This window comes from Thermobia domestica, chromosome 4 (assembly GCF_964235325.1).
Source record: "Thermobia domestica chromosome 4, izTheDome1.hap1.1, whole genome shotgun sequence".
Classification (NCBI taxonomy): Eukaryota; Metazoa; Arthropoda; class Insecta; order Zygentoma; family Lepismatidae; genus Thermobia; species Thermobia domestica.
In genome coordinates this window covers 324444945-324517033 of record NC_137457.1, presented here as the reverse complement: position 1 = coordinate 324517033, position 72089 = coordinate 324444945, and the positions used below count along the sequence as shown (strand labels likewise).

The 72089-nt window shown below is 35.3% G+C and overlaps 1 protein-coding gene across 3 annotated transcripts; it reads left to right on the top strand.

Annotated features, from left to right (window-relative positions):
• Positions 1 to 34804: 34804 nt before the first annotated feature.
• On the top strand, positions 34805 to 70652 carry LOC145684413 (uncharacterized). Of its 3 annotated transcripts, none has more exons than XM_081756738.1 (3): positions 34805 to 35272; positions 47958 to 48088; positions 70514 to 70652. In XM_081756738.1, the coding sequence occupies exons 1-3, from the start codon at positions 34914 to 34916 to the stop codon at positions 70582 to 70584; spliced, it is 561 nt and encodes a 186-aa protein (XP_081612864.1). In that variant the 5' UTR covers positions 34805 to 34913; the 3' UTR covers positions 70585 to 70652. The 3 variants fall into 3 exon arrangements, with proteins under 3 accessions (XP_081612864.1, XP_081612863.1, XP_081612862.1); XM_081756737.1 differs by having other exon boundaries at positions 70505 to 70652; XM_081756736.1 differs by lacking the exon at positions 70514 to 70652 and having other exon boundaries at positions 47958 to 52969.
• Positions 70653 to 72089: the final 1437 nt, after the last annotated feature.

Genomic DNA, 72089 nt, shown 5'->3' with positions numbered 1-72089 from the left:
TATTGAAAATTTTAAGTCACTACTTGCAATAGTTTGTTAGAAATTACTGTATCAAAATTTACGTGTTATCAAATGGAGAGTTAGAAACCTCAGCGAAGAGGTATAAGATCCCCTTAAATGCACTTGAAAATAGAAACAAACAGCATCCAAATACAACAAGAGACTCCACATTCCAACTTACACTCTCTGAAATCCTGTCACCAGGTCAGCCTAAGGCAATTCAAAGTAAAAATGTTAGTGGTCTGAAGAATTATAACCCTCCCCCTGTCCCATCTCCATTGTTAAGAAACCAATTACCCAGCCCTGAAACATTGAAGTGGAAATCGACCTACAACCGATAAGACTTTTGTGCTCAGTTACTGTATCAATTAGTAAGTAGAACAAAATCAGTAGATGCCAGGTGTGTTAAAAGCAGAACTTCACCTTTAAAGTCTTATATCATTACCAATGCGCATTCATTGTCATGTTTTGTAGATAACACCCGTTTATCCGAAACTATGCTTCAAAACCATTCTTGTAAATTGTTTTCAGTGTTTTATGAAAATATCTTTGGGTGACGGTTCAAAACCCTAGAATACTACACAAATGTTTTATCAAATAAACCACAATCACCGAAGGTTTCTTAACAGACTCATACTAATGAGGAATTCTTTGGTGAAAGACACAAAGTTTTTCATCAAGACAGAAATCTTGAAATATCAAGTAATTGTAAGGGAAGGGGTATAATAATAGCAGCAGGCCAGTAGCCAACCCAAAAATGTAGGGGGCCGGCTGAAGTTAGGGCAAGACTGATCCAACCATATTATAGTTCATCACCATATTATAGTTCGTTTGCAAGCCTAACGTGAAAAATTTAGTGGGTGAGCAAACATTTAGAGGAGGTGGCCCCCTAGACCCCTCCTGGATACGGGCCTGAATACCTGTACGTCAAAATTACGTCTCCTATATAAACCCCTGTGATCTAAATTTTGAATGTGTAATTGTCAGGCACTCCAGTCACTCACTAAATATGTTTATTTGTTTAGTATACATTCCTCCGAATTCAACTGTAACGACATATAAATTTACTGAGAGTCATGTTGCAACAGCAAGTACCGTTCTTTACATAGGGGATTTTAATGTAAATCAAATAGCATGTTCTAATTTAGACTTTCTACGTACTTTCAACAAATAAATGTAAAGACTTAAATAACTTCATGTCCCTTAATGTCTCATAATGGCATTCAAAATAGTAATTGTCAAAGCTTAGACTTATTACTTTCAAGTGTGAATCGCGTTTCTGTGATAAAAGAGCATTCTCTTGTTACTAATGAAGACAAGCATCACCACCCAGAAAGCAGATTCGTAAAAGATGTACATAGAACTCTCTAAAGTAAAGTGGGATTGCCTTTCCCAATGGGATGATAATTCGATCGTATATAAATATTGTGTTAACAAACTTCTATCAAATGATTAACAACATATTTTCTATGTATGTTCCACCCAAAAGACATATCAGTGGAAGTATCCATGTTGGTTTACTTATAACATACTGAGGAAAATAAAATCCAATGCATACCACCATAACAAATGGAAAAAGGGATCAACAAATGTACTTTATCATCGCGATCACTTTGACAGACTGCGTAAAGAAATAAAATCTGACACAAAATATGCCTAAAATTTTTTATTTTAAACTCAAATTGCTCTATCGAAAATGACTCAAGCCAGATATGGAGCTTTATTAAACGCAAAACGCATTTGTTATCAAACGTCCGTACATTCAATGGTCATGATATCCATCATGTCAATGAAATAGCACAGGCATTTGCACATTATTTTCACTCAGTTTACACTAATGTACCCGCCACATACCAAGCTGACACTTTGCTTGCCAATCAGACCGAATGTAATATATTAGACAACTTTCAATTGGATGAAATAAAACTCGAGGAAATAGAAAATGCTATACCAGCGTTCAAGCCAAAAGTACCTTGTGATCCTGATAACATTCCTCTTTTATGTTGTGAAAGGTTGCAGTGATATATTTAAATACCCACTTCGAATTTTTAAATATTTTTTATCAGAGCAATACTTTCTAGTTTACTTTGTGCATTACCAAAATCTGGAAACAAGAGAGAAATAGAAAATTTCAGGCCGATAGCTATTCTGTCGCCCTTTGCCAAAATTCTTGAAAGTATATTATATGCGCGAATTTTAAATAATGTAAAATCTGATATTTAACTTATTATCATGGCTTCTTACGTAATACTTCTACTTCGACAAAGTTATCAATTTTAAGAAATTTTATAGCAACAGAAGTACATATAGGAGGTCAAGTAGATGTTCTTTATACGGATTTTAGCAAGGCATTGACGTTGTTGATCATGATATCTTGCTACTAAAAGTAGCATCACCGAATTTTTCGTAACAAGCAATGGAGTACCGTATCTTGTATTATAATTGAATGACCGAAAATAATGTTTCATACAAAGCATTTGTTACTGAAAAGTTCAATAATCTACCGAGAGTTCCTCAAGATTCTAATCTACGTTCTCTGTTGCTTCTTCTTATTATTAATGATATTCCTCTGTGTATTAAAACGTCTCAAGTTCTTATTTTTGCCGATGATCTCAAATTATACTCCAAAGTTAGTTCAATTGATTACTGCGTAAAACTTCAACAGGATCTAAAGATAGTTCAAACATCGTGTGGTAAGAATAAATTTGTCCTGAATGTATCCAAATGTAAATCTGCATCTTTCACTCGGAAAGAATATAGAATTAATTTTACCTGTACAATAAGTGGTACTTGTTTGTTTATCCCAAATACTATCAAAGATCTAGGAGTTATATTTTATAGCCAATTAACCTTTGCTCAACATATTGACGCGATAAAGAGTAGTACATACAGAAACCTAGGCTTAATTTATAGGATAGGGCAGGATTTCTACAAAGAGTCAACATTTATAAGCTGTGTTCGAAGTGGAAAAAAGCAGAGGCGGTATGTTTTATTATGATTTTGACTCAACATACCGGCTATTTAAATATTGTCTTAATCACTGAAAAACCAGAGACGGTATGTCCTCATTACTGAAAAACCAGAGGCGGTATGGCATACCACCGCATACCGTCTTATTTCGGCCACTGTTTATAAGGTTATATTTTTCGTATGTGAGGTCAAAATTAGAATACTGTTTTACTGTTTGGACACCAAACGTCACTAAATACTCAGACGCAATTGGAAACATAGAGTTTAAATTATTATAAACGATTGCATAGAAGAAAACTGGTTTCTACCTAAAGAGTGTTTCTTATGAACACTTAGTAACGAATTTTAGTTTTCAAATATTTGGAAAAAAGGAGATGGGTTTTTGATTTGTTTTTCTTACATAAATTAATAAACTGTAAAACCGATTGTCCAGAATTAGTTTCAGAAATATTGTTACGTGTCCCAACAGATAAGATTAAAACAGCAAAGACTGGGAGATCCTATTGTAAAAAAAAGTAACAACTAACAGATCTAAGTGTTCTCTGTGGAGAATGCGTGCTTCATATAACGAAATGATTAGATTTAATGTAGTAGATGTCTTTACTATGTCCCAAAGCAAGTTCAAAAGAATTGCCGTTCAATAACTTCTGCATAATTAAACGACATATATTCATATATGTATTAGAAGGTACAGTACGCATAACAGTGTATGTTAAAGAAATATCTATACGGCACTATAACTGGGCATTAAGACTGTTGCGTTGTCCTTATGAAATAAATAAATATTACAGTTAAATTAAAATCAGGTCCGTAAGTTTGGAGTGACGAGTGGGATCTAACTCTCCTTGAGTCCAATTTCAGTGATTTGAAACTTTAAGTTGTTTTTACTAGGTATGCGTGTGTGAATTTAAAGTGAATTCAAATCATCTCCCCATTAATTATCTCGGACATCTGTCTTAATATTCTAGCTACGAGCTGATTAGAATAACAAAATAATAATAAAATGCATTTGTTGATTAATCAATCGTAAGCTGAGACTAAAGTCCGTGTGTTTGAGTCCCAATAGTAATAGTAGCAAATAAAAAGTTTCTGCATTATAAAGTGCACAAATATTTTTAATTTTAGTATGCTCACCAAACGAAACTAGTATTGTTTTAAAGTGGACTACGAACATTGACTTGGACTACGAACGTTAAAATATTTAATTAGAATATTGTCATAGAATACATCATGGTAACCTAACAACAAAACTTATTCAAATTTTCTTTTACAGAAAGAAAAATTAAACCTTTAAATGAGATGTTAATATACTTGATGCAAAGCAAGCAACTATAGTACTTTGTAAATGACAGCATGAACATTTTAAAAGACTTTACATGATATAACGTGTCTTTGACTCTCAATTCTTGAGTCCAGTCACTGCATGACAGAAGAATTTTTCAATGTAAATTCATTAAAGCATATGGGCCTTATACAGAGTCGTTTTGACCCTTGATTAGTGTCATATGAAAGAGTCTGACTAACGGAAGTTTCCTGCTGTAGTCAGGGTTTTTGTATGACGCTAATCTTACGTCAAAACGACTCTGTATAAGGCGGTATATCTCTAAAATTGCTCAGCTTTACTTTGACGTCCCATATAATTTAATCCTTATCTGGGACTACTGGAAATGGTAATGGTGGTAATCAAGGATCTTATAAAATAGAGGATCTGCCCTTACAACAAAATCTTGAAGCCATACGTCACAGTTTTGCCATCTTACTCTGCCCACTCCGCCCAATAGGATCGCAGTGTTTTGAGCCAACAATCATGGCGGAAACGAAAGTATCCAATCAGACAATGGCAGAAACGAGAGCAGCCAATCAGACGTGCCGATGCTCGGTTGTTTTTTGGCTTCATCGATTTAATAGGATGAAGATACATATGGGCAGGTCCTCTATTTATAACATCCTTGGTAGTAATGAAATAATTTTTACAATGAAGAAATTGGGGGAATCCGAAAGGAATGTATGAGTACAGCTTTTGTTCTTCAGAAAGTCTTTTCGGAGCGAGCTGAGATTGAATCACGAGTTCCATGGACCTGATGTGCTTTCTTGATTCCAAAGAGATTGGCGTCAATGTAACGCAAAATTTATGCCTTATTTTGAGTTAGTCGATACAGCAGGTATAATTATTTGTGTTGCGTTGTGATCCGTTGCTTTTGCGAAAACCGTTACGCAAATAATGAAATGCAGGGATCTTAAATTACTAAACGATTGAAATTAATGGTATGAATAATGTAACTGCAATAAGTTAAATCAAAAGAAAAGCAATAAAAATGGAAAATGAACGAAACAAATAATAATAATAATAATAATAATAATAATAATAATAATAATAATAATAATAATAATAATAACAATAGGTTCAGTCAAGTGCTAGCCTCTGTTTCGTGGGGTCCCTAGTTGGATCTCCGGCCAAGTAAGTTAGTGGTGGACAACATCATTTCCTTGAGTGTTCTCAGGTTACCTCTCACACTTTTATTCCACCAAATCTTCCATCATCATTCACTTGCCTTAATCATTAACTTCTTGCCTAAAGGCCATCATCGCGGGATGTTAAACTGAAATAGCCTATTTCATTTCATTTATAATAATACGTTCAATCAGAATCGCAAGGTAGATAGTTTATGCACTAAGTTATAATTGTTCGTTTTGCAGGAATTTCATTCTAAAATATAAATAACGTTCTATCTCCTAATTTAGCATACCTATTCCCACGCGTGCATGTTACACATAACTCAATAAGTACATATACCGGTAATTACCCTAAATACAATATTATAAGAGAATGTGGAAAGCAAACGTTTACATATGCTCGTATCGTCAGCAAATATGAATGCCAATAAGGTAGTGCCTGATCGTTATCACACATTTAAAACACCCACACGTCATGCATCAGGATCACATAATCTATTAATGACAGCGCAGAAAACAGGAACAATTAAAGAAGGAAACACATCGCAACCTACATACAAAGTCAGAGTCATTAAAAAGAGTAAGTGTCTTAACAGATTCAGTACAGGGGTGGAATAACTAACGCAAATTGGTCAAATAAAGCTAGAAACAAGGATTTGGTATTCGGGCTATTTATTCTATTGTCAAGACAGTTTGTTCTATAACCAATGAAACAGCATGAAGAAGAAACACTATTAAAACAAAATTAAAACGTCATGTTTCTATAATTTCCTACTGCTCAGAAATACATTATTATCCAATGATGAAAGTAAAAGAGTATAAAACTAGCTGTTATGTACAATGATTTGGAGTAGAAACGCATATTTAGTACTGCTCGAGACACAAAAAATGTAATATGCTTAGTGCATAGAAGAAATAAAGTACTTTTCATTTCATTACTCGCAGCAACAGACGTATACACGAAAGAAAGAAATGGAGGGGATGATACTGCTAGTTACTTGGTTTCTAGGTATTAGTACCTCGAAAATGTTTTCGACAACCCATATTTCTTTTTAAAAATGCAATTCAATATATTTTATTCTTTTCTATGTCATTTAAACTATCCAAAGATCATGTTGCCAAAGTGGTCCGAAACAATTTTGTAATGTAGACTAAACATAAGATTTCAACTTATCAAAATTGTTTTTCCACACAGCTTAGCAATTTCTTGGGGAAGACATGTTTAGCTTTTCTTCGTTTGTTCTTCTGCAATTGATCTTATAAGAAAAAAACATATATCAACTTGATTCCCAAACTGAGGATAAAATGTTAAGATTGAAAGAGAATGAGAACAGGAATTTCAAAATGAGGGCTACAGCATGAAAGAAGAAATATGACCTCATGAAAGTGCTGCTAGCAGATATATTAAAGCAAACAATTTGTTAGAATTAAGTATTGCAGATAATTGATTAGAATTTTCATATTTATTTTCCGTTCTTAAGATATATGCTACAAAATCTATTAATTAAATTGAGATCTCAATCATTATTCGGGTTTTACCTAAGGCTTGATACAATCAATTGAAATTCTGAATGCATGGACAGGAATCATAATTCTCATCATCTTATCTAGGAAGAAATATTCGTACTGTGGTAGCTCTATACTCGAGAATGAACTAAAAAATAAATAGATGGAAGATTAGACTGTAAAGTCATTCTACTTATACGTTTTACTTCACACAATTTATTTCAAGACTATCAATGCAAGACGGGGACAAGCTTATCTAGATCGAGACAAGACTGATACGATTCTTATCTACCCCAGACGAGACCGAGACTGAGGCCATTATTTGCCGAGCAAGACTGTACTGCCTCTGCCCGATACTAGGGTCAAACCCTAAACATGTCTAAGCATTCTCCAAGAGGTTGAACCTGGGCCACATACACCAAAGGCACGCGCACTAAATATTCGGCTAGCACAAGCTCTAAGAAAACTGTTTTCAGAGAGAAATCAATCATGTATAGGTCATCATGCATTGGGCAGATATGCAATCTAGGCAAAAGGAGACAATATTTATATATTCGAACATCAGCAGGTCATTATAAATCTCATTCTCTCTAAGTTGTACTTGCTCTTGTATCATCTGCTAAACTTTCAGTTGCCCATTACCTCAGTCATCTGTAAGTAAAGTTACTATTAGTGTTGTACACGAAATCAGAAACAAGGATTTCTCGTCTCGTAATTTTTTGTAGGAGTCTCGTCTCGATTCTTTAAAAGATATTTCTCGTCTCGATATTTGACTCGTTTCTCTTTTGAACTACAGTAACTCAGTGGTATGGTACTCCCATGCGCAAAAAAAAAAAAAAATGCGCGTATACTGTAACCCACAATTTTTCTCAATTATTTCATTTCCCTTATGTTTATGGGTAAAATTCAGTTATTAGTATGTGGAGATAATAGAAAGCAATCCATCTAAGGAGATATTTCCAAAAAATATAATAAAATAATAAAAATATAAGCAAAAAACAAAATTATGTTCGGTTTTGTGTATACTGGCAATAATGTTTTCGAGGGAATTTTTGGAGTAGCACAGCACGATTGTAGAGGGAATTACAGAATTGGTAACAGAACAGAGGGACAGTTGAATCAAGAAACAGGAAAGTGGAGTAAAATATTGCATTTATTGGCTTAAATCTAGGCTGTAAATTGTCTGCCAAATATAAATTAGCTTCTGTAACCAAGATGTTGTAAAGAAATATATAAACAAAGAGAAAAACTGTTGTCTTAAGTTTGGAAGTGACATGCTCTATAGCCATGAGCATTTATTTCTTAAGAAAAAGATAAGCAACAAAAGAAAGTCTGTGCTGTCAAGTGGTTAGAGTGACGGATTAGTAATTCTTATACTGTTTTGACCCCAGATCGAATCCCATCCGATCCTGTTCAACTTTTTTTCTTTACAAAACATTGTAGAAAGTGTATAACTTTTATGTTAATAAGAACCGAAACAATATAATAATGAAATAACTTTTTGTTTCCTCTGATGACGTATTTATTCAGAATTAGCTTACTATTTATTACTAATAGCGATTGTTTTTAGTTTATGGTATGGTATGCTTAATCATTCCCTCTCCGTTTTTTTTTTTAACAGCAGAAGTAACTTCAAACTTCAACTCACTGCGAGTGTGTCTGTAAAAAACAAATCAAGCGCGACCTGCAGCTTTACACACAGCGTGACGAACACAATCACAGCCATAGCTCGTTGTCTGTTCTAGTGTTTCTGTGTGTGTGTGTGTTCCTTTTTAGAGTATTGACTCTCTCTCTCTCTCTCTCTCTCTCTCTCTCTCTCTCTCTCCTTTCATATCAACAAGTTCAACAAATGCAAGTCTGTGTGAAAAAAAATCAAGAATGCTTTCTTTAAACAAAACTAAATTTTACAGCTCTCTTTGTGAATAACACGAATGCTTCCGACGAATTATACAGTAGCGTGAAAAACTGATAATAAAATGATCTAACATGCATAAGCTTCTTTTTCTAGCGTGACAACACATTAAACATAACAAATTAAATTTTTGGGATTACAAATTATCACATTACGTGTCGGTGTAGGCCTATTGGTTTTCACATTCGAGCGACGAAAGAAGAAAGTGTGGTTATAGTTATAAAAACCGAATACCAAATTTCAATGAATTCAAGTTACATGGCTCCTACATATCGAAAAAATGATTTTTCGATGTCTGTCCATCTATTCGTATTTCGGTTCGTCACGCTTTTACACGCACTCAAATAGATGCCATACTGTTCAACGTATCTGGACCGAATTCTAGACATAACGTTTTAATAACATACTATCTTTCGAATTTTATGTCCTTCGACATCTAAAAGTAAGGGTAATTTACTGAAGGATTAAAATTTAAAACAATTCAATTTTCTCAAGTAAAAAAAGCTGTGACGATTTTATTTACTTTTTATAAATATATATTTTATTAACGAATCTCCACCGCATATGAATAATTTTTCTGAAAAAATATATATGGTGTAATTTACTGTATGGTATGCGTTCTTTTTGCAGAATTTTCTCAACCACATTTCATAAATAAACGTATCATTAATAACCTAACAAACAACTCGTTCGAAGGAGTAGCTTAATCTTAGGGTGAGATTTACCCCGATAGTTTTCCCATTAACGCCTCAGGCAATTTTGTTCATATTTCGTAAAGAAATGTTTCATTAATAAACTAACATACAGCATAAATCGTTTATTCCGATAATATACAGAAGAAGTGGTTTTCTGAAGGGTTGAATTTTTTTGGACAATTTTCTCAGTAATAACTGAGACAAATTCGTTCTAATTTCAGTAAAATATTTTCTGTAATAATCTTACAATATGGTATAACTCGCTTGTTCCCAAAAGAAAAATCCAAAAGAGATACTTTGACAGCGAATTTTCTCCCGACGATTTGCTTAAAAATTACTCGATATACTGTCAAAATTACAGATAGAAGAGTTTACCTTTGGGGATAAGCTTTTCCCGATGACCTTCCTAAAAAACACCCAGGAGATGTTTGTTGTTCATATTTTATAAATACATGTGACATAAATAACCTAGCTATATGGTATAATTCCCTCATCCGGAAAAACTAGAAATGGTATATTACTTTCGACAGTAAGTTTTACCCTGCGATTTTCTCAAGAACGACTCAGGCGATTGTGTTCGTATTTCATAAATAAATGTTTTACGAAAACACTAACAATATAGCATAGCTCGTTTGTCCTGAAAAGATCCACAAGGGATAATTTATTCTTGGGGGTGACTTTTTTCATGATTTTCTCAGAAATTACTCAGACGCTTTTGCTTATAGTTCACATACAATTATATCCTTAATAATTCTAATATATGGATCAAGTTATTTCTAACGAAAATATGACCAATGGGTACTTTACTTTTGGGCCTGAAGTTTCTTCTAGCAAAGTTTTCCAAAACATTATTTTATCCGCAATTTCTCAAATAAATGTTTCAATAATAGTTACAGCCTAACATAAGGCAGTGTAAAAAATTTGAGCGAGAAAGTACAGTGCGTTTGCTCCGTATCCTTTCTTAAATTTATTTTTTAATGTTACACCTAATCACAATTTTCCGAACAAAATCGAAACTTCTTTTTAAATGTGCCTTGTTGTGGTCTAATGGTTCAAGTACATTGGTTCTGAATTTGATTTCCAGTGAGAGCTAGTGTATTTTCATCCAAGAGATGTGACACGTCGGTGCAAAGAAAAAGTGTTTAAATAAGCCTGACCAAGCTAATCAACAAAAGAAATAATACAATGTTACGAAATTATCGTAGAAATGTTGTTAATATTAGGTAGGTGCCACTGAAATGTCCAAACGATTATTGTCAATTTCAAAGGCCTTTGTTTTCGTCCGGCGGGAGCTCATGTGGTTCGGATTCTACGGTAATCAGTAGATCCACGTCTCATATAGCCTCGCTGCTGAAAGGGACGTTAAACTCAAAATCACATCACACATCTTTGTTTTCGCCTTTGTTTTAAATGTCTATGTTCATGAGCTCCTTAGTGGCTAAGCGGTTAGCGTACGCGCCTATGGCGTGGAAGACCCGGCTTCGATTCCCAGCGAGAGCTCACGTGCTTCGGAGTCCACGTTAATCAGTAGGCCGACGTCTCATATACCTTCGTTGCTGAGCGAGACGTTAAACTCAAACTCAATGTCTTTGTTCATAAATGTCTTTGTGTATGGTTTTGCATATATGTGGCATGGACATTAAATATTGATTTCTACGCCATATGTATCTAATTACATACACAGCTATAGAACGAACACAACAAACTTGGAATATCTACATTGTTTGCGTATGGAAAATAATCACGCTCTACTGCACAGGAGAGCCGTGTGTATGGAATTCCATACACATGGCAATCAACGTAATAAGAAATGTATAATAATAAGAATTAATAATAATAATAATAATAATAATAATAAACAGAAAACTATACGATCACTTACATAATTTATAAATATAAGTTAACATTTAATAAGCATATAACTGCAATGGAATTAAGTTGTTTCTCTCTCTTCCTGAACGCAACAGCCCTTATTGTGCTAAGGCGTAGAAGGGAACTTGTGGCACTCACGATTTGGGGCGGTGTGTGGTCACAACTTCGGATCCCTTTGTTGTTAGTCCTAGCTTTCTAGACGGATGCAGTTATTCGCGGTAGAATATACAAGCAAATAGATTTTGTATTACTATTAAAGTAAACAATTATACTCATTCCCTCAATGTGATACTTGTGGTTGCTTAACCGTATACAGACAGCTGATCCATGGAAGAATCGTTGATAATAATAATAATAATAATAATAATAATAATAATAATAATAATAATAATAATAATAATAATAATGATAATAATAATAAATAACAGAAGCTCGACAAATATTCTTGGAAATAATAGGAAAAAGTTTGCGTCACACAGTTCACTTTGCTGGACACACCAGTGTGCCGCGTTATACCGATTGTGGCACACTGGAATATAGGGTATGTTTTTTTTTCAACTATTCCAACTGCTTCAATTGAAATGGATCTATAATAATAAGAGAGTGAATTTAGTCTTCTTACCCTTCGATTTAGAAATAAGGTTCGCGAGAATTTCATAAAAGAATAATATACTCAGAATTGTATATAGTAGTTTGTTTTATTCGAAATTACATACTTTCTGCAACTGTTTTTTGATTGAAATGATTTGAAATGAAATCTTTAAGTTTTACGTCCCACGATTATGCCGGATAGGCTAAAGGAGACAGTGATGATAAGAAATGAATGAAAAGATCGAGTGAAGAAAGTGGGATAAAACGGGAGAACCTCGAGAAAACCCACGCACAGTGTTTGTCCAGCACAAGGTTCACTTGGCGCGAGCATAGATCGAACCAAGGACTCCATGCACCAGAGGTGAACGCTTTACCACTGAAACACCGTGGGCTCTGAAATTACTTAAAGGAGAAAGGGACTACTATATGAAAACTTGATGACGAACACATTTGTTAAAAAAATACCAGCTTTTCGTGAAATATTGCTTATAGACAGGGGCGGATTAAGGCTTTTGAGGACCTAGAACCGACTGTTTTAAGGGGGCCTTATGTTAAGAATAGTTCCAGTGCATAAATTTTCTTTTCTGCCTTCCACAGCCTCATAGGCTTATGGAACTACCGAGAACTATGCTGTAATATTTGAATGTGCTCCAAGTTTAGAATAATTAGTTTAGTTAAATTCATTATTAACAATTAAATAATTGCATTCATTATTAACAGGTAAATGCTGCTGACAGAAAGATTTAAATCTAGCGATACCGCGAGCGTAACGATCGGGAAAAAAATGTATCGGTGGGAAGCCTATAATATAATAAGTTGATTACTATATTTTAGTATTAAACAGAGGGATTTTAAAGGGCCCCCTGAGCTTGGGGCCCCGAAGCCTGGGCTCCATTGGCTCCGCCCTTAATCCGCTAATGCCTATAGATTATAAATTAAAGGGGACGGGCCGGGTCCGTTGTAAAAATTCCGGCCCGTGCAGACCTCTAACCCCTGTGTATATGCTATCTTTGAAAATAGAGTAGAGTTTCGCTTATCCGACATGAAACAGGCAGGCAGAACGCCGGAAAATATGTATGTATTAAGGAAAGACCTGTTAAAAGTCAAACTATGATATAATTTTACATATTACGCATCTAATTATCATGTTTTGCAAGAAACAAATACAATGCATTGACTCAGTGACGTATCCACCGTGAGGTCCTGGAAGCTGTCCCTTACCAAACCTCAAGCACTTTCTAATAAACCTACTTTTTCGCTTTTGAGGTTCTTTTATGTCAGATTACTTTGAGTCAGTGTCCAAACTGTGGACAATGCGTTGTTGTTATAATTCTAACAAGTAACACTTCCCAAGTGTAACATTCCGATTTTGATAAAATTTGGCAGGTAGATACTACACATAAAATAAACAAATAAGTGCTTCTTTATTTTTTGCTGAAAAACGGTTTTAGGGGGCAAAAGCCCTCACCCAAAATTTTGAAAGTTGACGCCTGAAAGGCAAAAACAAGTGGACCAAAGTGAACGAAATTGTGAACAGATGTTGCGGACATAAAATTAGGAAATACGTGTTTTGTATTTTCCTGGAAAAAACGGTTAGGTGGGGCACAGACCTCTCCAAACCTTTGATCATGAAATATCAAAAGTGCTAATAACACTATGCCAGAAGTGCCTAAATTTACAAGAAGAAACGGAACAAAACTTTATGTTAGTACAATAAGCAAAAAATAAACAAATACGGCTTTTTTATTTCCTGCGAAAAAACTGTTTTAGGGGGCAAAAGGTCCCACCCAGAATTTTGAAATTGGACGCAAGAAAGGCAAGAGGAAATGGGCCGAACTGAATGAAATTGTTCACAAATGTTGTAGAGGTAAGATGAGGGAATACGTGCTTTGTATTTTCCTGAAAAGAAAAAAAACTGTTGAATGGACCGAGGCGTTGAGTGTCGGAAGGAGAGGACCGAAGCGAATGAAATTGTCTGTAGGTATTGGATATGAAAAATAAAGAGTCTCGTGTTTCACAAGCGTCTCCATCAGATTTCTTCAAATTTGGCAGATCAACAAGCACAAACAGTTAGCGTATTTTGTAGTATATCAAGAGGCAACTTTAACTTTAATAATGTTTTTCCGCATAAACAAAAACACGTGCCGATTAATTTCCTGTTTGTTGTTGATGTGCCAAAATTGATAGGGACATCTTAAAAACACGAAAGTCCTTATTTTACATACAGTCTATACAATATCTACACACTTTCATTTGCTTCGGTCCATTCCTTCCTGCACTTTTACGGTAAATTTACTTTTTTTTTTTTTTTTGGAGGGGCCCCAACACTGTTTTGTCGTACAAATTAAAACGCACTTCATTTATTGTTTTGTAAATTGTCCCTATACGAAATTTCGTTGCAATTCTCCATACTCTTTAGGAACTTCTGACGTATACTTATTTGCACTTTTAATATTTCGTAATCAACAGCATAGAAGGTCCGTTCCCCACTCAACCGCTTTTTTTCCAGGAAAATACGAAACACAATTACCTCAATTTACGTCTAGAATATCTATGCACGATTTCAAAATTTTGGGTGGGAAATTCTGCCCCCTAAAACCATTTTTTTCGCAGAAAATAAACCCGTATTCGTTTGTTTTTTTGCGTATTGTCCCTACACAATGTGTCGTTCAAATTTTTCATGTCCTTTAAGTACTTCTGACATACTATTATTAGCACTTTTGATATTTCACGATCAAAGTTTTGGAGGGGTCTGTGTCCCACCCAAACGTTTTTCTTTTTTTTTTTTCAGGAAAATACGGAACCCGTATTCCCTCATTTTTCGTCTGCAATATCTTTGCACAATTTCATTCATTTTGGTTCACTTCTTGCCTTTCGGGCGTTAACTTTCAAAATTTTGGATGGGGGCTTTTGCCCCCCTAAAACCGTTTTTCCGCAGAAAATAAAAAGAAAACATGTATTCGTTTATTTTATGTGTAGTATCTGCCTGTCAAATTTTATCAAAATCGGAGTGTTACACTTGGGAAGTGTTACTTGTAAGAATATACCGTAATGCCATTGATACCAGGTGGAATTAAAGAACACTTTTAAATGGGATTACAATTTCGTTTCCGTTCTGTTTATAGCATTACTGTATTAGGACGATACACTCATTGCCATTTGCTATTTTTGTTATGTGATATACGTAGCAGACAGTTTTCCTTACATGTCTCTAGAAAATATTTTTTTGATTTCGTTTGTGTTATAATGCAGTTTGACCGGTTCATAAATGAAAAGTAAGAAATGTTTAAGAGAAATACAGAACTGTTGCATTATTATTATTATTATTATTATTGATATTTTTGAAACATTAGAATTACGTGCTTACGAGCTTTCGTGTCGGGCCCCCTCCGAAAAGTAAAGCTGGATATGTGCCTGCACTGAATGATAGACGTATGAGTCAAGGTATAGACGGGCGTGCTAGGCGATCGAGTCCGGAGCATCAAAAACAGACTAAGACCACAACTTGCAGTTTTTCTTGCCGATTGATGCTGCTTTTTACCTGCTATGATATGTCGGATAATAATGTGAAGTAAACGAAGGTCAAGACCATGGCGTATTGGTGTTTCATGCACCTAGACCTGTAAAATATTTGTGCCGAAAACATCTTTCACCCACTAGCTAAATTTGTGGGTATGATCGCACATCTCGCCTTATAAAGTATAGTCTTATAAAGAATATATATAGCATGCTAAAAACCTAAAGACCAAATTCAATGATTTTCTATAGTTTTCTTTTTTAATAACGGGAAACTTGTTTATTTCATCACGATAAATCACGTTTGATACTAAGATGTCTGTCTATATATATTTTTCATACTTTATTCGAGACAAATTTGTTTTTTTGTTTGTTTTTTTTCAAGAAAAGAGAATGATAAAAGAAGCCATATAACAGCATAAACTGAAACCAGTGGCTATTACTAATAGTACACTAATTCTAAATAAATACGTCATCAGAGGAAACAAAAAGTTATTTCTTTATTGTATTGTTTCAGTTTTTATTAACATACAAATTATACACTTCTATAATGTTTTGTAAAAAAAAAAAAAAAAAAAACTTGAACAGGATCGGATGAGATTCGATCTGGGGTCAAAACAGTATAAGAATTACTAGTTCGTCACTCTACTCACTTGACCACACAGACTTTCTTTTGTTGCTTATCCTTTTCTTAAGAAATAAATGCTCATGGCTATAGAGCATGTCACTTCCAAACTTAAGACAACAGTTTTTCTCTTTGTTTATATATTTCCGTACAACATCTTGGTTACAGAAGCTAATTTATATTTGGCAGACAATTTACAGCCTAGATTTAAGCCAATAAATGCAATATTTTACTCCACTTTCCTGTTTCTTGATTCAACTGTCCCCCTGTTCTGTTACCAATTCTGTAATTCCCTCTACAATCGTGCTGTGCTACTCCAAAAATTCCCTCGAAAACACTATTGCCAGTATACACAAAACCGAACATAATTTTGTTTTTTGCTTATATTTTTATTATTTTATTATATTTTTTGGAAATATCTCCTTAGATGGATTGCTTTCTATTATCTCCACATACTAATAACTGAATTTTACCCATAAACATAAGGGAAATGAAATAATTGTGAAAAATCGTGAGTTACAGTATACGCGCAATTTTTTTTGCGCATGGGAGTACATGGGATCCTTGGTTTGACCCTACCTCACCCCAAGTAAGCTTTGTGGTTGACAAACACCGTGTGTCTGGTTTTTCTCGGTACTCTCCAGTTTCCTCCCAATTTCTTCACTCCACCATTTTATTCATTTTTCAACATGATCGTCTCCTTCAGCCTAGACCGCATGACCGTGGGACTTAAAACTAAAAAAATTAGATTCGTTTCACTTTCTAAATCTATACATATATATTATGTGATCATTTCTTTTCTCAATTTTATCTAGAAATTGAGTCCTTCATCGTCGAGGGAGCTCCAGGAAGGATGTGATAAAGCAACATTTAAAACATGTTTCTACTATAATGAGTTACATATCTTTGAATTTCGGTAAATACTCTGAATCGTATTCCTACAATCACTTAATCAATGTATAGATTTTACACTAATAATCAGGTATGGGGGACATACTATAATGTTTTACAATTTTATTATTTCAGACATATTCACACATGTTACACAGCATCCGATGTGTCCACCTTCTGAATATTATCTTCCTTTATACACTTTTGTCAGCGGTGTATCAGCTCCAGAAATCTATCCTAGAACCAATTGTTTGGAGTTCCACTTACCCATGTTTGGACAGCTTGTAGAAGTGCATGAATATCTACAAACCAACGGCTACTCATAGGTTCCTCATTGTCCCTAAAACGTGGTAATAACAGAGCGCCAAGAAAGAGGGTAATGAGGGTGTGGTAGCACTGTAAACTCTAGTTGATCAATGGCAGCATTGGTTTCCCGGTAAGTGTGAAAACGTCCTTTATCATGTTCTAGAATCATTCCTTTGGCCCATTTTTCTGACTGCTTTCTTTAAATGACACGTTGTAAACTTCTGAGAGTCTTCACTTACGCTACACTGTTAATCGTGGCTCCATCTTCCATCCAGTTTAACAGGGAAATATCTTTCGTGTCCAAGAAGACTGTAGCCTTACGTTTTCCAGATGAAGGTGTTCGAAATTTCTTGATGATTTTTTGTTCCGGAAACGAGAATTATGATACCCATATTGCACTGACCTTCAGTAGTATTGGAGATACCATATCAAACCTTTTGGGCCTCCTGGTTGTGGTGAAAGTTTAGTCTGAACATTTTTCAAGACAATGTAAATCTTAAACTGTAAACCTATTTTACATTACTAATGAAAATTGATAGAAGATTATGGGTTGCCTTCGAACTTCCTAATTAGCAATATAAAGAACTGCAGCGCGCTCTGGGGGCCGCCGTGGATCACTGGTAGAGCGTTCACCTCTGGTGCTTGGGGTCCCTGGTTCGATCCCAGCTCTTGCCAAGTGAACTTTGTGGTGGACAAACACCGTGTAGAGGGTTTTCTCACCGTTCTCCCGTTTCCTCCCATTTTACTCATTCCACCATTTCATTTATTTCTCATCATCACCGTCTCCTTTAGCCTAGCCGGCATAACTGTGGGACGTAAAGCTCAAAGATTTTATTTTCATTGTTTTGTTTTCGTATTACTAGTAATAACAGTAGTAGTATTTGCTGTCGTATTAGTATTGTAATGGGTAGTAGCAGTAGTGGTAGTAGTAATAGTAGTGGTGGCAGCAATAGTGGAATTAGCACTAGGATTCGTAATCATAATAGTAATAGTAGTATTAGCAGTAGTAGTTTTATAGTACAAGTATTGCATATAGTTTGTTAGCAGTTTCACATATATTCTCTGTTACTCGTAATGCACTAATGAGTGTAGTATAATACTTTTACGTCCATGAGCTGTATTATTGTATAATAAACATGGCTGGGCAGAGCAAGCACAGATAACAAATAGACAGACAGAATAGGGATATAGAAAATAAACCTTGGGTAACCTTCTACACGATTATCCTATTCAAGAAGGACAATTAGACACTACAATATTATGATGACACATTTCTCATTTTCCATTGCATATTGAAGGATTGACTTGACTTATCAGACTTAGTTGTTCTCAGGTAGGTTACGCCCGACTTGTTTAGATGTCTGCTCGTTTGTCCCCGGCCAATTTAGGATCCGACCCGTTTGTGCCCGGCCCGACATTCGGGCCGGGCCGGGCCGGGCACAGAATATAGATCCATCTGGGCCGTGCTGGATTGTCTTTAGGCCTGGGTTTGCAGGGCTCTGGTCCAAACTAGCAAGCACAACGCTCGTGGGCTAGGGCTGAATAATTCAGCATGAACTAGAGTGAGTCCGAGCGTCAATGATATAAGTAAGCGCGAGTCCGAGTGAGCGTGAGCCCAGTCGAGAGAAGTGAATGCGAGACCGAATGAGTGTGAGCCCAGTTGTGAGAAGTGATCGCGAGCTTCAGTGAGCGCAAGCTCAGTTGAGAGAAGTGAGCGCAAGTCCGAGTGAACGCGAAGTCACTTAGGATTATTGAAGACGTGCCCATTCGGGAGAATTGAATGCGAGCCCTGGTGAGCGCGAGCCTAGTTTCTGGAAGTGATCGCGAGCCTGACTGAGCTCGAGCTAAGTTGACAGAAGTGATTCCGAGCGCGAGCCCAGTTGAGGGAATTTAGCGTGAGCCTCAGTGAGCGCGAGCTCACTTAAGAGAACTGAGTGCTACTCCAAGTGAACTCGCGCTGAATTACGTTTAGTGAGCGCGAGCACATTCGAGAGAATTGAGTGAGACTTCGTGTGAACGTGAGCCCAGTGTGGGGAAGTGATCGCGAGCCCAGTTGAGGGAACTGCTCGTGAGCTCGAGCGATGTTGACGGAAATGAGCGCGAGCCCGAGTGAGTGCGAGCTCAGTTGAGAAAAGTGAGCACCAGCTCGAGTGAACGCGAGCCCAGTTAAGAATAATAAGCCCAGTCGAGAGAGGTGAGCGCAAGTCCAAGTATTCGCGAGCGCGAGTGATTGCGATAACAGTAAATGGTAGGAAGCGCGAGCCGAATTGAGGTAAGTGATCGCGAGCCCGATGAGTACGAGCCCAGTTGAAAAGAATGTTCTCGAGCGGGAGTAAGCTAAGTGTAAAATGCTTTTGTCCATGGGATGTTTTCGCTCACGCGGTATTTGCATGCGCTTTATTTGTCCTTGTGCGGTTTTTGTTCATGCGCTGTTTTTGTCCTTATACCTATTTAACTGGGAAAAGTGCCTATTAATTATGCAACCTGAACCACAGAGAAGACATTTGGGTTGTCAAACTTAGGACACTTCTATAGAAAAATTATTATATAAATTTGTTCAATTACGATATATTGTAAGCATAAAAATATTACGTACTTTATATTATGCACTTGTAAATAGTATACTTATATATGGTATATTAATTTGGTGTGCTGCTTACTCTACTCATTTAAAACCTTTGATGGTTCAAGAAAATAATATTGTAAGAATATGTTTAAAACAGGGACTTGACAGTAGACTAGATTAAGGTTGCCAGACGTCCCGGTTTTCAATGATAGAATTAACTGTCCCGAAAGAGGCTTTCGGAACGCCTGTTTGTCCCGGTTTTGGTTCTTCAGATTGAAAAATATTAACGTGCAAGAAATAGTACGTCTCAGCTAAATACGGAAGGTTTTCGGAAGATTTGGGTAGCCAATTAATTTTACTAAACAAACAACCAGGAGTTTGAAATTTACATCCATTCTTTCGTCCTATAAGTTGTCGAGCTTCCAGAGGGAGAAAAATGGATTTTTAAAAATATTCAAGAGGGATCATATGTTATGGTAATAATTTCTTGAATATTACTTTCAATAGAAAACGAATGTATTTCTCTGGTGACCGACTTTAACTACTAGTTATTTTATACTTCAATTGCCAGCGAAGAATCGCTTCATTGCTGGAACTTTAGTAAACAATGGAAATACCTACTGCTCTCAGCCGCTACTTGTTAACCGCATTTAACTAATTCGTCCTGTCTGCTGTCTTCTGAGGCACAATTTTACAACAGTGACGACGCCAACTTTAATTTATTATGGGGTAAAGAGGAGCCAGGGACATTTTTGGAGGGAGGCTATTTTTGCATACCAAAAATGATAGCTTTATGTTTGACTTAAATTACAGTGCAACGTGTATTATGTTGTTGTTTTAATGTTATATAATTATAAATTAAATTTATTTTAAATAAAATTTGCAATTTGCAATTAAGGTAATATCTACATATAAAGTATTCGATTCTGGATGTGAAAATATTGACATTTGAACCAGGGTCGGATTAAGGAGGGGTTAGGGGACTATAGCCCCGGAACTACAGGTGGACAGGAGCTTCCACTCTTATCAAAAATTTCAACTGGCTATCCTGAAAGAATCATGAAGATACAATCATCATCATAAAATAAAATATAACCAAAAATATGAATCATATTCCCTTAATTTTCCTACTGTACACTCATGTCCAAACTTATAACGCATTTCTATAAATGTGTAATAGGAATATAATTTGATAAGGAATTCGCCCGGTATTTCTTACAATGTTAGTATGTGTATAATCGGAAAATACATATATGTGACAAATTTTATGTTGAAAGAGCAGTAAATAAGAACAATAAAACAAAAATGAAACTTTCTTGACCATTTAGCAACATTTTGTTTTACTCATTCTAATTTTAGAATTTATAATTCTTTTCCTATGAAATTTACCACAAATATACATTTCCCGATTATACAATAGTATCAGTATTAAAAGTACCCTACAAAATCATTATCAAATTATATTCTTACAAGAAGACAATTATAAATATGGGTCAATCATTTTGAAAATGAGTGTACTTTCACAGAAATGTATTAGGTGAAGCCAGCAAGGCCTACCTATTTTTTTCTAGCTCCAAGCCTCCAGATAGGTATGAATGCGCACGAGACAAAATTTGTGGCTGTCTCGTCTCGAAAGTGTGCTGTTAAAGCGATGTTCCGACTCTAAAAATGTATATTTTTCTATTGGAAGAGCCGTGTCTCGACTCGAATTTTTTCAGGAAAACCTTGTTTAGACTCGTATGTGCTGTTAAAGCGATGTTCCGACTCTAAAAATGTATATTTTTCTATTGGAAGAGCCGTGTCTCGACTCGAATTTTTTCAGGAAAACCTTGTTTCGACTCGTCTCGTGCGCATCAATACCGGGAGGTAGGTTAATTCAGCCCTGATTTTAACCTATTACAGTGGTTCGAATTCCACGTTAAATGGTCCGTATGAATTTTATGTAACCTCAGTGCTGAGAAAGACACTAAACTCCTATCTAACAAACTTAATTGTTGATACCATAGTGAACCTATATTTAACTCATTACACCACTACCTATCAGAGTTCAAAAAACTGTTTTGGATAAAATTTACGTATTTCCCCTTAGAACCCGAATCTGCAATTAAAATAATGGAGTTCCCATATCAGTTTCTTTCAATGGGGGCAAAATAAATCCATGTTTCCATTTAAAGTTTTGAACTTGTTCCCCATAGACAAATTCCTGAGACGGTTCTGATGTCAGAAACATCACCATACGAATTCAGCATATGCACTTTGGTATTTTTTCAAAGATTACTGTACACTAGGACTTGAGTTAAGGATTTCGTGAATCACTCTGTATAGCCTGAGATTGATATCCCGTTTTTTCGTTTTTAAAATCTGGCAACCCTAGACTAGATAGACTCTATGACCAATTTTCAGTGTTACCACTTTCACAATTATATTCTCAGAACGTATGAACATATGTTAAAAAGAATAGAAACAAATGGGACAGAATAAAACCTACACATCACCAGAAATATGACAAAGAAAAATTTAGAAACTGAAGCAACGACTAAATTTGTAACTCAATATGAAACATATTACAGAGCTCCGATGATCTGTAATGAACTCCCACTCCGAATCAAAGAGGAAAGTCACTTTAAAGTATATAAAGGGTTAATTTTACAGTAGTTAAAATAATCCAAAAGTATTTAAAAAAAACTACTGTTAACTAAAAGTAAGAATTACGAACCTTATATGTTGCGTTAAGAAAATAAAATACTAGAATCAGGCTCACATACTAACTTTCGATTATGTGAGCCATTTTCTATCCTTTCTTTATTCTTTACACAAGAAATCAAAAATTTTCGCAATATAGAAATAAATGCACTGAATTAATCTGGCCGACACTGGAAGATAGACATGACTTTTGGGAGTTCGAAGTTCTGTCATTTCTGAATGCCGGGTACGTTAAGCTCTATTAATAAAGAGAATCTAGGAAGTGCGATTACCTTTGAAGAATTAATAAGACTTACAGGTAGGAAATTTGACTTGTTGATTTCTGTAGCAGTTTTCTTTTCCTTATTCTTTTACTTTATTCCATTAATATTTTGTATATTGTTATTTTTTAATTTAATATGTATATGCATTTTAAGTATATGTTTTAATAAATTAGATAAACTGAATATATTAAATTTTATTCTGTCTTTAAATAAATAAATAAAGTTCTTTCTTTTTCTGCTGTAATTGTTCCTGACCCTCTTGCTAAGGATGTCTATAAAAATTGTAAACAGTCTGTGGCAGTGTTTCTCAACCTAATTCCTATCTTGATCCGATCATGTGAGTGCAAGTCCGAGTAAGTACGAGCCTAGTCAGGAGAGGTGAGCGCGAGCACGAGTGATTGTGATAACAATCGAGGAAAGTGGTCGGAAGCGTGAGCCCAATTGAAGTAAGTGATCTCGAGCTCATGAGAGCTCGAACGCAGTTGAAAAAATGATCTCGAGCGCGAGTGAGCCTAGTACAAAATGTTCGTCTGTTTTTTTTTCCATTAGCTGTTTTCGCTTACGCGGTATTCGCATGTGCTATTTTTGTTCCTAAGCGGTTTTCGCCCTTATACCGATGTAACTAGGAAGAGTGCCTGTCAATTATGCCACCTGAAACACAGTAAAGACATTTGGGTTGTCAAACTTACGGAACTTATGCTGTAATTGTTCCTAACACATCTTTCCTAATGATGTCTACAAAAATTGCAAAGTCTGTGGCAGTGGTTCTCAACCTAATTTCTATCTCGATCCGATCGTGTGAATGCAAGCCCGAGTGAGTTCGTGATCAGTCGAGAGAGGTGAGCGCGAGCTCAAGTGACCGCGAGCGCGAGTGATTGCGTGAACAGTCGAGGCAAATTGTCGGAAGCGCAAGCTTAATTGAGGTAAGTGATCGCAAGTCTGAGTGAGTGCGAGCTCAGTTAAAAGGAGTGAGCTCGAGTGTCAGCGAGAGTAGTGCGAAATGTTCATGTATGGTTTTTGTCCATGGCTGTTGTCTGTTTTCGCTCACGCAGTATTTGCGTGCGCGGTTTTTGTCCTTGCGTGGTTTTTGTTCATGCGCGTTTTTTGTCCACGCGGTACTTGCATGCGCGGTTTTTGTTCACACGGCATGTGCATGCGCAGTTTTTGTCCATGCGCTGTATTGACCGGATACTTTCTTTTTTATGCTCTTTATATTTTTTTCATTTTTTATACTTCCCACTTTCCTCTCATTTTTGCCCTGTTCAACTTGGCGTTTCGCCCTCTTTCACTGTCTGAACTTCTTTCCCGATTTTGACCTTTTCCTGACTTTGACCATTTTCCCGAATTGTGTCCTTTCTTCCCAATTGTGTCCTGTCTTTTATTCAATTTTGTTTCTGGATCATATATCCACCGTGTGAGTTACACATTTTACAATTTTGCATTCGTAGCACAAATGACTAGAGAGCTGGTGCACCTTCCTATTTGACCGAGGATGCCACTTTTAGTGATTTCGTACTATATTTAGTGATTTTATCATTGAACTAGTGATCTAGTACGTACTTCGCGAAAATCTGCATAATCTAGCGATTTTTGGAGTTCCCATTCCTCATTCAGATAAATGACAATGGTATGATTTTTGAAATAACAAGGAAAAATGTGTTTCGGTTTTGAATCTTTTGTTCCACTCTGAGAGCAACCCTTGCCGTGAAATGACCAGGGGTATACAGAGTATCTTTGGCCCTCTGCCTCTTTATGTTTGCCGATAGGGATGAGATTGTGAGTTACTTATCGTGAGCAGGTAGTTTTCTGAAGTAAGTAGAGAAATAATAATTCTCTGCTTCTACGCTTTACGGAGGCGCTGGCAGTATCATTCACTTTACTTGTTTCCCAAAGAATGAGGAAACCATACTAATATACGTATTAATAAACTGTACCAGCAAATAAGCGCAGTTCCGATGAAATTTCCATCTGTGACACACTTGTCGAGCATAAATCTTTTGATGTTGTGACGTATCTAAACTTGTCCTATCTTTTCGAATTATCTGTACAATTTTAACCTCGCTAATTTTTCACGAGAAAATTTTTGGCACATGAGATATGAAGTCTGGACACTTGTACTTTCTTCTTGCGATAATGAGTAAACTAATTTATTTTTCTAGGAAAGACATCAATAAACAAGGAGGTTAATAATGCTAATCGCCGCTATTTGGTACATTTTCACAAAATAAGATTTACAATACATATACGTACATTTACAAAACAGTTCGTTGGAGTCTTATATTAGTTTAGTTAGCAATTTCGTTCGGTATCTTGTGGAGTGCGAATCCTTCGTAGGTTGTTCTCGTTGTTCATAATATCCATAATGATTTCCCAGAACTTTCAGTTTTCTTTTTTCATGCATAAAAAAAAGATGGATTTGCTTTCTGCAGGTAGGCAGGCTTTAAATTCACTTGATAGACTTACGTTTTCAATTTGTAATCAGTTCTTAACTTTGAGAACTGATTAAAAGTCACATTTGTGCTAATTGTTCAATGTATTCCTAACGATCTGCTTCTATGTAGTATATAATAACAGCATTTCTGTACTAAGAGCTACAGATGTAAACTCAAGTACTCCAGAAGCGGCTCTTGAGGGAGGTCACATGGTAAATGTTTAAATTTTATCGCTAAGCTAAGGGAAGAAATACATAATGTATTTATTCTTGTATGCATTATAAGGAATTAGCGCATGGGGTAAGCTTTCTTTTCTTAGCTTGTAGCAATAAAATTATAATTGTTACTAGTGTGGCTCTTCTCGATAGCCGCCACTGAATTATTCGCCCGAAGTCTTTTCGACCACCCCCTACTGTCCTGTTCTGGATACGGGACATTTTACGGGACACTAGGGAATAGGAATAGTATGTAGCCATTATAGTTTCACAAAGGTAATTCAGATTTTCTTCCTCTAATATATATATATATATATATATATATATATATATATATATATATATATATATATATATATATAGGGTGGGCCATTTTAATCAATCAACGGAAATATCTGAAAAATGATAAAACATAGAAGAAACATTTGAAGTACAAATTATGTACTGCTAAAGAGGAAAACCAATTCCGCCAAAAGTACCCCTCCCCACCCCCCGTAAATGGGATACTGGGGGTAACTTTGAAATGTCAAATGGGAACATGGGTCGAGTAATACCTTCTTCGAAAGGTCTTGGAAAACTAAGTAACGCAGTGCCAAAAGATGTTTCATATGGAGCACCAGTTTCAAAATGGTAGCCATGATGTAGTTCGGAAACTCTAGTACCCGTAGTATGAAAACCATGGAAGGTAAATGAATGGAACAAAATTGAAATACGTAAATATCATAGGGCATATCGAATGATGTGATCCCTGTGATCGCAGTGGCCTCACTGAAGAGGTCTTGAGGGCTAACTTCAAAATTTCAAACAGTAACATGAGCAGGGATGAATTCAGGGGGTTGCCCGAGGGAATCACCCCCCTCCCCGAAGAAAATTCATTCCCCCCGGAGAAACTCAAAAAATTTCAGTCACAAAATGTAGAAATTACTTCACCCAATTATTTGCTCTTCTTTCCGTGCACGTGCAGACAAAATCCGATCTCTCAATATACATATAAATGACGCAGACCAATTCTATATAAATATTAAACATGTAACATCTAAGATGGGATACCAAATACTGAATAAAACTTGTATTTCTTAACGCTATGACCGAGTTTGGCAGAACATGAAATTGTTGACTGTTGAAGAAAGGTTTGTATTTTAGTAGGTACTATACTCTCGCCCTATATTATATATTAGTAGGTAGCACTAGCACAGATTGAGATAGAAAAGGAAAGATAGGGAAGATCTTTCGATCATTCTATATGATCTCTGATGTCAGAAGACTTCATTTCTTGCATTATCTGAAATAGAGCGCCTAAATCCCATTTCTCGCATCGGAAGTAACAGATGTAATGTGTTTTAGGATTGTTAAAGTAAACACACTTTTCTTTAATTAAAAATAAGTCAGTTAAAGGGTGAGATTCAGAGGGCGTCATTTAGAGGAATCAGGGAGGAACAGTTATCCTTCCTGGGTTAGAGATTTATATAGAATTTATCAATATAATAGTATATAAGTGAAAGATTGCTATTGAAGGTGATGATCCTACTCAATGCTGTGCCATGTGGGAGAGGCAAGCGGGGCGACGGCGCCGGTCGCCGAAGTAAGTGCGATGTGGGCATGTGTACATATATAAAATGAAAGGAAAAAGTAATGAAAAGTGCTCAAAATCAAGGAAAAGCAGGGTTTACTTTTTAAAATTTTCTTACCTTTCGCGGCTGATCCGTCGACCTCACTCATATATACGGGGGTGCCTTCGTATACACTCGCGCCAAGCGCTGATTTTCCACGACACGGCACTAATCCTACTGAAGATATCGTAAACTAAACTATTGATGTGTATGCAGTGAAGAAACCAAGGCTAATATGCTTGATTTAGAATCAGAAGTGTGAGAAAGAATGATAACTTTTTGCTAAGATATTCCTATGTATGTTTGTTTTAGGACAAAAAATATTTGAGTTAATTTAAATATTTTTAAAAACTTCTACAATAGTAACAAACAGTAACTACTGAATATAGGAAATAATAACAAAAATAGCTACTGCAAATAGCAATTAAAGTTTAGTCTAAAATATTTTTGCCAGTCTTTATCTAATGTTTTAGATAAAATTAAAGGATTGTTTTTTTTCAATTGTAATCTCACATTGAATATTTATCAGCAATTAGTCTCACAAGGTACATTCGCGAAGTGTCCCCTCGGGATTCATGTAAAACTGATTTAAATGCAAAATTCTCCATGGCCTAATGTGTATTGTACCAATTTTAGCAGCCCATATGGGCAATTTGGATATTTATGAGCCTTCATATACCCGGAATTCAATCATACACTACTATAACGCTTGGTCACAAAATTGCTTTTAGTTTCTTTAGATGTAACTGAATATGAATGTGGGCATATGCAAAACAAATTGGATCAAGTACTGCTTCTATGACAGGTTTTATCCACACCGGCCGCCGTCTTGGATCCCCCACATTAGATTCAACCTTCGGTTTTTCAAATGGGAATAGGTGCATGTGATACACCAAGTTCATACAAAATTTTCTCGGAAATTCATTGGTGTAGTGAGTTTTACGGTAGCTTGTACCATTTGCGAGATATTACATGTTAAATCCCTCTAGGCACTTCGCAAATAGACATTACAGAGTAATATGAGTTACGCTTACGTTTTTGATGTTGACAAATCAAAACAATTTCTAACTGGAAAATACTGTAGATATAAACAAACTCTCTACAACATTGGTGTCATAATCTTACAATATTTCTGTGAGTGATTGTTATTACTTCCATGTTATTCTACGAACAAAGAAGTATTGTATTACGAACATAATGCCTAATGTAAATCTAGAAAGGATCAGATTTTGGTGAAGATCTACCATATCCTATTTACGTCTGTGTGTCTGAATGTATGTACGTTCAGAAGACATTTCGTCGACAATGAATCACGTAAAAGATCCTCACGTAAAAGATTTGTAAAGAGCCTCATATTTAACATGCAATATCTTGCAAATGGTGCAAGCTACCGTAAATCTCACTACACCAATGAATTTCCGTGAAACTTTTGTATGAATTTGGTGTATCATATGCACCTATTCCCATTTGAAAAACCAAAAGTTGAATCCAATATGGCGGATTCAAGATGGCGGCCGGTGTGGATAAAACCTGTCATAGAAGCAGTACTTGATCCAATTTGTTTTCCATATGCCCACATTCATATTCAGTTACATCTAAAGAAACTAAAAGCAATTTTGTGACCAAGCGTTATAGTAATGTATGAATTCCGGATATATGGAGGCCCATAAATATGCAAATTCCCTGTATGGGTCGCTAAAATTAGTACAATACACTTTGGGCCGCGGAAAACTTTGCATTTAAATCAATTTTAGACGAATCCCGAGGGGACACTTCGAGAATGTACCTTGTCAATATTAGGTAAGATGTTCATGTGAATGGAGTTGCTACATACGCTGCTTTCTTGCAAAAATACAGAAAAACAACCCTGCCCCCGATGAGTTGACATTCCCCCGGGGTGAAAATGTCTGAATTCAACACTGAACATGAGTCGAGTGATACCTCGTTCGATAAATCTTTGCAAAATCAAACATCTAGCAGGAGAAAACGATTGAGGTGAAATGGCAGTGTTCTCAAAAAGCCGCCGAAACATAGTACCGTGTCAGATAAAATGTTTAGTACCCGTAGCATGAAAGCGATTGGAAATAAATCAACAGAAGAAAAAACTGGAGTAGGTAACTGACGTAAGTTACATCGAGAGGTGTTGTTGGGGTGACACCAAGGTCCAATTGAACAGTATCCGGGCCAACTTGAAAATTTCAAATAGCAACTTGAAGCGAGTAACATCACGTTACATAGACAAATGAATATTAAACAGCTTCCGTAAGAATATTTTCGACATGAGACACCGTTTTCAAAATGATCGCCAAGACATGGTGACTGTGTCTAACGTCTAGTGCCCATAGTATGAATACGGTTAGAGATAAATGAAAATAACGAAAATAAAATAGGAAAACCGCGGAGGCGTTCCAAGGCTCGAGAATGATACAACAGACATAAAAATGTTAGAGTAAAATTGCCATAATGTACAGAGAGAAATCCAATTCCTGCAAAATAATCTCTCCCTGTGCTCTGTATGTGAGTGGGGTGAAAAGTAATTGTGAAAGTTTAAATGAGAACTCTAATTTGCAAATTAAGGCTACGCTACAAATAGGTATTGTGTGTTTGAAACATTTGTTTGTAAGTATGACGCTGTAGTGACTAAAAAAGGTGAAATTTTATTTGAATTGTAACGCATATCTGTATGGCTGAGTATGATTTGATGCGAAACCAGAAGTAACGTAATACGAAAGAAGTTGTCGAATAATGCAGTTGCTGCAATTTTAAAACGTGTGAATTTGCTGATCTCCGTCGCCACAGAAACTTTTATGCAATGCTTACTGGTTATTCGGAAAGCATTTCGAGGATATACATACACACCGTTTCGTCCCTCAAGCTCACAATATGATATGAGTGCTAATAGTTAATCAAAATGTAAATGTGGCCATCCGCATTAACTCAGTGCACCAATTCTCTATCCATGAAGTCTGCCTTCCAAACAGCATTGGGTAGGTCAAGCGTACGCCCGAACCGTTGTCCGGTCGGACATTGAAATTTTGAAGTTAGCCCCCAAGACCCCTTCAGGGAGGCCACAGGAATCACAACACACGATATGCCCTATGATATTTACGTATTTCAATTTTGTTCCATTCATTTACCTTCCATGGTTTTCATACTACGAGTACTAGAGTTTCCGAACTATATCATGGCTACCATTTTGAAACTGGTGCTCCATATGAAACGTCTTTTGGCACTGCGCTACTTAGTTTTCCATGACCTTTCAAACGAGGTATTACTCGACCCATGTTCCCATTTGACATTTCAAAGTTACCCCAGTTACCCCCATTTACTGGGGGTGGAGAGGGGTACTTTTGGCGGAATTGGTTTTCCCCTTTAGCAGTACATAATTTGTACTTCAAACATTTCTTCTATGTTTTATCATTTTTCAGACATTTCCGTGGATTGATTAAAATGGCCCACCCTGTATATCTATCTATCTATCTATCTATCTATCTATCTATATATATATATATATATATATATATATATATATATATATATAGTGGCGGCGTAAGGGCGGGGCGAGCGGTGCCCTCGCCCCGGGCCCCGCCTTCTGGGGGCCCCCGACGGTAGGTAAAAAAATAATTACTAAGGAACTTTGTTAGCATGAGCCGTACAAGGGCTGTCGAGGTTTATAATCCACACCTTCCCTAAAAGGAAACGCAATTAATTGTCAATCAATATTACACCAAATGACGGATGAAACAACAGAAATATATGTCTAATAAAGCTAATCAGTGCCGGATTTCCGTATAAGCTATAAGCTTCGGGCCTCACTCTCTTGGAGACACGAAAGAAATTTAAAGAAAAAAACTGAATGTAGATTAAAAATAAATAAAATAAAAGTTTCATTATCTTGGAGGCTCCCAAAGAAATTTAAAGGGAAAAACTCTGAATATAGGTGAAAAATAAAGTAAACGTTTCACTTTCTCGGGACCCCCAAGAAAATCAAAGAAAAAAGTTGAATGTAGATGAAAAATAAATAAAATAAAAGTTTCACTCTCTTGGGGTCCCAAAGAAATTTAAAGGAAAAAATGTATGCGGAGTAAAATATGAATAAAATAAAAGTTTCATTTTGTTGAATAACCTCAGAGAAATTTAAAGGAAAAACCTGTGTAGATTAAAATATAAGAAAGTCAAAATATATTGTTTTGTTTGCATTCTAAGCTTTTATGATGCAAGTAATGGGGCCCCATCTGCTAGCCTGCTTCCTAAAACATCACTGTTTATTTATTTATTTATTTATTTATTCACATATCAGTGCAAGAGAAGGGTAGAAAGAAAGGATTAACGTAATGCGTAATGCTTTATTAGGGTACTAGCATTCTGTTGCTAACTGAAAGCTCTTAGGAGCAGACGCTATGGTCGCAGATTCACTTTTTTTTCTTCTGTCTTTTTCTTTTGTCCTTTACAAGTCGAATTTTCAGCGAGCGAAACCCTTTTGCTCAGCTGGTTTCTCCTTTTCTGCTCTTGTGTTTTGGCGTATGAATTTACATTTCAGCCCACAAATTTAGAATGAAGAAAATGTTCATTAAGAAAACAGGTGTTTAAATATTCAAAATACTTTAGCATTATATTTAATTCAACTCCTAATTGTAGAACAGTTCTCACAAATCATTCGATTTGTTGACATACAACGTGATTTTGTTCAAGTTCATGTTCTGTAACGTTTTTGGTATTTTCCTCTAGATCTACTCACCGATGGAATGTACTGCAAAATCATGTAAAGATTGGTCTGAAACGTAAAACTGACACTAGATGGAGTTCAAAAGCAGAAACTTTGGAGACACTTTCTAGTCAATTGGATGAAGTAATTGATCTGTTGGAAGATCTGCGTGACACTTCGACTGAAACACTTGATACTAGAAGAGATGCTGGTCTTCTTCTTGCAAGCATCCAGTCATTTAACTTCATTGCTTTACTATATTTCTGGTCTGCAAATCTCTCATATATTGATCGGATCCAAAAATTCCTTCAATCTCAGGATATGAGTTTCAATCAAACTCTTATTCAGTTACAGAGCCTGGTTGACACCACTGATACCTGGAGACTTGAGCTGGGCAAGGAAATCATATCTGCAGCTGAAGGAAGTTGCAGGGCATGGAACATAACTGTAGATACACACAGGAGAAAGAGATGCATGCCTGGAGAAGCAAAAAATGAACCCCTGACTGCACAGGCCAAAGTGAAGCGCTCTATCAATGAAATTCTAGATGAAATGAGACAACAAATAAATGATCATTTTACTCAGATGCATGACCTGACAGATTTGGATTCCTGTGTTGCATGGCCAACTTTGTGCAGCAGCTAGATTATGAGAGCAAGGAAAGGCTAAAAGCATGTTGATCTGATTTGGCTTTGTTCTACCCGAATGACCTGGATGGCTTGAAATTATTTCAGGATTGTAAGGATTTAATCCGTTCACTAAGGTGTGCTCAGAAAGCTAAAGAACAGCTTGACTTTTCCCCACAAGGCATCCTGAAATATGTATCTTCAATGGGGCTTGAAATTTACTAAAGTTTGCCAACCGCTCTTCAGATTTTGATAACACTGCACGTATCTGTCGCATCGTGTGAAAGGTCTTTCTGCGAAATGAAATTGATAAAATCATACTTGCGTTCCACAGTGAGTCATTCACGAATCTGGACATTCTTTCTATCGAAAATGAAATAGCATCTACTTTGGATTTTGATAATATAGTTGAGACTTTCGCTGCTACCAAAGCAAGAAAGGTATCATTCTGAAAGTTGGTGGAACACAGGCTAATATGGTAGTGGAACTACGAAAAGTAGTCGAAAGTAGTAGTAGTTTCATGTTTGAAGTGAAGGCAATAAACATACAAACATACCAAAAGAGTAATATAATAAAAATCCGTTAAGATCTGTCAATTGACTGGTGATAGCTGGTAATGAAAAGTAGGATGGTATAACCCGTAGTAGAATTCTGTGTTTACATATTTGATCTATAATATATTCCCAATTATTCAATACATTCAGAATTTTTTGTTATAATATATTCTATAGTATTATAATACTATGTTAGTAAGAGGTAATGGAAATATTCATAAGTGACAGAATATAAACATGACTGAATTATTAAATACAAAATAATATAATCATAAAACAAGTGTGAAATCTGGAAACAATAGCAAAATAGACAAGCAGGAGAGAAATATTCTAGTGCTTAACTATTCATTGATACTTCGGCAAAAGTAGTGGGACTAAATAGATAGTACATTATCACTGCAGAAAAACCTAGTGAGAGATAAATGAAGAAGACACGCAGGAGAGAAATCTATTCTAGCTATTATTTACTGATAGTTCGGTTAAAAAAAAAAAGGTTTAAGTATTGTGTATGATCACTCGAGAGAAACCTAATGTTAAAGTGAATGGGGCTAATTTTAGAAGAAAAATCTAATCAAATAAAACACATGTAGCGCAAATTCAGACAGGGAGAAACTATGAATAAACTGACTCATATGAGAAATTGCACAGGAGAAACACAAAAGGAGAGAACCAAACAAAGAATTCTAGAAAACATAGAGCTTACATTTAGAAATCTCATCGGTTATATTATTATTTGTATTTTTTTTTTTTTCAAATCAGCTCATTGGTATATTTTGTAGGTAAATTTGTCTCTAAATGTATTATTAGGAGCATTACTTCCACTATTCCATCTAATTACAGTACGCGCTGATACTAGGATAGTATAGGTGTAGGATCAATTCTGGATTCTTGATTGTTAAGCTTTGTTTGTTCTTAAGATTATGTTATTTTTGTCCTGGGTTGTAGTTTCCGTTACACTTGTATCTCTAATCCTTTTTCTATCGTGTCCTTTGTTTAAAAATGAATAAAAAGGAAAACAATATGCAATGATAGTCTTGGTCCAGTTTTATTTTTAGATACCAGCCTGAAGGAGGTTCTAAGTATTAAAAAATAGACAGGGATGCTGAATTTCATCCCATTTGTTATATATATATATATATATATATATATATATATATATATATATATATATATATATAAGATTAAAATGATTAAACACACACCAACGGGAGAGGGGGAAGAGTAAACAGAAAAAGTGACTATGTGAATGAATGTCAAAAATAGAAGTGTATAAATCACGATTGTTCGAAACGGGGGCCCCAATCTACTTCACTGGCCCCGGGCCCCAGTTTGCCTTACGCCGCCACTGTATATATATATATATATATATATATATATATATATATATATAATATGGTGTTAACATTTAGTGATTTTTAGTGATTTTCCACTCTCTAATGGGGCGTTTACACTGGGTGATTTAGTCACACTACTAAATCGATTTAGTCGCACAACTAAATCGACTCGCTGCATTTGCCACTAAATCGAAGTAACTAGGCCGAATCAGATCGATGGATGTGTTCAATTATTTCAACCACAGAAAATAGAACGTCTTTCAATTCAGTTGCCAGTCGATTAGTCGCTTTCGATCAACAAGCGATTAAGTTGAATTCCCGTTTACACGGTCGATTAAGTTGAAAGTGACGTCAATTCAACTGAATCGAACGCAAATCGACTAAGTGTAAACGCCCCATAATCTAGCACTAAATGATGATTGTTCGTTGGCAACCGTGATTGACCGGTAATGGTGTAGTTTAGTCTAGTTTAGTTATTTTGTATTTAACTAAGACTAATATATATCGTGTTTAATAAATTTAGAGTATCATTTACAGTTGGAATTGTGTATTTCACTTAAGGTCATAATGGCTGGGGAACCAGCTGTTAAGTTGGAATTTCTGTGTAAAGAAGAATCCAATTATGATCTTCCTGAGGAAGATCCACTCGAAGGGAAAGGATGGATACAGCCGCTGATGATGGACAACAAAGAATTATTACCAACAATGAAAGGAGAGCAAAAAGTGGAGAAGGATGAAGCTATGATCTATTCATCCCACTTAGATACGGTGAAATCAGATCCTACAGTTAAAGTAGGCCTAGAGTGTGCATTCAAAAGTAATTTAGAAACACTAAGAAATGTGGTAGCTGAAGAAGCAGTCACGTCATACTCTACTGACTACAATCAATTCACAACAAAATGTTTAAATTTAGTTCAGCCAGAAAGGTAACGTTAAATGTTTTATACGGTAATTAGTTCAGATTCCCTATATGGTTACTTTAGCTTTCGTGTTTGTACCGGTAAAATGAAATATTTCGCGACAACAATAGCGTAAGAGAGCTACTTCGAGTGAAAAAAAAAAAAAAAAAAAAGTGGACGTGACTAATGATGGGTAAATTCCCGGGAAAATATTTTTCGGGAATATTCCCAAAAATGGAAATTTATGTACAGTCACAAAGAAAATTGCATTGTATTACTATATTATAATTTCAAAGTTAAATTCGTTTTTATATCACAGTATATTATTACTGTTGTCCCCAGAGGAGCCTTTAAAATGTATATTTTGAGCGATGTTATTATATTTCATTATTATTTTATTATATTTAGATAGTACGCGTAAATGGATATTTATTTACAATGTGTGTTTTGAAAGTAAATAAGTTTCAGAAATGGTATGGTAGGTGCACATACTTTTCAATTGCTCAACACTTTATATTTACATGTGAGTGGATTTTCTAAACTTGACTCTATTACTGATATTATAAACATATTAAATTTTTAAATGTTATAAACAAATTTGGTTGGGTAACTGCCAGAACTGCAAGATACTTTCCTATCTTTATAATTTTGCATGTAACTGGCACACACGACCTTTCTCCCTGCACATTTCTCGAAATTTCATGGGTTAATTCACATGTAGAAGAAGTGCCAGTACCTCTTTAGAAATTCGAGTCAAAGAGAGAAGACGGCAACGTTCTAGAACACAGTCCCCCCTTCTCATTTAGCTATAATGAAATCAGAAAACAACGTGCCTTGCGCGGTTTTAACCCGCATTCACTCGCTGATGCTCGCTGGGCAATACTGTGTAAATCAAGTATTGAACTTCGGTACAGAAAGGAACCAACCTAGCTACTAATCTATATGGGGGACCTGTGTTCTAGAACCTTTCCAGAGGGGACAGACCTACGTCTATTACTAACAGTGGTTTAGGGTTTATTGATAGTAGTTCATCTCTATTTCTACATAATTCTACATTACTTTACAAAATGAATTATTTTCATCATTTGTAAATTAGTACTTTGCTACTTTTGACTATTGTATTGTATTGTATTTATTTCGTTCTTTTTTCGTACATTTAGCACTGTAATACAATGCATATGAAGTGGACACGTCATTTATATACGAATACAAAAGTAAAAGAAACAAGAATAATGAAAATTACACACACTAGGTTAATAATTAAGCCTTACTTCTTACATCTTATTACACTGTACATTTATATGACATTATTGTTAAAAATGCCACATGTTGCACCTACTTTTTTGCGATATTCTATTCCGATGAATTTGTTTTATGGTTTCATACGTTAAATTACGTTACCAGCATTAAATTCAGACAGCATTGCAGAGCGAGCGCAAGAGAGTGAAGGCGGGTTAGGATAGGAAGTTGTTTTCTATCTTCGTTACCAACAATTCACTTTCTTTTCTCACAATTCACGTAAATCACTTGCACTTATTTGTACGGTTTCTTCAAATTCCTGCTGCCCTAAAAAAATTGTGTTCGATGCTTTCTTGACTACTTGAACATCACTATCAACTCATTTCTTCCGTAAATCTTACAATTTTTTGCTAGTTTTGGCTCCCAATACTAAACAATTATCCTACTTTTTAGTCCAAATGGAAATGGAACTTAAAAATCATATTATTAGTTCTATAAAGTACAGTCAAAGAATTTTAAATTTTTTAACGTCCAAATTCTTAAAACCTAGAAGTAAATCATAATATATTTAAAATAAAATAATTTAGTCGTGTGGTTTTGGAACTTAAAGAAATCGAAATAAATTCCTTCCCGGGAATTTATAAGTCAGGGAAAGAAACCGGGAATATTCCCATTTTTTAAATTCCTTCCCACCGGGAATATTCTCACTGGCCACCACTACACGGTACACATTGACAACGCGTATACAAAATCATAATTGATCAACTTCACCTTAAAAATGCCGGTAAGACTTTCCAAGTGAAGGGCCAAAATGAGGCAAAAAAGAATGATTTACAGGAGAAATTAGTTGATACTGGTAACGGCCGATTGATATTAGAATAAAATATGACGAAAATTTGCACTTATTACCTACATTACTGACTGTAAAGGTAAGTGAAAGTGGCTCATGACGGAAAAGTAAGTGCAGAATCTGTAACGCAAAGAGAAACCAACGTGCCCTGCGGGTTTTAACATACCTTCACTCCCTAACACTCGCTCGGCGAATTAAACTGTGACTTAAATATTGATAACAGAACCTTACGTACTTCAACATATAAAAACATAAAACGACCTAATTGAGTAGAATGTCGCAAAATAGTAAGTGAATAGGCTGCCCCCATCGGTAAACTAAAGCACAAAGCCATATAGCTCGATAAAATAATGATATCTCCTTTATTGGTTGCACATTTTGACGCATTTCTGTAGCGGTGAAGGAAAGAATAGAAACATGGGCGAAAACTAAGCGTGACATATTTATTGGCATTAGCAATTTTAACTACCATTTATCTCAAAAATAGTCAGCGACGACAATTCTACAAAGTTTTTGCGTATTCGTGTCACTGTCGCTTCTAAGATTTCCATATTTATGAGTGATATTAATTATAGGGGAGACTGGGGTAATAATAGACACTCCAAAATACTCTAAATATCAAAACAAAATTATATATAAAAAAAAAATAAGTAATTGCAACGCCAATACATTTATTTTCCTACCCACTTGTATTTATGAACTACTATGTGCTTTTATATTGTTGTTATGCTATGAAAACATACCTTCACTTTGAACTTACTACGAAAGTTCGTGACTGTCGAAATAAAATTTTATTATAAAATGCGAGTAACAAATGTGAAAATGACTGCTATGTAATTTTGTGATTGAGATTATGGAGATATGTGTGAAATTTTGAAAAATACTGAAACTTGCATTTCAGGTCAATTGAGGGCGTGTATCATATTACTTGTTTTAGAAATTTTGAAGGGATAATAAGAGAGAGCTGTCTCTTATTACGCCAGTACAACTTGATATTTATTTAGCGCATGTTACGAGTATAACCTGCAATGTTTTTTATCCAGAAAGTATATAGGAAAATTCTCACTCTGACAATCCAGTATACAGGGTCTATACGTTGATAGTGACAGCAGGGGCGGATCCAGGACCGACTTCTGGGGGGGGGGCGGTGGGTTGTCATACTGCTACTTTTAAGGGCTCCAAACTTTGGGATGAGTTTTATTTATATATATAAAATAAGAAAGTTTCCTCTTCTGGGGGGGCGATCGCCCCCCCTGGATCCGCCCCTGAGTGACAGTGAAGAATTTCTTTTGGATCAGCTAATTCCATCATCGTCCGATGAAAGTTTGCCAGAAGAAATTGGTCCAGCCAGAGCAGAATCTTGCTTAGGAACGTATTACGCTGCGTACTGCGATCTTGACTGGTATATTTCGAGGGTTGTTGCTTTCGATGAGGAAGGAACTTGCAAGGTTAAATTTGTGAAAAAGATAACTAAGTGGTTTCAGTTGCCTTGCCTATGATGACACACAAACAGTGACATCCAAATTCGTGTTTTATTTAGCTATGAAACGGGAAGTAGATGAAAATGGGCCTTGCAGATTTCCAGATAGCTCCAGAAAGATCGTTTTGTGTATAGCAAAATGAAAATAGAACTTTTAAAACTAAGACAGAAAGATTAAAGATGACTCTTCGTTTGGAAGGCCGAAGTGTTTGTAAGACTATTCGTAATATTCGTAATATTTTTCCTGTGTTGGTTTCAATGGTCCAGGCTAACTAAATTATTAGGGCCTACATGTTATATTACACTAAAGTTTAAATTTGGGGTCGCTTTGGCTGTGGTAGAGCGTTCACCTCTTGTGCTTGGGGACCTGGGTTCGATCCCAGCCCCCGTTAAGTGAACCTTGTGGTGGACAGGCACCGTGTGCCTGGGTTTCCTCGGGGTTCTCCCGTTTCCTCTCACTTTCTTCATTCCACCATTTCATTAATTTTTCATCATCACCGTCTCCTTTAGCCTAATCCGCATAGACCTGGGACGTAACACTCAAAGATTTCATTTCATTTCATTTTAATGTTAAATTACAATTATAAGGTTTCTAAATGTTGAAGTTTACATAGGTTAGCATAACCTTTCCAAACTCTCGTGTACATTTTTCATATCTTCGTTCGATTGTATTTCGTAAAGGATTTAATATTCATGTTATATGTTTTTATGAAATCTAGTTTTACACAAAATTTGGTCAATAACAGTTTTATATTATTTTACAATATTCTCTTCTTGTATTATCACAATTTTTCAAATGCAATGTTTTATCTTCATTGACAATTTAGGCACTATTTAAGTTCGTTTTGCACATTCTCCAGAAAATTTCTTGTCAGTATTCCTTTTATTTGGTAGTGTGAGTTTTATCCACACTGTATCTAGACACCGTAAAACTTAACTGTAATTTATTTCAATCGGTTTTGATATTTGATACTCAGGTAAGTATGTATTTTCCGAACGAACTATCGAATTTAATTTTTAAATCGTGATATTTCGGGAACATATGTACATATATCGGAACTGAAAAACGTAAATTGTTCAGAATTGTCTGAAAATGTTTTTTACAATCCCTACTCATTTTCAATTCTACGTTTATGAGCAGTGAGAGCCCTCTTTCTTATTACACCTTGGGTGTAATAACAGACAGTGACTTTTAAAGAATTTTTCGTAAATTTTTTGGCGTGAAAAAGCAACTGAAAAAATATGTTAATACATATATCAGCAAGTTTAATTCTTTTTAGGTACAGTTACTTATATTTTTCTAGTTCCTCAAGAAATCATTGCATGTGGTAGAAATTTTTGTCTCTTATTACACTGGCCTCCCTTAGACTATATTTTTTTTTCTGACTTTTCGAGGAATGTATAATTTTGTAATTGTATTTCCAGTATGATTTCCAGTATCTTATCATTTACGGTTATTGCTTTGATTCATTTCCTTTCATATTAACAATGTTATTTTTGTTTAGAATTTTATATTTCTTTGTGTTTTGTTAATCGGTTTGGAGACCTCCTTGGAAAGTCGTGGTTGGTGCGAGATAAATCGTCAGTATAATCACTAATATTAAATATTGCAACTATTCATTTTTTGCGGCTCTACGCAAGTAGTAATAATTTTACACAGAGATAAGGGACTCACGTGTAAGATGCAGTCTTCCAACAATGTAAATTGTGTACTGTGGAAGGTCAAAATACTTCACTTGAGGGCGATGCTCATCTTTAAGTTTGAGAGCTGAAAATGGATATTCACAAAAAAAAAAGACAAACCCTTGTTATACCAAATTAGCTGCTGCCAAGAAACGAGATTCTTGTTTCATTGAATACAGGGGTTGCTTAGTTTTTAGTTGCATATTTTATAATCACTATGAACTTTATATATAATGTTATTTCCACATTTTCTCTCTGGGTAAGATTCCAGATACTAGAGGGTCGCCTTCCCCTCTTCTGGAAAACCGCTGTGGTCTTGGATTATTCGTGACTGCTGGCAGGATAGGGGATCTGACTATTGGTACACTGCTATGGCTCTGTCCGGCACCATCTCCTTATTTCGTTGTCAAATCTTGGAATCTTCTTGAAATAGATCTATGGCTCCCGTATTCCCGCGTGCCAATGGCGCCTGGTAGCACGGAGTCACCACCATCAGACTTGGAATTAGATTGGAAAGCGCACAGATCACTGCTCGTAGGAACAGGAATCACTCACTGGGTTAATTTTACCACTTTATTAATTTTTGAAAATTTAAAACTTTTCCCTAATGTTTGTTTGAGCGAAACTTTTATGTAGAAAGTTCAAATCAGTGAGCAGTTTTAAACATCAAAGGTATATAACTTCAAATCAAGCTGAAAATCTAAATTTGGTATAGAATAACTTCAATTCAACCGTTTTAAGATTAGCAACATTCTCTGATTCCATTACGGTTACGGACAAGTTCACAGTTCTAGTTCGGGGTTCACACTTTTAACGAATTTTATCCAGAACACATTATTTAACCAAATTTATAGTTCTTGCAGTATCGATTACCTCAGGATAAAAATCACGGCATATCGACACAACTAGTAATAACAAAAAATGTGTATCTTCCGAACTGTAAATCATTGTGTCATCTTGACTAATAACCTTTTACTTACATGGACATCGGTTACAGGAATGTGAATTCAATCCACAAGAACTACATACACGGAATATATTACAGCTAATGTTGCTGCCTCGTGTAGGCATAGATTTCATTACATTACTATTTTTACCTCCCATCTGATTTTTCTCAATTTTATTATAATCCAAATTATACCGACGATTAATTTCGTAACTTTCAGCAGACTGGAGGAATTCCTCTTTCAAACACAAAATATTAGTTAATAATTAAGCACTCCGATCTTCAGGTGTTAACAAGTTTGCGACTTCTTACGTAATTCTCAGTCAGACATCTCCGTATTTAATAAACCCAAAATACTATTTCCTTCTTTAGAAATTCCATTAAGATTTCATTTCCTACCGTTATTCTATAAAATTTTCCTTGAAAGAATTCCATACGAGCTAAGGGTGTAACTGTCAAAATTCTTTGCACGTCTTCATATGGTTGAAATTTACTTTTACTTAAACTAGCCACAAATATAGTCTATAGATGCAATTTTGCGTTCAATAATCTTATTTACTTTTAATTAAAAATTACATACGATTATACCATTAGTTCCTGTAACTTCTGGCAATTCCCGTACCTTGAATTATGTGACTTGAAAATTTTCTCCGAAAACTGCTTTTCCAGGCTATGTTTAATTGGTGGCGTATTTAATTCCATTGACGGGCGAACTTGTGGTATCGTAGTTCCTGAAAAGCCCTACGTACAAATGCTCAACTTCCGGATTTTTTTCGCCTTCGCAGCCACTAACGCTATTCACGTCTCCTATAAGCGGAGTAACATTCCCATTACTACGCCTTAGATTAATAAAGACAACGGCTCACTGCCATACTACTGCCTAAATTTACCAAATTGATCATATTTCTCACTTTTCTCAATTTTTAGTTGCAATTGGCAAAACACAGAAGAAATTTCTTCTACATGGGTCACCCAAATTACACCTGTAACACAAATTGCCTGTAAATAATACACATTCAGAAGCTAACAGTAACCAAATAACTAATATACAAAACAAATAAGTTTTTATCATTCCACTATTCGATTCCATTAATTCCTAAGCTAGAGCTACCATTCAGCGACCAAGAGTTTAAGTAATTACAACAGGTAACTTCTAATATAACTTGCTCCCGTTAGGCAACTTTACACGTTAGTTCTGCTGTGGGATACTAATATTAGATTACTTAAACCACTGGTTAAAGTGAACATCTATCATACGTTGAATAAGATGTATCTTTATAAACATGCATTTTATTATAATAAATTTTCAACATATGTAAAGAAGCAATTAACAAATAACTAGTTAATATCTTTTTTTGCAACAAGACAAATCTACTTAGTTCCGAAAGATGAATTTATTTTTAAGCTTGTGTTGAATCATTTGTCAGTTTCAGTGGTGAAAAGTAATTGTGAGACAAGAGTACAAACTTCCACGATTTTAATATCTTAATTTCAAAAGGATTTCCTTAAACAAGTTTACGAATGCAAGGAGGGCCAAATAACGTGTTGTTCCGTGTATGCAAATGTACACCAGCACTCTGTGAGTTCATTTAAAATGGTTTTCCAAACGGAAAGAAAGAAGAGAATATTTTAGGTTTAAATTTAGGGAAATATTTATAAACCTACTGAATACTATGTGAACACTTGTACACAATCTACAATCCACATACAAACCCACTCTTCAAACTTACTTCACTTATAAAGGTCTACTTTCCATTCATCTTTCAACACAGACTGTTTATTAAACGAAGCACAAAATCAAGCTTCCTTCCGCAGTCGTAATTCCGTGGCTGTCAAAGAGAGAACAGCGCACGTAGTTTCTAGATTGATGGAGCACAAATCAGACTCCAGTAGAATGCTCACAGTTTTGTGATCTGACGTTCCAGTGTGATTTCCTTTCTGAATGTTACTTTGTGCTTTGAAAATTCACCGTTATATTTTAATGTCAGGTGAGGAAAACGCTTATATACTGTTCATTGAATCAATTATCATCATTGTGACATAGTACACTTCGTAACAAAATGTGCCATTTAACGAAAGAAACGGATACAAGTTGCCATCGAAGAGAAATATTTGACGTGTCATAATGATTTAAATGAACTTGTCTAATATTCGTCGATCTTATAAAAATCCTTAATTTTTAGATTTGTTTTTTTCCAAGACAGTAGCTATAATAGGAAATCAACTAGGAATTTTTAAAAGCCTCCACGAGGAGCGAATCCTAGAATCTTCTATTTTTTTCGTAGCCAGTGACATTTGATTACCATGTATCGAAATATTATTATTTAGTATCCATGAGATCAATTCACCTGCAAATTGCATATTATTTTGGCAATTTCTTAACCACGAAGGGAGATTAAATAAATGGGGAGGTAATGTCCCCTTCAGAGAAGAATATAAGTTCGGGGTGAGGAAGCGGAGAACAGAGGGTGTAGTTGTTGCCCTCTCAAAAACTTCTACGATAGTTTACTACTCTCAGAAGCAAACATTTCTTCAGAGTTGCCAGGAATACGGGGAATGCCATGTTGTGTGAAAATCCAAAGAAATGCTCCCTTCTGTCATCTGAAGGGAGAAGATATTGTAAATCAAGCTTCAGTGACACCTCCCACATGGCTACTCAGCAGTTAAAGAGCAGAAAAATTCCGTCTTAGTTTTTAAAATGAAGGACGAATAAAAAGCGTTCAAAAAATTTATCACTGAGTATATTGTATTTGAGAGTAAATATGTTACTCATTTCGCTATAGTTTAATTTATTAGACTACAGGGAAAATCTGGAGAGAGTGTTTGAAAAAATAAATACAAATTATTTGACACTTTTTTCAGTCTCTATACTTGCATAAGCAGAAAAAAAAATTATACATCAATTTGCCTCGCATCACCATTGAATTTATACTTCTTGCATCTAGCGTTCATTATAGACTCAAACAACTTTATTATTATTATTATTATTATTATTATTATTATTATTATTATTATTATTATTACGGTTTAAACTGGTTTTAACTTAAAAATTTGACAGAGTCTGTAGTTACTGCCCTTCGTGGTGATTACCCGTTTGTTAATTCCGTAGCTTTCTTCCTGAAGAAGAATATCATCATGGCTTATTATCTAAAGGAATTAGCTGTTATTCTTATAGCTCCAAACTTTCTCATAGCATTTAACGGAAAGTAATAAGGAATTAAAAATGATAAAAGAAAAGTAATACGAAAACTTTTTGTAGTTCATCTTTTTAGGTTATGTTGTTTCAGTTTGCGGCTCACACAAAACCAGAGTTCCTCAACTATAGACTAAATCAAAACTAAAGGGAAAGGCCAGGCCAGTAGCCAGCCCAAAAAATGTAGGGGTTCCCCGGTAGAAGTTAAGAGGGCCCGATCCAACCATATTATACTTCATCACCATATCATAGTTCATTTGCAAGACTATCGTGAAAATTTTGGGGGAGCGATAAAATTTTAGGAGGGCCTGCTCTATTGGCTCCCTTCGATACGGGCCTGGGATAGGACATGAGTATAAAATAATTAAGAGGAACTTAAGGTAGAGCAGAACTCGTGCAATGATCTAACGGACAGCTATGTCTAATAAGTGCAATGGAAGAGTTCTCTAAAGAACTTTCTTACCACACGACCGGGATGAAAAACTTATTTTTCGTAGGTTTTTCTTAGAAAATGTTTTGCAGTTATCTGTTTTAATTGTGTCACAATGCTTTTATGGATAATCGATTTAGCTGAGGACATTTTTAATTATTATTCTTATGTATAAATTCATATGTAGAAAGGTGAGAAAACTTGCGATTGTTGGACATGTCATAGCATCAAAATGCCACTAGACTAGAGTTCACATTGTTCCCTTCGTTGGCGTCTTGCAAGTATACTTTTATCTCTTCCAAATACAGGCTTACATTTTATGACATAAAATGAGGAAGAAAGTGGCTCGAGCTTTTGTAAGTGCCGGTCTCAGAATTTGTCTGATATGAAAAAGGAAAACAGGAATAGTTTGGGTATTTGAAGACCCGTATTTAGGTAAGTGCTATTCTGTGCTCGAGCACAGGACGGCAGAATTTAAGGGGCGGCAGAATTTTGGATTTTTAAAAAAACGACTCACAATAAAGTAATATTTAAGGCTAGCAACCCGCAGAGTCCCCTGAAAGCGCGAGAAATATATTAATGTGTATAATTACGGTAGTTAGTAATTAGCAAACTCATTTGATCATTTAAAAAAAAAAGTCATCCTCTTCTCCCTTCCACCAATCCCAAGGGTTAAGGATGAACTTGAACATCATGAAAACTAATATCGTTAAACTCAGCGATCTCGAAAACTATGAATTCAACACTAATATCTGTCGTTTTGGATTACTTTTAAAATCTCGCCCCCCCTCCCTGGGGAATGGAGTATGACCTTGAACTTGAACTGGATTAAAACTGTCTCTTATTAATCTCTGCGACACCAAAAACTGTGAATTCAATTCTAATATTGGTCGTTTTCGGGGTTGGGGGTCGGAAAATTATTTAGAGCATAGGGTGAACAACATGTAAATTCGGGTCTGGGTATTTGACATCCAATATAGAAGCGAGATCTCGGTCAAATGAAACGAAAACGTTGCAGTGAGTGCTCTTAATTTTTCTCTATCATAGGATATTTTAGATCGATGACTTGTCAATAAGTGACTAAAGATAATATTTTGTCTTGAAGCACGAATTGATACACACTTAAAAAAATGTTCAGGTAGGATAACTTAAAACAAGTTGTAAATTATCGTGAAATGAGAGTATTCTTCACAAAGGTGATCCAGTAGTCATGTGATAAATGTGAAACAGATTGTGTCAAGTGCCATGCTGAGAATGGACAATGCACACACGTAACACCACATCCATTGCTTTGTTTCCTCCAAGACCCATCCATTTCAAGAAATAGAGTTAGTCGTGTGTATGTCTTACAGTTAGTAAATAGAATTTGATCATTTCAGTGCAGTTTTCGAAGTGTTCACTGATATCTGCCAAGTCAGTTTCCTTTGCTGCATTTTGTTTATTTATTTTTCTAAAGAATAAATAACCGTGTTACATTCCGTTTGGCAATATTGGTGTCTAAGCATGATTATGTACTATTAAGAATTAGCGTTACTCACAGGCTGAGACGTTTCCTTTTATACGTAATAAGGATTAATTACAACAACAAACTTTGCTTAAGAAAGTGAATTCAGCTAACGACAAAGATAATTTCGAAAGGGTTATCTCCAGCTCTAGGCAGAAATGACTTTGCACATAGCTTTACTCTTATTTTTAGGAAATCAGCTTATCGAGGTTAAACATGTAAATAGAAACTGAAGAGGGAAAACCATAGGCTATTAAGGATTAGCTAGTTCAGGTAATGGATTCAGTTTCTGGTGTAATTGAAACTACTTTTTACCTTTATTAATTTATGTAATTACGTCATTACATTCTAACCATTTAATATTTACTCCATCACTTGCATCTTTTTTTGTTTCCTTGAATTGTGATTTTTAGAAGGAAATATAGATATAGGATTGGCCACCCTGTAAAAATTCATCACAGACAGGAGTGGGTGGAGAAACTCAGCTGAAAAGGTCGCTAAGATCCAATTCCGTAGCCTTGCAACTTCCTGAGATGCGGGTTACATATACTAAGTTCCTATACTGGAATACCAAATTTTTAAAAATTGGATTTTCCAAAATTTAAGATAGAACCCATACAAACATCCAGAAATTTTACTTGGAGATTCAATAATCTACTTTGTTCAATGGGTGCTTCTACACTCGCCAATGACTTTAATAAAGTATCATTAATGAGGAGATATATAAGGTAATAGCCTTCCAAAATTATATTTCTGGCAATTTTTTACTCATAAAAAGATTTAAAAAGTGGCTCACGAGGTACATACTATAACCCCGTACTACCGTAATAAATCTGAAAATTTAAAAATTTACAAATCTTAGATTGGAGCGACTTATCCCTTTAGAGATTTTAACGTATTTCATGTCCTATACTACAACATATATCCAGAACATAATATCTTTCTAAGGAGGAATCATAAGGTAAAAATTTTTCGAAAACTTTATCTCCATAAAAGAGAACGAAATGAATAACAAAGTACATGTAAGTCCCTACGTTCTCATACCGAAATTAAATCTCAGTTATATTCAAACTTAGGGGTAGTCCTATACATCACCTCCCGAAATTTTAATGGAAGTAGCTTAATGCTCTCTTATCCTGGATCCCTTACTTTATCATAATTTAATAAATGAAATTCGAATTAGATAAATTATTTCAGAAGCCTACCACATTTATATCTTTAGCAATTTCATACACGAGAGAGGCAACGAGATGCATCTTCAAAGAGCTAGAATAGCATGTCGTATATTTCCTGCCTTGGGGTCGTAATATGCATCCCTGAGCCGGAGGACCCCTTACACAAATATTATTCATAATAATTTAATGTTTCGTAAATCTTCTCATTTCAGACAACGAAATACGGTTACTACACTCGAGGAACCAAGCAGTAATCCTCATGAAAACCTTCGTACATGCATAGGGTCTGGCAAAGAAGGAGCACGAGCACAAGTTTCCTCCAGTCACATATTACCATGTACAGGTGAGGAATTTAATACGTATAAACAATGTGTTAAGGGATTTAGTTGGCGGTCACAAATAGATGACCATTTTGCCTCGAATAGAAATGACGGGCATGAATGTCACATCTCTAGGAAGGAATGTATTTCGAAATCATATTTGAGTGATATGTCGGTCACATACGAGGATACGTGCGTAAGTGTCGACTGTGGGGACAGATATAGTCGAAGAACAGAATTAGCCTGGCCTTCGGTAACGCATGGACAAAATGATCGTCTTGCTTCGCTAGAAAATAATAAAGGAGAAAATCGAAGAAAGCAGTCGACAGGACATAAGGTGTTCCAACCAGGTGAGAATTGTCATACCCCTCAGGAGCGTGGCAAGGCAGTAAGTCCAAAATTAGGTTTCAGAGACCACACCTCAAAATATTCAGATAGAAATCCTAAGTCATGTCAGCAGTGCGGAAAAAGATTTAGTAGTCATTCTGATTTAGTGATCCATATTATCACATATACGGGTAAAAAATCTTGTATATGCGAAGAATGTGGTAAGGGATTTGGTCTAGAATCAAGTTTGAGATATCACATACTAAAAAATGTGGAAAAGAATCCTTACATATGTGAGCTCTGCCAGAAGAGATTTCGTATGAATTCTGAACTGACAAATCACATGATAACGCACACAGGAGAGAAACCATTTACATGTGGGGAGTGTGGTAAAGCATTTAGTCAAAAATCGTCTATAAAACAGCACATATTAATACACACAGGACAGAGTGCCCATAAATGTCAAGAGTGTGGAAAAAAGTTTAATCTAAAAGCACATTTAGAAAAACACGCAGCAACACACTCAGATGTGAGACCACATATCTGTCAAGAGTGTGGTAGGGGATTTCGTCAGAAAGGACATTTACATAGCCATAAGTATACACATACAGATCAAAAACCTTATAAGTGTCATGAATGCGGTAAGGGATTCTCAAGGAAATCGGATTGTAGATTCCACACGCTGAAACATTTAGGAATAAGTCTTAATACTTGTCAGCAGTGTGGCAAGGGATTTACTAGAAAATCGCATTTAGCATCCCACATGTTAACTCATTCAGAAAAGAACCCTCATACTTGTCAGATTTGCCAGAAAAGATTTACTAGAAATACTGAGTTAGTGAAGCATTCCTTAACGCACACAGGTGAGAAACCTTTTACGTGTGACGAATGTGGTAAGAGGTTTGGCCATAAATGGTCTATGAAAAAGCACATACTAATACACACAGGAAAGAAATCGCGTAAATTACGTGAGAGTGAGAACAAATTTATTTTAAGAGCGTATTTAGAGCGTCCACAGTAAGACAGACACCAGGGAGACCAAATTATGTGAAAAGTGTGGTGAAGGGCTTCGTGGTATAACGCATTTTCATTAGCACTTACTGATACCGCAGAACGACCGCATGCATTTGAGAAGTATCAGAAGAGATTCAATCGAAAAGGACATCTAGTAATACGTCTTAACGTTCACAAAAAATATCCTTCTTCATGTCATTGCAGTTAGTAAAATAGACGTCAAATGATATATATTGATGTAATGAATATATTCCAATAAAATGTAAGAATTTTATGGCTCTCAAGATTGTTTAAAAAGTGTTAGAATTTATCAAGTATGACAACCGCCAGTGCACAGATAAACAACGTCATTGTATTAAATGTGCAGGTAGAGTACTTTCTGTACCCCATTCTGAAAAATGACATGATAATACTATAGAAGACCTTTTTTGTTGTGTCGATTCTGGTGGATTCATTTCTCTTCTCGTTTTGTAAATTTAAGTAGAAAATGCATTCCGTTTCCTAGAAGCTCTCAGAAATCTCCGTCACAAGAGGCCTAAGAAAGGTGTAATCTAACAACATCTAAACCATAATTCATTATTTTAATATATTGTGAAATGATTAATGACTGTTAATTTATAATTTTAACATTCAGATCATTTAGCATTAAAATACGGTGGTGTTGGGATGTGAGACTTAGGTGTTGCCCATGGAACTTGAGAAATTCTCATCTCGTTCTCGTAATGCACCTTATAACAATTCTAACGGTGATGAGGTCTAAAAACTTGTGTTTAAGATACTGTTTCCTAAAGCAATAGCACTTTTCATAATATGTGATATATATATATATATATATATATATATGCTTTATGTGCAAAAATATTTGACCCATTTCTTAAAGTGTGAACAGAAATGCCATTATTGTGTACTGTTTCTTTTTTTCTACTGAAATTACAGTCCTACTGCGCATGACAGAATCCACCTGAGTTAAATTCAGAGTTATCTCTGCTCAAAACAGGACGAAGGTCGTACACCCTTCACTCTAGCGACACCATTTTTCGGAAGTTTTAAATCATCGGAGGAATCTTGCGCTGCCCCTCATGATCCTGTCCTAGTTCCAGCCCTAAATTTTCAATCGGAGATTACTTTTAGGCGTTATAGCTGCAGATAAAACCTTTTCTTCAGGTACCGTAAAGTGAATGTTCGTTCTGACGGCTTTTCCAACAAATGCTTAGTGGTTGGTATGTAGGGTACATTGTCTGAAACAGAAAGTTTAGTTCATTGTTGATACAGTATAAGAACAAGCCCCCGACCGTACTTTATTCTTGCTGCATAACGCCCAATTAGAAATGTCGATATTTAATGTATTCTAGCAGGACAATATCATTTAAAACACATTCTTAAAAGTAGAAGCTGCTGCTGAGGAATGTCACATCGTTAGAAAGTTAAAGCTTTCTTGCTTCAAAGTAAGGAGAGTTGTAATCTAATGGATTTAAAAAATTTGGAGCATTATTGTCGAGTCCCAGTTTCTTAACAACTTGCATATGTGTATATCTTTATATACATATATATATAGATAGATAGATACAGTGTTTTAACGAAATGTACCGAGAAACTGTAAGAGGTGATTCCTCACATAAAAATAAGCAAACAGTTCATACAGACTTACTGCGAAATGTGCATAGTCTTAGAGCAAGGGCTGTCCAAATTCGCGAAAAAGCTAAATTTCAATAGAACCTATTTCGAATTCCAGAAACACCGTGGATTGTGGTACTTACCAGCGTAAAAAAGTCACGCAAACAATCCAAAAATGCATATTACATCAATTTTTAGTAGATGTGCAGGGTATAATTCTTAAATATGCTCTCAATAGAACCTTCAGATATTCCTTGATTTCAGGAAGAATCCAAATTTGGCAGGATGGAAGCTTTGACAACAACCGACATCCACCGGAAGTGTTAGAAAGCCGCAGCTCCATGCTTCTTATGCACGGAATAACGAATGATGAGATATAGTTCGTCACGATATATTTCACGTTTTTTTCACTTTTAAGCGCAAAAGAAAACATTTCAGCATGTTTTTTTCCCGAGTACGAGAGACCGTGCTGTTAACGATCCTCAACAACTCGGACATCGCGTCAAAGGGTTCCCAGTTAACTGCTGTCAAAGCTTATCGTTTACCAACTTTGGACCAACCATAAAGTGAGAGCATATGTCAAAATTCCGATGATGGCATGTTTGCGAATTTCACCCTGCAAGGAATACTCTGCACACTCATTCAACATTATTAAAATATGTAGTTTCGAAGTATGCATGCGTGACTTCCTTTATGCTTACAAGGGCCACCACTCCACGGTTTTCCGAATTCGAAATAGGGCTTCTTGAAATTTCTCTATTTTGGACAGCCTGAATATATGGACTTTTCCCTACAGGTCCATAGGAATTTCTTACATTTTCATGTGAGGAATTACCTCTTAGTTTGTCGGTATAGTTCATAACTCTCTCTCTCTCTCTCTCTCTATATATATATATATATATATATATATATATATATATATTGTAATGTTTGGTAGTCAAATGATACACCGGGTGTCTTTTCCCCTTCACCAAGTTTTATTACAAATTATAGTATAATAAATACAAGTGTCTCTAATTCAATGTCTTCCTCAATGACCAAGTGAAGGAATACTAAATGTTTTGTCGGGTGCCCCTTCCACTCATTGCAGTTTCCAGAACACTTTGGCAGGTTGTAGGTTGGACTTGGATTATAAGATTAAGATGGATCCCTAGCCCAGTGCGACATAGTATAAGGAAAAGGTGCTCCTAGTCCACAGCGACATAGCAAGGTAAAGGTTAGGCGATCAGTTGGTGGACTTATGCTGGGTCCATCGGTGGTCCTCCTGGGGTCCTTGCGTGAGGTCCGTCTGCTTTCGGTGTTCCCCGGTGTCTTCCGTGTTGGCCTGTTCTCTGCTAGATTGTTTATAAATAATAGCATGTGTTGAGTTGACACGTGCGTCTGACGTAATGTGGGGATCCTTCCACCCCCCCACACTGAAAAAAAATCTGGAATATTATTTTGAGAAAATGCACAATTGTAATTAGTAAAAGGTAACTGCACCAACACTGACACACTTGAGATACTGTTTGGACACAAAAAAACACTATAAACACTACAATACACCAAGATCACTATGAAAAACTTGTGAAATATACACAGAATGGTAATAACGCTGTAGTTCCGTCCCAAATAAGCAGGATCAAAACAGGTTATCATTTCCCTCCAAGTGGGTGGAAGTGTCATCACTGTGATGAATAAATATATCAGTTTATTAAATATCGGTCACATCCGGTATGGGTAGTTGATATCGGTGGAGTCTCTTTCGTTGTATTAGTAGTAGGCGCCAGTGAATTGAGGTTTCCTGGTGAAGATGTGTTTAGCCAGCTCAATATAAAAGCATTGTCAATACCTTAGTGTAACAAGGAAGAAAAAAAGAAACCAGAAAATGAATAAAATACAATTTATGATTATCTATGTGTTTTATTGTTCATTCCATCAATATGATACATACAACATTATCAGATTCTCCTAAAGAACTGTGCGATATAAGACGAGAACCCTGGTCATAAATCTTGTTCAAAATTTCCACCTAATTCCTAGAGAACATTGACCAGGGACCTCGTCGCGCATCGAAACCAAATCATCGATCACGTGATCGTACTAGCATTTGACACCCTAACGGTCCTACCAAGTTGAAAGGGGATAACCTTCCATACCTTATAACCTTATCAAAGAGGATAAATTGAGTCAATAGCCGAACAAGTGGTTGTACTAAAAATTTGTCAATAGGACAACCGAAATTTATCATGATACACATTGAGGCCCACTACTATGCATAAATTGGACAATTTCCAAAATTGAATGGGTGGGCCCATGCCAAATTTTAAAAAAGGTGCATCAATATAAACATGTATTATGATAGGTAATGGAACCCTATACATGACCATATAAGGTAATAGGACCTCATCAAAGGGGATGACTTAGATCTAAACCAAACACGTGGTACTACGTATTGCTTACGTTTATATTTTGGCAATTTTGTACCTCTAAAAGGGAACGAGATGGACCAGCCAAATTTATAGTGACATATATTAGGGTCCAGTACTATGATACTAAATGATTAAATTTTGCAATTTCTAAAATTTAAGGAGTGGGCCAAGATACCCCTCCCAAAAATTTAAAGGGGTGCTCAAATGTACCTATGTCTTGTGAAAGGGAATGGACCCCTATACATGACCATATAACCATATAAGGTAATAGGACCTCATCCAAGGGGATAAATTGGGCAAAAACCTCCGAAATTTGAATTTTTGGCAATTTTGTACCTATGAAAGGGAACGAGGTGGACCAACCAAACTTATAGTGATAATACTAGGGTTCTATACTATTATACCGAATTTTTAGATTTGGCAATTTCCAAATTTTAAGGGGTGGGCCAAGATACCCCTTCCCATAATTTCAAGGGCTGCATTAATATGCCTATGTCTTATGAAAGACAATGGACCCCTATGTGTGACCGGATAACCATATAAGGTAATAGGACCTCATCCAAGGGGATAAATTGGGCCAAAACCTCCGAAATTTGAATTTTTGGCAATTTTGTACCCATGAAAGGGAACGAGGTGTACCACCCAAATTTATAGTGATACATATACCAAGTGTTCAGATTGGACAATTTGCAAAAATTAAGGGGTGGGCCAAGGTACCCTCCCCAAAATTTCAAAGGGTGCATTAATATACCCGTCTTATGAAAGGTAATGAACTCCTGTACACGCCCATATAACCATATAAGGTAATAACACCTTATCAAAGAGGATATATTAGGTCAAAAACTTCCGAAATTTGAATATTTTGCAATTTTTTACCCATGAAAGGGAACGACATAAACCCCCAATACAACTGGTGGCACATACTATGTTCCTGGGCTACTATACCTAATTTTTATATTTGGCGATTTCCAAAATTTAAGGGTGTGGTCCTATGTACTCTGCCAAAATTTAGGGGGTGGGCCAAGATACCCCTGCCAAAATCTAGAGGGTGTGGTCGTAAGTACTCCTAGGTCATTGACCCCGGCCCAAGATCATTGACCTTTGACCTATGACGTGACAAAAGTTGGGGTCAAAGTCCAAACTTCGATCAGATGGGGCCAGTACTATAACATTAACTTCTTCATTGCATTCACTTCTCAAGAAATAGACAGATGCATATACATTTTTATTAGAATCACAAACAACATGTAACGTCTAATAGCTTCTCGTAACATCTTGAGCAAACTGTCTAGGAATCTTTATTTCGGCCAACATCGCTAATTATTTATACCACCCGTCAAATTTCCTTGAAATTTCTGAAAAAAAAAACGGTGTGTCGTAATAGTAGTTAGTTTCCAGCTTTCTTGAAGTCATAATTTTGGAATCAACGTCACAGGTGACAGAAATCCTAGAGGGTCAAATAATCTATGAGCAGTAGATAAAATAACTTGTTTTGATACTGGTCCTTCTACTCTGTTTAAATTCTTTGTATCACACAATAAAATGTCTGTACATATGTCCCATAACACATATAGAATTGGAGTGTAAAAATCATTACTACCTATAGAAGAATCACTATTACCCATCCTCTTAAGTCGAATTTACCTTCACTCAGCAGTGTCTTTGATTTTTCAATCAATCCAATATTTCGTCTCCATTGTCTACTAAAATGACACAATTTCCGACATAAAGGAATTGATTCAGTTTACTATCTAATTTCTTCGTACTCACGGGGAGCATTCTCTAAATGGTAATTAAGCACGGCTCCGAAGAGAAACGGAAATTCACACCAAAGAAACTCAGATATGTCTAAAAGTTTTAAACTTCCTTTCGTCAAAATTCTCCCACCAAACAAATCTTAAATAATCACATTTTTTTTTACTGAAATTTACAGGAAAGCTTTAATGTCCGATACAATGCCGATCTTTTTCTCTCTAACCCTAAGCGTAAGTGCCGGAATTTCTTCAATTAGGATTGGACCCTTCACTAAACAGTCATTCAATGAATATGCACCCGTGTTTTCGAAGATACATCAAAAACTGGTCTGATTGGGGCAGTAGAATTCTCTTTTATTACTACACATGTGGTAAATAGTGACTTCGATTATCCAACTCCTCCTCTGGTACTTATTCTATGATTCTTCTTACCAGTTTCGAAAGACGTTATCATACTCTTCGTATTTTCCTTCTTCCTACAGTTTATCGGTCAAATATAGATTTACATAAACGCCAATTTAATGAACTTCGAAAAAGGATTAAGAAAGATATACAAGCCGCATATACAAACTTCGTTAAGGGAGCGGAATATTTAATACAAGAGGACCCATCTACGTTTTGGAACTTTATTAAGAGTAAAACAAAACATTTAAATAGTAATGTATTGTGTTATGAGGGTAAAGAGTTAGCATGTGATAAAGATATAGTAAACGCATTTGCAACCTACTTTAAATCAGTGTATACAGACGGAACACAACTGCTAGTTGAAACAGATGATTCGACATTAGTTAAATTATATGAAAAAATTGATATGTTGCAAATAGCGGTAATAGAAGTGGACGAGATTCGAATGGCAATCAGAAAACTAAAATCAAAGTGTTCGATAGGTATCGATGACGTACCATCATATGTAATTGTTAGGAACAGAATTAAACTACCCGTTTAATCTTCCTCCAAAACCTGTTGCATTTTTTTTTGCCTCCTTTATTCTCTACTAAAACCACAGACTACTACACAGACAAGTTTTTCACCTCTTGCTACAACAGTTTCTCACCTCTTGCTACAAACTTAACATCCTCCCACCTTTGATTAATACATTAATCAAACAAATATATATATTACATAAGGTACAGTCTCAATCTAAAAATTTCTTAGGGAATTTCACTTGCCTACCACTCCTTGTGGTTACAGTCTTTTCAACTTTAAGTACACTTGAAATCCCTTTAACTTTCTCTGCAAGTAGTTCCTCACCGGAAGTTACTTCCAAAGGAAACACACGTTGAATGGGTCGAATCATCTCACCTGATGAAGTTTTCAAACGAACAACTCTGTGCAGTCCGTCTCTACCAGGATACACGTCAATGACTTTAGCCAAGGGCCAAGCCACTCTCTTCTTATCTTCTAGCTCCAACAGAACTACATCACCTTTCTTGATGTTTTGGTAAGTATCTGTCTTCCCAGGCCGTTGTATTAATTGGCTTAAATATTCATTCCGGAAGCGTTTCCTTAAAATATCTCTTAAATTTTGTTGATGTCGAAATTTCTTGTCAAAAAAGAAACGATCCAGATTATCTAAATCTGGTACACCTACATTAGAAATATCTTGCAAGAACATTGCAGGTGTAATAGGAATGGGATCATGTGGATCATCAGAAACATAGGTCAGGGGTCTTGAATTTACTGTAGCCTCACAATCACATACAATGGTCAGTAACTCCTCATACTGTAGAGATGCACGTCCCAATACTCTCCTTAGAAGCCTTTTGACAATCTGTATAAGTCTCTCCCAGAAACCACCCCACCATGCCGCTGTAGGCGGATTGAATTTCCATTCGATTCTTCTTACTGAGGCTTCTCTTTGTATTTCATTCCAGTCCACTTCATTGAGCAAATTACTTGCGCCTGCGAAATTTGTCCCATTATCACTAAACACAATTTTCGGACGTCCTCGCCGAGCAATGAACCTTCTAAATCCAAGCAGGAAACTCTTAGTGGACAAAGATGTGGTGAGTTCAAGGTGGACAGCTCTTATCACAGCACACGTAAATAGAATAATCCAAGCTTTTGTACCATCTTTCAAAATAAGAGGGCCACTTAAATCAACACCGGTCACTTCAAATGGAGAAGCATCTCGTATTCGCTCTTCAGGTAGCGGAGCGGGAATGCACTGAATCCCTTTTGTTTCATGTCGTTTACATCTAACACATTGAGCAAGAACCCTTTTTACCGTTCTTCTACCTTTGAGAATCCAAAATCTTTCTCTGAGAGAAGTCAATACTACACTTACACCAGCATGATTCACACTGACATGTTGCTCAAAAATCAGCAATTCCACCAATTTATGCTTACTAGGTAGAATCATAGGGAACTTAAAATCTTCTTCATCCTGACGTTCTGTTAGCTTCGTCTTTACTCGGTAAATACCTTCCTTATCCTGGAAAATATCAAGAGACTTCAATTCGGACTTCCTGTCACTTGAAAAACTTTCGTCTTGTACGTTCCTGATTAAAATTCGTTCTGCTGAATTAAGCTCAATAGCTGTCAGCTCTCCGCAAACTCGTTCATTTGATTTCTTTGCATTGTTACAGAATCGAATAATCCAAGCAACCATTCTTACTATCTTTGAATACTTCGAAAAATAGTTACAGTACCACGGATCTACTTTACTCTCAACGTACATGCTCATCACCAATCCCTTTTTTCTTTCAGCACTTACTTCTTTATTTGTCATGACAGTAGATCGAGGCCAGTCTGTTTCTTCTTGCTTGAGCCACTGGGGACCCTCCCACCATTGCGATTCTAAAAGTTTACTAACTGAACATCCTCGTGAAGGCAGGTCAGCCGGGTTATGCTGCCCTGAAATATGACGCCAATCTTCTACATTTGTTAAATTGCGTATTTCCTTCACTCTATTATTAACAAATGTTGCCCATGGTCCTTCACTCTGTATCCAACACAAAGCTGTAGATGAATCCGTCCAAAAATATTCTTTGATCTTTTCAAAACCCATTGCTGTTTTCACAAAATTCGCTAAACGAGCTCCTATGAAACATGCCAGTAATTCTAATCTAGGTATAGTGATACCCTTCAGTGGCGCGATTCTCGATTTAGCTTGCAATAATTGTACTGAAACAGTGCCATTAACCTCAGTTCTCAAAAACACTACTGCCGCATAGGACATTTTAGATGAATCACAGAATATGTGTAAACTAGAAGATTCTATGTCTACAAACGAAACACACCTGGGTATTTTCACAGTCCTTAACAAAGTAAGTTCTTCTAACCATTTAAGAAACTGTTTGCTTGTTTCTTCCGGTAATTCAGTATCCCAACTCAACTTTTCTTTCCACGTTTCCTGTAACCAGAGTTTTGGAAAAAGAGTAACAGGACAACTGAAACCAATGGGATCAAACACTCGTTGCGCAAAGGACAAAACAACTCTTCTCGTTACTCGTTCAGGAGGTTTCTCACTTAAGTTTATGTCACAAAATAAAACATCATCTTGCTTGTCCCATAATAAACCTAGAACAGATATTGGTACACATTTCTGTTCTTCCTTACACAACGTAGTATGCTCCCACCCTCTTAACTCAAATTTTCCTTCAGCCATAATATTCGTTGCTTGTTCAATAAACTCTTTCAATTCATTTTCAGAATCGACGGATGTTACACAATTATCAACATACATGGAAGTTTTAAGCTTTTCAGTTACACTACTATAAGGATAATTGTATTGTTTCAAGTGGTGGTCTATCACAGCATGCAAAAGAAAGGGACTGCAGTTGACTCCAAAAACCACCCTGCGGTGTCGAAACACTTTAATCACCTGTTCATTATAATCTTGCCACCACAAAAAACGTAAGTAATCGCGATCTGCTGGATTAATAGAGATTTGTAAAAAAGCTCTTCTTATGTCCGAAACAACACCTATCCCTTTCTTTCTGAAATTCATGAGAATGGCAGGAATAAGTTCCAACATGTTAGGCCCCTTTGCTAGACAATCATTTAAGGAACGAGATCCCTTTTCTTTACAAGAAGCGTCAAAAACAGGTCTAACATTTGTCGTGGAATTTACTTTAAAGACTCCCCGATGAGGTAAATAATGCCCTCGATTACCTAACTCTTCTTCTGGAACTTCTATAATTTCTTCATTTTTCCAGTCTTCAAAAATTGCGCTATACTCATCAAACTTTCCATCCGCTATTAATTTCTCAGTTGCTTTTCTTAGTCGCTTCTCCGATAGATCTCGGTTATCGGGAATATCACTGTTGCCATCTAACCAAGGTAAACAAGTCTCATATCTTCCCTCTTCGTTAACAGTTACAGTTTTTTCAAAATGATCTAAAACCGCTGCGTCTATTTCACTTTTTCTCAAGGTTTCACAGGGGTCAGAAATTCCTATGGCTTCTAAATTCCACAAATCTGCTAAACGTGTATTTTGATTCAAAAGAGTAAGAGTCACCATAGAATGAACACTTTCACTCATATGCTCGACCAATTTTCAGACTACTACCCAACCTAGCACAGTTTGAATAGCAGTTAGACCACAATCTAAGTGATGCAAAGTTCCGGTATAAAGTTTACCCATAACATCAGCACCTAGCAATATTTCGATTTTTGGAGAACCGACACCAATATCTGAGACAATTATATTATTTGCCTTCAACTCTTCAAGCCAAGGACCTGGTTTTAGTTTTGGTATGGGATTACAAATAACACTTTGATCCAAAACCTGTATTTCAACTGCACCATTACCTACCTTACTTTTCAACATTATATTGTAACGTTTATGTTCTGTTTTCTTCGAAGAACCACCTCCGAATAACGCATGTATTACTTGTTCAGTTTTCACTGGTGTGTAACACATCTCTTTAGCAGTACTAGACAAAATGTAGGATCGCTGAGAACCTGAATCAATGAGCGCCCTTACAACGCGCCTTTTACCGTTAGCTTCCAACACTACAGGTAAAGTTTGTAACACAACATCTTGTGTGCAACACTGATTAGACAGGGTAGCTTTAGGTTTCTCTTCCTCCTTTTCCTATTCGCTAGTATCCTTACGTTCGGACGGTAACTCCGCGCACATAATCATCCAATGTTTTTGTTTACAAATAACACACTGCACTTTTGCTTTGCACGCTTTTGAAAAATGCCCAACCTTTAAGCAAACAAAACACGCTTTTCTCTTTTTTACGAGTTCTTGCTTCTTGTTCAAAGAAAGCTTTGAAGCATGAAAACATTCCTTACTTTCGTGATGCTTATCACAAAAAATACAACTAACAGAATTTTTATTTCTTTCACCCACAAACAATTCACTCGCGGTCATAACGTGCTCCTCTTCTCTCTTCTTTTTATCCCTCTTATTGGAAGCTTCCATCAACCTGAATCCCGTTTTTGCAAGTGATATTCTTTCCTCACCTTCAACTTCCGCTCTCAAGAACGCCAACAACTGGTTTAACTTGTCACCATATGTTCTTTCTTGCCCATCCTCGCTACTTATTGTGACACTAGCATTTCTCAACCACACTCTTAAAATGTCCTCTGGTATGCACGATTCAACCAATGGAAATAACATCGCAGCATACTTATCAGTAGTCATTCCTATGGATTCTAGTGCTCTCAAGTACGATTCAAGTTTATCATACAACTGTGACGTATCAACCTTGCACTTTGTACTTGTAGCGTTTTTAATGACTAATCCAAGCAGTTCCCTCACATAAAATTCTATTAATAACTCTTCCCTACCAAACCTATTTTTCAAACATTCAATGACCTTAGAATAACTCTCTGCTGTAGGCGGGAAACTATCCACTATTTCACGAGCTCTGGATCCTTGTACCGTGGCTTGGATCAAGTACTGGAACTTGTCTTCTTCTTCCATCAATCTATCCTCATGAATTCTTTTAAACTGGCTCCAGAAACTCAACCAGTTTTTAACTTCACCTCCATATTTTATTAGTTCAATTTTTGGCAGCTTCAACTTCCTCCTGGAAGTAGGCGAAGACACCACTGACACTTCACTACCTTTGTTTGACACTGCACGTGCACTAAAAAACATTTCAACCTCGATACGAGCGGCATCCATCTTTTCTCTATACTCTTCTGCCTTACCGAATTCCTGTTCAAAGTCCTCCTCTGTTTTCGTAGAATCTTGCAAAATCAATTCAGTCACTTTCCCGGTTAACTCTTCTAGTTCACCAGATAATCTTTCTAACGTAGCGAACTTTGTCCTTACAGATTTTTCTGAAACAGGTTCTTCTTTGAGCACTACTAACAAGGCATTGTGTGCACGGGTGAAAGATGCCCGTACTACTTTTCGTTTTTGTACCAAGGATTCCATATTTTCTTTCTTTGTATTCACACAAAATTACTGAGACAATAATTTGTACTTTCTTGCAAGTTTCTATCACGTCTCGAGGTCACCAAAATGTTAGGAACAGAATTAAACTACCCGTTTAATCTTCCTCCAAAACCTGTTGCATTTTTTTTTGCCTCCTTTATTCTCTACTAAAACCACAGACTACTACACAGACAAGTTTTTCACCTCTTGCTACAACAGTTTCTCACCTCTTGCTACAAACTTAACAGTAATAAAAGGTTGTGAAGAGAGTTTCTTATTAACTTTACACATGCTATTTAACCTAATACTCCAAACCAGCACGTTTCCAGCAAAATGGAAACTTACAAAAGTTTGCCCTATTCCTGAAAATAATGACAGTAAAGAAATTCAAAATTATAGGCCGGTTTGTATTCTAAACTCATTTGCAAAGATATTTGAAAGCATAATTTATAAGCGTATTGAAAATCACATTAAACCAGTAATATCGGATTATCAACATGGATTCGTTCCTGGCAGATCCACCGTAACAAATCTCGCTGTCTTCACTGACCATCTAGTGAATACATTGGAGAGTAATAATCAAATAGATGTAGTTTATACAGATATTGCGAAAGCATTTGATAAGGTAAACCACACGTTGTTAGTAAATAAACTTAAATTTCTCAACTTTTCTGATCAGTTAATTGCTCTTATGAAGCCATATTTGATGCACAGAAAACAATATGTGGTTTATAAATCCTGTAGATCATTTGAATATATTCAATTTTCTGGAGTCCCACAAGGATCTAATTTAGGGCCGTTACTTTTTATAATATTCATTAATGACCTTCCTAATTGTATTAAAACATCACATAAACTACTCTATGCAGATGATTTAAAATTATATAGGAGAATTACAACAGCACAGGACTGTGTCAGTTTGCAGGAGGATCTAGACAGAGTAAATGAATGGTGCAAGAGCAACTTGTTAAACATAAATTCAGATAAATGCAAAACCGTGTCCTTCACTAAGAAACGGAATGTTGTTAAATTTCAATATAAGATAGGTGGTAAAGAATTAAAGGGGGAACAAACTATCAAAGATTTGGGTGTAATATATGATAACAAACTATCGTTTGAGCATCACATAAATCAAATTGTAAATGACGCAAACAAAAAACTTGGATTTATTTTGAGAATGGGAAGGGAATTTAATAAGTCGAAAGTTTTACTGAAATTATATTTTTCATTTGTTAGATCAAAATTAGAATATGCGTCTATTATATGGAACCCCCACACGAAGAAAGACTCTATTAGAATAGAAAGAGTTCAAAATAAATTTCTGCGCTTTCTGGTGTACAAGAGAACAGGCATCTTCCCCACATATGAAAATAGTACTTCTCTTAATGAAAATTTTAACACAATGTCTCTCAATCACAGAAGAGTGTTAAATGACATGATATTCTTGTACAAAATATTAAATAACAAATTAAATAGTAAGGATTTGGTGTCTGCCTTTCATCTCAGGGTACCCAATGGAAACATACGTGTGAGCAAAGGAAATTTCTTTTATTTTAAGAAATCTCGAACAAATGCAACAAAACAGTCACCAACGTGGAGGATGGGTGCAGTCTACAACAAACTGAGTAAATGTAAAAAAGTTCTGGATATACACAGTATGAGTCAGAATAGATTTCGCAAATATATTATAGATATTCTATGTAACTCTGATATGAACACTGTAATTGGGTAGAATAACCTGTTGTGTTCTTCTTCTTAAATAAATAAATCTCTTTTCAGCTATTTCGTTGTCACTTCGTATCATAGATTCTTCCTTCCACGGCAATTTAACCTCGTAACGACCATCTGAATTCACGCACAAAGGTTCTTCAAAATGTCTTAAAACTACTTCATGGTTTTCGTTCTTAGTTTTAACAGCTATTGGGTCAGTGACGCCTAACGTATCTAATTTCCACAAATCCGCAATACGGCCACTGATAGTCAATAAAGAGACCAGAACATTGGCAGACATACAATAACATCTTTTGGATTTTAACCATTATCGTCCACCCAAACACTATTCGAACTGTAAATAATCCTGACTAACTTGAACATATCTACTATTAAGAATTCATTAACCATATCCGTACCGATTAACTGTTCGTTTTCTTCAGTAGTATATAAATCAGATAGCCAAATTTTTCTCTTCCTCTTTTCTTTTAAACATGGTCAACATTTAAGAGAAGGTATCTCATCGCAAATCACGAGTTTCTCTAAAACTTCCACCCTACACCAAGAAGTGTCATTAACATCAGTTACAAGTACACTATATTTGTTAAGGGACTCCTTTTGTGTTTTGACACCACCTCATCCTTACCATTTTGATTCGTTAGTGTTACGTTACGTTGTTCTGAATGTTGTTTTGTTTAGCTTTCTAATTTTACCGAACACAAAACCGAAGAATGTTTTCCCTTACACAAAAAAGAAACATTAAACGTACAGTTCTTGGCAGTGTGTTTTTGAGGTATCAAACACAGAAAACAACATTTTTGTTGCCTTAACAGTTTCTTCTTTTTCAGATTCATATTTTGGCCTTTTCACACTTTTGCTTCATTAATAGTTTCTTTTTCTCTTCCAACTTCATACTTTTGGCCTTTTCACACTTTTGTGGCAAATGATACGCCTCACAAAGACACACTGCTTGCACTCTTTTACCTGATTTTGCCCAGAAAACATATTATTAAGTAGGCACCCTTTTTTTTATTCTTTTTAAAATTCACCACGGAGGTTTGTTTCACTTTAAATTATTCTTGAGCTAATGCAATTCTTTCTTTTCACTTCACTTCTTTTCCCAGAAACTGTAACTACTGTTTTAGTTTGTCATTATACGTATTTGCATTACTGTACATACACTGGCAGTTGCTGTATGCCTTAACCAAACCCTGAAAATTTCATCAGGCAAACAAGATTCTACCAAACAGAATAACATAGCTGCATATATTTCACTTGTCATACCTATTGATTCCAGCGCACGTAAATATGACTCAAATTTATCATATTAGGAGAACAATTTTAACTTATTTTTGTCGTTCGAAACATTCTGTATAACAAGTCTTAATAGTTCACGCATGTAGTGTTCTATCAACAATTCTTTCCTGCCAAAACGATCGAATAAACTTTCTATAGCTTTATCGTAATTATCGGCTGTGGGTGGATAACTGTTCACTACGTCTCATGCTCTGTTACCGGTGCTCATCGCTTGTAGCAGGTATTGGAACTTGCTCTCTTTCTCTATTTCATTATCGTTATGAATTCGTTTAAATTGACTCGAGAAACTTATCCACCCACTTATTTCCTCAGTGAAAATTTTCAGTTTTCGGTAATTTAAGTTTGCTTTTAACTGTATGACCACCTGAACTGATAGAAGCAGCTACTTTTCTCATAATGTTCTCATGTTTTAAAAGCACTTCGTCGAACATTTCCCGGTAGCTTTCCACATTGTTTTACTCTTCCATGTAACCTCCTTCACTTGTTTGCTTGTGTCGCTAAGCAACAGTTCAAGTATATTTTCATCATAGGTTGATAATTTGATTGTAAGTCTCTCCAACTTCGTAAAATATAACTTGACACTTTCCACATTTACACTGTCCTTTTCACATTCAGTCACTAAGCTACTATAAGGCTTTTAAAACGATATCTGCACAGGTTTCTTAGCCTTTACTAATTTGTCCATGATTTTTCCTTTTTTTTTTCCTCGCGTCCCACGCTGGTGTGCCAGAATGTAACAGTCTATATAATTCTACAAAAAGAGACCAAAACCATACAAATTGACTAAATATCTTTAAAATTACAAATATTACCCGTACAATGACCCTCATTTTATCTACCTCCTGCGGAACTGCTACAGATCATTACAGTCAGATGTTTTTAAACTTTTCACAATGTTGCCAGATACAAATTCCACAATAATAGTGACACTAACATTCCCCATGACACACACAAATATGATAAAAGTTACTAGCGAAACACTCGTTTCCAATAAAATATTGCGTGAATTCTGTTATCTATTGATATAGAACAAGTTCATGTGTTAACATCTATATTAGCATGAAGTAATTTATCTTCGAAATTGCGTAATTGCTTCGCTAATTATTACTCCGCTTTTCTTTATTATAGACACGGTATTCAAAACTGACGGAAAAGAGTGAAATGTACTGTGAACTCAAGAACGAGTAGTTTAATTTGTATGTAAAACTTATTAGCATAGGAATAATTATGCGTGGTAACTTTTAATATGTATATATTACCGACGACGAATCAGTGCCTGTTATAAAACTTGTAAACTGTAATTGACTTGTACAAATAGTACGAGGAATCTTGATGAAAAGTGACTTGAACAAGTGACATGTTTAACACTCAATAAAAATTACAATCAGGGTGTAAAGAATCTTGATATTTTTAAAAGAAATAACTTTTGTTTATTTTTTATTTAAATGAAATCTTTCTCCTTATATAATACAAGTCGCGAACTAAAGAAAAATATTAGGAATTAGTATTAAATGTTAATTATGCCATTTAAGTGAAAGGGAAATTAATTTTGAATTTCTTTCCAACCGTTAACCTATTTTCTATCCTAAAAAATATTTCTCAAACATTAATGAAAGAGCACAACTTTATCAACATGGCACCTTTTTCACGAAAGTGACTGATATTTGGCAGGGGAATATTTTTAAAAAACTGGAAATAGCTTGCGGCACGAAATATATATATAAAATACGTAATTGTCGCCTAAAGCTTAAAATCTAAACAAAATTTACGTTTTGGAGAAGGCATCGGACACCTCTAAATACGCCCCTATTATTTGGGAACAGACAGGCACACACACAAAGTAATGTTCATCTTAGATGTCGAATAGTGATTTCTTACATATTTCAAGATAAAAAAGACAGTCTTTTTAAGAACGTTCATCGACCAGCCTTTTGTATTGTTTCCTCTACTAGATATGATCATCCATTAGTACTCTCAACGCCCATGTAATTACTACTTCCAATATTTTAATTTCTACTCACTCAACATTCTTCATTAACACTTGAGGAATCTAACAATTCCCGTAACACATGCTGCTCATGAACTTTTATACAATTTTAATTTGACTTCTTCAAATATTGAAATGTTTATACTTTTTAAAAAATTTTTGTTCATAGAATATAAACTCATAAGACAGTTTACTTCTTTGTCTAACTTTGCCATTTCTGCTGCCTAGATTCTTGTAACCAATCTTTCCTTTCTCATAATAGGAAGCATAGGTTACCCTTACAAAAGGGACTCCTTTACTAATGAACGAACTACCGTGATACCTTTCATGTAGTTAAATGAAAAGTTAAAAAGTATGAGTTGAACATGTTACTGCAGACAATGCGTTATTTTATTTGGACATGTTACTGAAAATAGTAACAAATTCTAAGATTGTCTTTATCCCATTCTTTTCTCTAAAAGGAGTTTATTTTTAGTCCGATTTTCGTTTTCGTTTGTAGGATATTTTGCAAGTACCCTAGTAATGATGATTTTTATATTTTTGTTTCGTGTCAACGCTGAAATTAAGTGCAAATTTTGATAATTATTTTTTACTGTTAGTGGTTGGTTAGAATTTCGGTAATCATTTATGATGAATCCTTTTCCAAACGATGAACCTTATTTCGGATAGATTATGTTGCCAGCAGATATTCCAATAAAACTAATATATATTAAAGTACAAATACGATAAACTATATTAATTTGCGCAAAGGGCAAACAAAGCTGCGAAAATTGACTTTGAAATTAACACTATCACCTCTGGGAAAAGTACAAAAGTATACATGTTTAAGAAGAAAATACTTAGGTTTTTATTATAAGTTTGAAGATTACTTAATGAGAGCTTTAAAATAAGCCTTGGTGTACTCTTTGAAAACTGAGGAGGTCATATGAAAACCCCTCAAATTTTGGAAATTGCCTAATTTAAAACTTTGGTATTATAACATCTAATTAATACTACTATAAATTTGGGTGGTCCATCTTATTTCCGTCTGTGGCTAAAAATTGCCAAAAAAAAGTACGACCACGTGTTCGGTTGTGGAAGTATTGATTCCCTTTGATGATGTTTTATTACCATGAAAAATTCTATTACATTTAAGTGTATTAAACAAACAGAAACAATTTTCTTTGTATATGAACATTTTAATTTCAGTATCATTTTTATCATATTTACTAAATTTACTACACTGCTGAGTATAAGTGAAAAATCGTTTTTTATTCTTCTTTATCAACTGAAACCCATCTCGTCGATATCATCCAAAGGTTTAGTATCGATTTACCCCAATATGGTTGTGTTCGTACGCTGTCAATGCTTCTAATTGCCTTAATTGCTTCTATGAGCTTATTTGTTTCCAAATACGTTGATTTCCAACACTAATCTTTCAGTGTCAATGTTCACATAACTGTTCCTTTTGAACAGTTCGTGTTTTCTCTTCCAACATTACTAATTTTTCACTCAATACTTTTCGCACCACCAGTGCATTATTTCGTCCAACAGATTTTCACTTGTAATTTCCATTTGAGAATTCAAATAGTCCGAAAAAACGCGGCCAAATGTACAAGTTTCTCCCATTCTGCCAAATTTAACTTCGCTGCAAACACAAGTTCTCTATCAATACGGATCACTGACTCAAATGTGTTATTATCCAATCCAATACATGTTAAGTGGGTTTTCATTAAATTAAAACCACATTCAAAGTCTAATAAGTACTCTTTCTTAGAATCCATAGTCGCACGAGCACTCATAGATATGTTACTTCAATAGATCATCGATACAGAGTGATGTCACTATGCGAACAGATATCTGCGTACGCATCAAGGGGAGAAAGAGGAAGAAAAATGTCATCTTGTTTGTACAAGTCCCATACACTCATGAAGATACCAATTCAGTCAATTCACGATCGTGCATGTTATATCTAGATATAAATTAATCATTTCTTTGTATCTTAAAAATACCTCCTCACTTTACAAATACGATGATGACGCACCATTCTCTGCTTCTAATTTTTCAGTACAACGTAATGGTAAAATTACTTTTTGCCCTTCTCCAAATGTCACACATACTCCTTCCTTCCGCATATCGTTGTAATTATTTCGCAGTTTACAATACGATATGACACACTAATCTCTAAATCACACATATTTGCAAAAGTTACCAAGGATGTATTAAGCTTAGCAGATAAAATAATTGACGATGCTATCTTTAAATCGATGTTTCTTCCTTCACAGCAGCTGGTAACGTAATAATTTACACAAGCACACACACACACGTGTGCCCTCTAAGTACTGTCCATGATGTCCTCATCCGCTTATTTGCTACTTTTCATTACCTGATCCTACTACGTGAGAACAAAATCAAACCACATACCATCGTATTTTCAGCTTGCAACATTACCGTGGGAATCAAGGTCACTTTCTGCGTCACATAACATCGTAATTTCTGCCTGCAACTTTCCGTGGAAAGCAAGAACACATTCTGCTACAGTATAATAATTTTTTTCTTCTGCTTTATCTGCATATCAAAACAAAAAAATCAAATAAAATTTTTAAACTAAAGAAATTGAAATTAAAAACTTTAAAGAAAAAATTCAAATGAAAAATTGTAATTAAAAATTTTCAAAACAAGAAAATTTTCAATTAAAAATTGTAATCAAACATTTTTTTAAAAAAAGCATCAAAAATAAAATTTAAAAGAAAAAAATTCAACAAGATTTTTAAACGAAAAATTTCAAACAAAAAGGGTTTCTAACAAAATTTTAAAAGGAAACTTTTTCAAACTATGCTTGGGAATCAAAGGTTTTGAAACGGAAAAGATTTCAAACCAAAATTTTTAAACAAGAAAATTAACTAAAATTTTTGAACAATAAAATTAAACTTTCAAACAAACAATTTTAACCAAAAGTTTCTTCAAAAATAATAAGACGGTGTTTAAGTTCCGAGTTAACTGAAAGTTTACACGGTTTTCAACTATTCGATTTATAAATGAACGGTTTTCAGCTATTCGTTTAACCAATTAACGGTTTTTCGTTTATTCGATAATATTTAATACAGTGAGTGCAAGAAATGAAATGAAATCTTTCAAAGTAAAAATTTTAAATTCAAAGTAAAAGGTTCTCAAACTAAAATTTTCAAACAAAATGAAATCATTGATATTCAACAATCACTCTAAATATGCATCACGTTTGAAACATAGAGTTAGTGTTCAACATGGATACACAGTGGAAACATCGATTTACATGTATTCTCGCAGGACCTTGTGAGTGTGGCGAAACGTATTTGGAAAAACTACTGTCCCACTTCCCAAGCATAATCAATACGAAATTTTGTGAGATATGCTGGTATTACGCAGAATTAAGGTTGTTTCATTATATTTAATATATTAACGTATATCAATTCGAAACTAGGTTACTAGTACACGAGGAAAAACATTAATGCTAAATTTTCGATACTACAGCATCCAACTTCTACATTATCCCGATAGAAAGTTATTTTAGTCAAATGTTCTGAATAATAAAACATTTGACATACATATACTTCAGATCATATTACCAAAAGAATAGTATTTTGAATCACTCACTGACAATTGAACAACCACAGGATAAGCGCACAATAAAATAAATCCGGTTTTTTTACATACCATATAATTCAACTGAGCGATCCATAAACGGATATGACTACGTCTCTGGCCGTCGTGTATCTTACGATGAGTTAATATTGGAAATGTTTCTTAGGATACGTATATACAATTCTGTAAATTTGCGTGTTCCTGCTTATCTATCTTGCTGACAAAAGAAATTGCACATACTATTATTACTACATGGCCCTATGATGGTCGTCACGTACTACAATTGTGTATGTATTATTAAATAAAATTTGTGTTTTTTATTCTTGTTTCACTTTGTATTATTTTTTTTCATGTTCCCTTTGGAGTCTGGATAGAGAAGAGAATGTCTTTTAAGAACAAGAGCAGTAAACATTCGCTGAACATTCAAGAAGGATGCTTGCTGTGATCGTGGTAATTAATCGCTTTTAGGTGGCGAGGAAACCAAAGCTATTTTAACAGACACACACACACACACAAACAAACAAATTTCAAAGTTACCATAAAAGAGAGAAGCAGAATGAAGAACAGTTACTAGCAGCAAGAACTGAAGAAGACAAGATCAGAAGAGAACTCGCTCCGGAGATTTTAATACTTTAATTTTATTGTTCAGTTTATGAAAAAACCATATCGGATATGGAGATTTAAATTAGGGACGATCCATTTTATCGTAAGGTAACCTCATGAGTTTCATACTTTCTTTCTTGGTTCAACCACGTATAGCAGATACAGTCTCTCACAACCTTCAGAGTCCAAACAATTCGTGTCATGCGTATCACTTGGGAAGTGTCCAGATTATCGTAATGAAACTTCTGTTATAATTTTTACATTACTTTTTGACACATTTATACAGAGGTTGGCAGCTACTGACTCAACAGCCGTTTGCCCACAATTGAAATGACGAAAGAATATTAATGTCTGTAAAATTTGTACTGGTAAACTTCACAGAAACGCTACTCATACTTCTTCTTTAAAGAAACTTATAGTTGGATAAAGACAGCAATGAACATCTTCTAAATGATTTTTATTTGTATGTCTTTAAATATAACCGTTAAGTGATTCACGAATATTTTCAAGTGCGGTTTCAGAGTGAATAAATCATCTTTCGACATCACGGAAACGAGGTTTGTATTTGTATATCATTTTAGTGTATATATATATATATATATATATATATATATATATATATATATATATATATATATATATATATATATATATATAATATTAAAATTTGTAATTAGATGTTAGTTGCTATCGATTAAAACTATCTACTTTACTGAGATAAAAATAACTTAAGTGACTACAATATAATTTTTAACATGAGGTATTTGTATTGTTACTGCTAGACTGTTCTTACATTTCAAATTCTGTGAAAAGAAAGTATTATAGGTAATTCTTGTTTGTTGTGCGACGTAAATAAAATTGAATGCATTTGACGGAATGTTTACAGGCTAACATAAAGTGTTATATAAATTGTAGAACATATTTAGTCTATAGTGCTTATATAGATGATTGTTTAAAAACTAGGCTTCGACGAACAAGAGTAACATACAATATAAACCTTGGTCAAGAAAGATCGATCTTTAAAAGTAGATTTGTAATTTAACTTCCTGTGTATTAATATATAGTTATTTGTATCTATGCCAAATCTGAATTATGTATGTGAAGTGTGTAAATACAAATATATTTTTGTATTAGTACTAACTGCTTTTATATACATAAAGCAAGTGATGAAACTGAATCTATATACTCTAAAAATATATCATTCACTATATTCCACTTTTCTTGTCAATCTTCCTTCAAACCCTCAAAATTAAAGATCATGACCCGTATAATCTTAAATTTTTATTAAGGAATATTCTATTTTGCTATTCTGCAATTATTCTTCTAAAGGTTTTCCGCCATTTAAGT

Excerpts from the sequence above, each read along its gene's own strand:
- LOC145684413 (XM_081756736.1), top strand. The coding sequence starts at position 34,914 with ATGGCTGGGGAACCAGCTGTTAAGTTGGAATTTCTGTGTAAAGAAGAA. Across the intron at positions 35,273-47,957 it reads AATTTAGTTCAGCCAGAAAG|ACAACGAAATACGGTTACTA; the intron begins GTAACGTTAAAT and ends TTCTCATTTCAG.